This window comes from Passer montanus, unplaced genomic scaffold (genome assembly GCF_014805655.1).
Source record: "Passer montanus isolate IOZ18808 unplaced genomic scaffold, ASM1480565v1 scaffold2, whole genome shotgun sequence".
NCBI classification, from domain to species: domain Eukaryota; kingdom Metazoa; phylum Chordata; class Aves; order Passeriformes; family Passeridae; genus Passer; species Passer montanus.
Genome location: NW_024366591.1, coordinates 21859416 through 21930868, shown reverse-complemented (window position 1 = coordinate 21930868; position 71453 = coordinate 21859416). Strand labels below are relative to the sequence as shown.

Genomic DNA, 71453 nt, shown 5'->3' with positions numbered 1-71453 from the left:
GAAGAAAAGTCCTTCCCACTGTACAAGAAGCTCAGGTTCATGACCACCTAAGGAACCTGAATGCACATAAATCTATGAGATGCATCCCAGAGTCCTGAAGGAAATGGATGATGTAGTTGCCAAGCCACTCTCCATGTCTGAAAGGCTATGGCGGTCAGGGGGACTGGAGAAAGGGAAAGATGGGCACAAACCCATGGTTAAGAAGAGTAGAAAGGAAGACCCTGAGAACTACCAACCTGTCAGCCTCAGCTCTGGTCCTGGGAAAAACATGGAACAAATCCTCCTAGAAGCTATACTAAAACACATGAAGGACAAGGGCATGTAGTGACAGGACAAAGGGGAACGGCTTTAAACTGACAGTAGGTTTAGATTAGGTTATTAGGAAGAAATTCTTTACTGTCTGGGTGGTGAGGCACTGGAACAAGTTTTCCAGAGAAGTTGTGAATGCCTCATCCCTGGAAATGGTCAAGGCTAGGTTGCATGGGCCTCTGAGCAACCTGGTCAAGTGGAAAGTGCACCTAACACTTGGCAGGGGAGGCTGGGAGTAAATGAGCTTTAAGGTCTCTACTAACCCAAACCATTCTATGATTCAATGAAGTAGCAAGTATGTGATTGTTTTTTACCACAGTTACAACAACTTATTTTTACAGTAATCAGAAACTTCTCTAAAATGCCACCTTCTTCTCCCCCCTCCATTTCAGATACTTACTTTCTGCTTCATGAGCATTTAACAGGGACACTGGCATAGTACCCTGCCTGATGTCCCATATACTCAGCATTCCATCCTGGCCCCCTGTAGCCACAATATGCTGCTGATTGGGATGCCTATCCACACAGTGCAGTGGAACTCTGTCACCTGCCCTGCAAAGAGGAAAAAACAAAACAACCAAATAACCCAAACACTATTTTTTTATTTAGCTTCTATTTTCCCCTTCTTAATTCCTAATTTGGCATCAGGAGCATTGACAAGTGAGGTACCACTATTGACAGGACCTTCAGTTCCTGTAACATCTGACCACCCCAGGCTGAAGGCACATGACATCTACTGGAAACCAGAGGTATGGCAATAATATGAAGCTACAATCGGGTTCTGTGCCCTATGGAACATCTACACAGCATCTGACAGCTTTATAGGAGTGAGAAGCCATGCAGGCAAATAATACTCTACATATGCCTATAATAATGATAATAGTAGTACTATTCTGATGCATGATATAATTATAGTTTCAGTATATACTAAGAGTTAAAAAGGGAAACCAGGTGCTAACAAAATCAGGTAACTAAACCACAGTCTAGGAACAGCAATGGGAATTATTATACAGATAACAACAGGACTGAAATTTAGCCCATTTTCTTTTCTCACAGTACCTTGTAAAGCACAAAGTTACCATTCAAATACATTCCAAATGCCAGAAACCTTACATTAGGCCTGTGGAAAAAAGCAAATACAAACAGGGAAAGAGTTTGGGGTTGAGGAGTGAAAGTTTTTTTCTCAAAAAAGAGAAGTGTAGAGGTATAATAGTCCTTCAGAAGTTAAATCATAAAACGGACCTGCTAAGCACAATGCTGAGTCATAACAGTGGTTCAGCCATTAAGCAGTCTGCCTTCTGCTTATTTAGGTACCAAAGAAGTTAAAATCCTTAAAAAAATCAGTAATTTACTATCCTGTTGTTAGGAAGCTATTAGGAAAGATTTGAATCAGATTATTATATAAAGCAGCACATGCTTTTCAGTAAATAAGTAAAAAAGTGGAGGACTTACAAAGAAAATATTTGAGATGGCTCATTTCTTTGCTGTCTGAGGTCCCATATTTTTAACTGTCCGATTGAGTTTACTGTCAAGATCTCAGTTGTGCGAAGGAAAGTCACTGCATGGAGCGTACTGCTGTCTGCGTTGTCTGCAAGAGATGAGGAAAGCATTCAGGTAAACCTATGGATTGCTGTCTCCATTTCAATGTAACAAAGTAACTCTTAATAGAGAACAGAACACAGCTGCTTAAACGTGTGCATAACTTCTGCAGTTTCAGGGTCAGAGACTCTCTAATATCTGCAAATACCCTGTGAAAAAGGAGCCCTTCCTTGCTTACTATATGAAACACTACTGAGACCATCTGTAAGGAAATCTATTAAATTAGCTCTGGTGATTACAAAACTACTTGTTGATTGGTAAATATTTTGAAAATATTTCTTTGGTAGTTCCAAGACAAGGAATTAATTCAGCCAGGTTTATGGTTCTCAGATCTTTATATGGCCAGCACCTACCGACAGGAGGCAGCTATGGAGCTTTTCATAATGGAGTTCTAAACACAAGGAACAGTAACTCTGGCTGACAGCATTAAGCAGTTTTACACAGAAACACTTAATTCACCAACTTTTAGACCTTTTCTGAACTACCAGTGTGGTATCAAGTTAAACCCAAATTATGTTGCCCTTGTCAATAACTAAATAGCAAGGCCCTTTTTTTTCAGGTCCTTTTCTCCACTGTGACTCTTTTTGTCACAGTAATTTACAATGTCAAACATTTCACAGCTTTGAGGTGAAGCTTCTAAGGCCTTCTGAAAAAGCAGATACTATTTTCTTGTATTTTATTTCTGCTAGTATATATAAACTTTTTATCTTGATTATGATGGGGTAACTTTGTTAAGTCTACTTTCACCTCAAGTATTTTAAAACTCTTGGTGTAAGCCCATATTGAAAATATAGGCAAATTATTACCTTTCTGCATAAGATGGAAATATTTCTGATATCAAGACAAAAAGTTACACTGATGCTTAGTTACTGATATTTGAATTACTTTTCTGCCTACTGTTTAAATGAAAGCAGAGGGAATGAAAAAACTCACTAAAACATCAATAAAATGAAATGTTGGATTTTTGAATGCTGAAGTTCTAGAAGATTTAAAGTTTCATGACAGACTAACACTAAGTGGTTTAGCAATGATACACCTTTATGGCTCCAAAAGATTTTTACATAATTTCTTAACTTTAGAGATTTTTCTTCCTACCTTAACTGACTACAAACCTATGCACTTCATACTGTACTGTTAAATCCACTAAACAATTACAAAAATACCAAGACATTCCTTTGCAACTATTGAATGAGCTACAAGAGTTCTATCTTCATGTTAAGGATTCAGCTTAGTGCTGAAAATGGGAAATATCAAGGTGTCATTGAACTGGGAACCAGTAAAACAGATTGCATACACCATGGAACTCCGTTCTGAAGAACCTGAGAGCATCTTCTAATATGTTCTCTCTCCTCCCTCTCCAACTTTTACTGTAAAACCATGAACTTAGAAAAATACCTAGATGAATATATAGAAATATATTTGAAATATACTTCAAGTATTTGAATTCTGGAGGGATATAGGAATAATCTGGAACAAACATGTTCAACCTGGAATACTAAAATCAATACTCAACTAGCTTCTTTATTTTGTTATAGTAAGCTGAAAACCAAACAACCTCCTTCAATCTAGACTAATTTAAAAAAACCAGGTGTTTCACATACCTATAGTTCTTACTGCATCTTTTTGGTCAGCTCTGAAGAGATTTATTCTGCCGTCTTCTCCAACAGTGACAATTTCTGGGTTGTTGCAGACGACTCCTGTACAGGCTGCTCCACCACAAGACGTGTCTTGATCCACGTGATAATGAGCCTTCTCCCACCGGTGGTCAGCAGACAATGTCTAAGTAGTAACCAGACATGAAATTATGGTTCAAATAATGAACATGATAGAACAAAGCTTCCAGAATACTCATGAAACCAGAAACAAGCTCCAGGAAAGCCACACTATTTCATGGGAATGAGAGCCTCCTAAACAAATACGAATCAAGAGATCCAACTTTTCATTAACCCTTAAGCACACAACCCCTCTACAAAACAATTATTTCTTCCCTGAACCATTGTGTTCACATGACCTAGCAATTAGAAATAACACTACAGACTGTAAAATGTCTTTCATTAGGCTGATGTCTCCAATAGTTCCCCAGGACAGAGGAAAGGAACTGATGCCCTTAGAAGATAAAAGGTCAGATTCAGATCTTGATGGCAAGGAACTTAGTTTATTTTAGGTACCACACCAACTTATTAACTGATATTCACCTTCATTGTGTCATTGTAAACACATAGAAAAATATAATTATGCATTTATTTCCAGTGATTTATAAGCAAAGCAAAAGGCTACAGAGTTTACATATCTTCCTTCACATGACACTCATGAGAATTCATTCATAATTAGTCAGAATTGAAAAAAAAGCCATTTAGCTCAAGAATGTGCTGCCCGCCCGCGGGCACCGGGACGGCGCTGCGCCCCGCCTGCCCACTGCGAGCCGCTGCAGCGGCGCGAATCGGCCCGGCGTCGGTTGCAGGTCGGGTCCGGAGTGGAGGTAGCAGAGGAAGAAGCGATGGTGCCGCTGTGTTCCGTCTGCTCGGCCGGGCCGCGCCTGCCGGAACGTTCTGTCCGTGTGTCACCTTTGCCTGACATGCACCGACTCCTGTTTTCTCAAAATGAGTGACTCGCACAACGACTGAGCATTTGTGGTCTAAGACCGGCTTTTAAGTATGCCCTGCTTTCAGCTGGGGCAGGGTTAGTTTGTCCCGAGCGGCAGCCGCAGCGCTGTGGTTCGGATTTGTGTGACAATAATGGTGACAGCACACTGATGCGTTACTGGTGAGCCATTTAGCTCAAGAATGCAAAAACTCTGATAAGACAGGTAGAAGTCCATTAATATCTACTACCCCAAAACACTCTAATGTCTTAAAGTATGTTTTCAATGAATGGGCTGTTTGGTTACAGATACAGAGGAGGAGAGACCCCAGACTGTCTCGCTCTGGAATCCAGTTTATGTAGCTTGCGTGTAAAACGCTATTTTCTTTCCTCATACGTGTCAAGTCAAAGTTTTTTTTAACAGACTTTAGAAAGAAATTCATTTTGGTAGCCAGATGTTTTTTATACTAAGATCAAAGCAACCTGTGTTACAGAGAATAGCATCTTAAAGCCAGTGCACGACACATACCTGGTTATTTTGATGATGACGGAATATAGTTACAGTTCCTGTTGATGAGGCAACCACAATTCTCTCCTGATCCAAAAACTAGAGAAAGACAACATGAATGCTCTTAGCTAGTGTTAGTACCAAGGTGGTAATTTTGATTTTAGAGTAACCTAAATTATTGGTAGGTGGAGGGGAAAAAACCAAACCCACAAAAAACACAGCAATATTGATTGGTTTTGTCCTTTTTGTTCATAAGAATTTTCTGGCTAACCTCAGCATTTTTACAGTTCACTCTCACTCAACTTCTCCTAAGTGACAAGCCCTTGAAAAATACGGATCTATTTAACACAGCTGTTTTACCTGCATATCCATAACATCACCGTTGTGCTGGATGTCACACAGCAAATGAGGTTCTCCATGATATTCACCATTGAGGCCCGCATTTCCAAGGTCGCCAGCAGACCAAATGGAGATCCTGTTATCCTGAACGGAAACGATACCACATTTACTCGAAAACGCTTTTGAAAGTACCTAGCAGTAAGGTTCAGTCGGTGAAAGCAGAAGGCTGCGGGCTGCGCACCGCTCCTGGGGAAGCCGCCGCCGGCCGGAGGGAAGCGCTTGCCCAGGGGGATAACAGCGGGGGCGGCCCCACGGCTGCCCTGGGGACGCGAGCACGGCACGGTCAAGCGGAGGGCGGCACTGCCGAGGCAGGCAGCGCTCACGGCCGGCTCCGGCCCCGCTCTGCCGCACCAAGCGGCGGAGCCGCAGGGCACCGAGGGGGCGTGGGGCGCCGCCGCCACCCGCCCGCGCTCGGGCGGGAAGGTCGCGCCGCGCCTCCGGGCCCGCCCGGCCGGTACCTCGTTGTCCCAGGAGCCGGTGGCGAAGAGGTCGGGCGGCTGGAGCGCGGCGGCGGGCAGGGGCCGCCAGCGCGTCCGGCTGATCTTCTGCGACACGAACTTGGCGCTCACGTCCTCCATGGCCGCGCCCGCCTCGCGCCCGCTCCCGCCCGCCCCGCGCCGCGCGCGCTGATTGGCTGCGGCGCGGCTCTATGGCGCCCCGAAGAGGAGCTGGACGGCTGCGAGCCCGAGCCCGAGCGCGGCCCCGCCGCGGATTCGCTGCCCGGGACCCCTCCCGGGCCTCCGGACGGGCTGCGGCAGGACTCGCTGGAGCTCATCAGCCGCTACCTGCGGGAGGTGGCGGGGGAGGCGCAGCCCAGCGCTAAGAAGCTTTTTCCGGGGCTCCTGGGCGGGCCCGGCCGGCCCGGCGCGGCGGGGGACGCGGTGATGGAGAAGGCGCTGGAGACGCTGCGGAGGGTCGGGGACGGCGTCATGAGGAAACACGAGCTCGCCTTTCAAGGTGTGTGGGGGTCGGACACTCCGGGAGGAGGGGGAGGCCCCCCGGGCCCCCCCGTGGGCCTGTCGCGGTGGCCGGAGGGGCTCTGGGCCGGGGGTGATGCCCTCGTGGCCGGGGTCTCGGCCGGGTCGTGGGTGGGGCGCGGCTTTGGTTCGAACGGGTTAAACAGAAGCGGTTGGGAAGCGCTGAGAAACGAAAGTGAACTTTGCTCGGTGCGGACGAGGAAAAGGCGCTGCTGGTGTGTGCGGAGCAGATAATGTGGTTACAGATTAGCCCGGATCCTCCCGGGCTGGCCGCGGGCGATCCCGGGCGGCTCCGCGGGGCCGGCTCCGCGCCCCTGCTGAGTGGCGCTCACCCCAAATCGGGATCTCTTCCTTCTTCACTCTGCCGGTGAGCAGGCGGACGAGAAGCCAGGAGGGAGCATGGCCGGGACAGCTGACCCAAACTGGCCAGAGGGATGGATATTCCGTACCACGGAATATACACGCACTGTGTAAACTGGGGGACATTGGCCAGGAGGGACCAATACTGCCTAGGGACAGGCTATTTATCTTCTTTAATTTCAGTTATTAAATTTCTTAAGAGATAAGTTATTATTTTCTCATCCCATGTTTTTTATATTGGTTTTATTCCAGTTGTCCTCCCCATTCCCCCTGGGGTGGGCTGGAGTGGGTTTGTGGGGCATATATGACCAAATATTTGCCTGGTACTTGCTGACTGGTGTTAAACCATGATAATGTACTTCTGAGTGATACTCTCATTGCTCTGACAGATTCCTACCTGTACAGAAATAAACTTTTTTTTTGTCCTAAATGGTATGTTAAAGAAGAGCACACATGTACTTCCTTTCTAGTATTTCACTTGAGACCTAAACAACTATGCAATAAAAGACGTTAGTTGTAAAACTAAAGGCTGACACAGTTGTGTTGTCAGTTGTCATTTCAGAGGATGAGACTATTGGTCCAGTCACTGCAGTCCAGTAAGGGACTTTCTCACAAAGATTTTTACACCTTCATTTTCTGTTGCATTTTTTTCCAAAGCTGATGCAGCCAGGTCTCAGAGGTTCTGTCAGATGGACTTAACAGTGGCTTGGACAAATTTTCCACTGTATTATTGCAGTTTTCCTGCTAAAGGCATCTGTCATATTTCCTCTCTAAAGCATTTTTGAGTTCTTCACTAAATCTGCTATACTATTTTGTAATCCCTCAGGTGTGATACCAAACCAGTGATATTTTATGTGCTTCATAAAATCATCTTCATAAAAGCATCTTTTGAACTTTATTTAACTTTTTCTTCCATAATTGTTTAACTTTTTCTTCCATAATTCAGCAGAATCCAACACTGAACATATTCCAAAAGCTGGATGCTACAGTAGCCTACCATACTGCAAACATACCTTAAAAAAAATCTTTCTTGTATGTGGCAGTAACATTGTTATTCTACAGTAGCAAATGCTTCTGTCACCCTTTATTAAGCTGCTCACAGCAGTTCTGCAAGTCACTCTTGACTCCAAGGGCATTTTCAGCTAATTCCTATAACACTTATGAGAAATATCAATAGGCAGCCTCAGAATACAGCTACAGCTAAAAGCAGAATAGAAAACACTTTGCGATTATTGAAAAGTTTTATTAGGCAAATATTTTTGTTGGTTAGTTTGTGATTTCTGTGTGTATTATTCTACGTGGTGCTTTTGGATGATTTCTTTCTTTGCTCAAGATTGCTTGTTCAAAAGCATTTGGGAAGTATTAAGGGAAGTAAGTTGGACATACAGGCTTATTTTCACTTAGAGGAAAAGAAGAGTCACAGTTTTTCTTCCCTGTCCTACATTTTTTAAAGAAAATGTTGGCAGCATGTTATATGACGGAAGTGAGAGCTGTGACAGATTTAGGGCTGCTTTGTAAACCTTTAAATATATTCTCTGTGCTTGATCTCTATGAAAGATGTGTACTGTGTTAGTATATAATTTCAGTGTAATGGCAGATTTAAATAAACATATAAAAGGGGGAAATAAGCACCAGGAGAAAATACACCTAATCTAGTATTTCTGTCGTTTTCAAGAAGGATGTTAAGTCTACATGAAGATGACTCTAAGCCTTGGATCCAAACATACCAGCAAAGACAACAATGAGCATCTATGGATTACCCTTAAATGTGGCTAAAGCTGGGAGTATGAGTGAAAGGGAAGAAAACTGAAAGCATGCCTGTGTCTGAGAGAAAGTAGGGGGCCTGAGAACAAAGGCACTTACTAGATCAGTGATTGTACTAGGGCATGATAAAGCTAATTCTGAACTGGATTTACTTATAATCTGCTTTTCTCCAATCATCATTGAACAATATTTAAAGAAAGTTATTTGGAGATGCCAAAACAATGTCAACAGCTGGTAAGAGTTCCTGGAGCTGTGCCCAGTGCATTCTCTTGAACGAGTACATTTACAGTGCAGTGTACTGCAGAGCAGATACAACAGCAGAGGGCCCAGCCCTGAGTGCAGTCATCAGCCTTGCCCTTGGCAGGGGCTCCCCTCTGGGCTGGGACACCCTGCTCTTGGCCTGAGCTGTGTTGTAGGAGGGCCTGTGCTCAGCCATGTTGTCCAAACTTGGTGGCTGGCTTGACTTGGGTCCTGACTTCACTTGGCAAAATCATTTCTGCCCCCAGCCCTGCTCAGCTTGCTTTGCTTAGATGCTGTGGGATGGTGTGTCATCTGGAAGGCTGACCTTCCTTCATGAAGAGGTCCCAGTTCTGGTGCTGCCTAATGGGGAAAGTCACTGATGTCCTTGTCACCTCATCTTGGAGTGCACAGCTGGTAAAACATGGATGTGGAGTTCAAAATAATGTAACCTTCTGAAATGGTAATACAAAAGGAAGGTAAACATCAAACTGGCTTGAGCTTGTAGGAAAAAAAAATGAGATGAAAGAGAGTGATTAAGTTAAAAAACAGAATGGAGTCAAGAAGAGGAGGGAGTGTAGGTGTAAAAGCCAATTAGCGTAGGGTTTGGGACATAACTGCGGAAATGTACAGCAGGAACATTTCACAAGGAAATTTCTGCTTGTGGTATGCAGAAGCAGATGGGAGCAGACAGTGATGAGCAATTTTTCAAATTCTTTCTAAATTCAAAGAATTTTAAAAAAATCTAATGGGCTTATGTGGTGGGAGGGAAGGAGTGAAACAGAAATAGTAGCTTGGAGAGGTTTCTATCTAAATGTATGTAAGTACAGCTAGAGGATTGGGATGTGGGTGAATGTGCAGCAAAGGAAGAAGAGATTATGTGCTTACAGTCAGTGGGATCTTCGTGTCAGAACAGTCATATGGTGGCCCACTCTGGCTGCTGGCATTCCTGTGCCTTTTCTCTAAGAGGACCATCCATGCCACAGCTCCCTGGAGAGTCTAGGGAAATGGCTCTACATGTGGAAAATGGAGGTGCAATTGAGAGTGGACATCCAGGGACCAAGGTGCTCACACTGATTTGGATAAGTGAGGGGGCATGGGATACAGAAATCCTGAGTATCAGCGCAAATTGAGAGGTTCCACGTGAATAATGATGTCCAGAAAACAATTTTTTAAAAATTAATTCTGTTCATATTTTTCACTAGTACAGAATGCCTATGTTGCTTTTAGTTTAGTCTCAATGGATGTGCTCCCAGTAGGTTTTTAAAGTGTACTCATGGCCTGGGATTGTGGAACTGAAAGAGTTAGGGACTCCTACATTTGTTTGCTGCATAAATGAGTGCATCCTGCCACTATTGGTGCATGTTAGTTTCCCAGGGCCCTTCGAGGCAACTTGGCTTGTCTTAGAGCTCCTGGAAGGCTGCCAAGCATGTGCTGTTTCCTTCACACATGCCTGCTATCCATCCAAGACACCCCAGATATTGTTAAGGAAGGCCCACACTTGTTTCATTCTCTGAATACTCATCTCAAGAACATGGTAATAGGTACGCTCAGTCAGAAAGCGACTGGGCAAGACTGCAAACTCCTGAGAGAGAAATGCAGGCTTGCTCTCGGCGCTCCGTGACGAGCCTAGGCCTAATTCAAGCTGGTCCTGGTAAGCAGCATCAGCTTGTATGTCAATGGTTTCTCTTGTGGTTTTGGTCTCCCAAGGGGGTAAGTATCCCAGGAATGCTTTTAAACATGGGCCAGCTATTTTCTTGGCAGCAACCTCTCAATATGAGAGCAATGCAGTTTGCTTGCATCTGACAACAGAAAATATCTTTTGCATTTAAAACAATTAAGTATTTCTGTGCTGTACTCTTACAATGTCTGCTTGTTCTCTGTACTTGCTGCCCTTTGGGAATTCCTCTAACTCCATGGCTTCTTTCCTTCTCTCTCAGCCCACTGGGTGTATCAGGGAGACCTTTTATATTCTGGGACAGGCTGTGAGCCTCACACAGACGGCAGTTGCCGGATGCTTAGGAGAAGTTAGATGGAGAGCACAGCATGAAGCAGTAGATCTGTCTTCAGGATTAAAAGAACCAGATGGGAAAGCTATGGATGGGATCTGGTATATGCATTGAGCAACTGTCAGATTTTTCCTGGACTGACTGCCAAGTAGAGAAGCAGATTCCCACCTTCACCTCTTCACCTGAACCAGCAATGACTGCATGGAACAGATGTGTTGTGTGGAGCTGGAACAGGTTCAACACTCCCAGCCAAGATGGGCTCTCTCACAGAAGATATAATCTGTGTAATCTCCCATGGCGGTATCTTAGGTTGTGTCCTTGTTTCAGAAATGCTTTTAAGAAGCAATGTAATATTTGAAATTATATCTGCTAGATGACACCTTATTTCCCCCAATGTTTATACAATATACTAGTGGTGGTGCCAACCTATCCATAGTTAAGTATCATTGTTCTCACGTTTTGAAAGCCAAGAACTGAGAATCCTGCAAAACTATTCCCAGGAGTGTGAAGCCATTTGCAGGGACCCTATTTTCCCCAACGTTTATACAATATACTATTGGTAGTGCCAACCTATCCATAGCTAAGTATAATTGTTCCCATGTTTTAAAAGCCAAGAACTGAGAACCCTGCTGTCTGGTACCATGTAGATTAAATACCTGTGCCAGTGTGCCTGGATAGGAAAGGAAGTGCTGCAAAACTATTCCCAGGAGTGTGAAGCCATTTGCAGGGACCAGAAGGCAGCACAAATGCAGAAGTCACAGCACTGACAGTGGGTTCCCAAAACTGAGAAGATGGTATATGCTTTCCCTTTAAACAATAGAAACGTGTATAAATAACAGGTGGCAAACGAATATTGGTAGAAAAATTAATCATAGAGGAGTTTCAGAGCAGAGAGAAATACTACATGACTCTAGGAAGTGAATTATCGGGTTTTCCTCATTGTTACAGCTGCGGGAGGCTCCAAAGGTGCTACCTTTCCCTTAAGATTGCTACTTCATCAAGGGCCGAATGCTGGGACAGCATAGAAGCCCATCGGCATTTACTAAATTCTGAGCTATTGTCCTGGACACCTCTTAAAAGGAATTTCATCCTGTAACTTTGCATTGCACCGGTGGATGCTGCCGTGAAACACGGGTGCCTTGGCGGCCTTTAGCCAGCTCCCCACACGCTTCCACCCGCTCCCGCTCTCGCGTTGTTTCCCGGGCGCGGGGCGCACCCGTCCCGTCCCGTCCCGTCCGCGCCGAGCCCCGCCGGGGACACGCACGGCACACGCCGCTCCCGCGCCGCCTGACCAATGGCAGCCCCCAACACGTAGGCCTGGCCCGCGCGCGCTGGCCGCGGCCAATAGGCGCGCCCCATGCAAAACACCGCGCCGGGAGACGCCGCTAATTGGCTCCGTCGCAAGGGCGGCGGGTCGCGCGCTGGGCCGGGGCGCGGAGCTGGCGGCGCCGCCACAGTGATGGGGCTCGCCCGCCCCGACAGCGCCTTCTCCGGTACCCGGCATGTACCGACCTGTGTCACGGGAGTGGCTAAGGCCGGGACGGGGGGGGAGTGCGTGCGCACCCAGGTGCCGTTTCGCTATCTCATTCATTAACAGAGCTCCTAAGTTCACATACCCGCGCCCCCAGACCCGCCGCCCTTTCTGAGGGGAGGGCCGGACTGGGGTCTCGCCGCCAGCGCGGGATCCAGGGTCCCGGCAGCGAAACGCGCGGGCCGCGAGCAGCCGCCGTGCATCCCCGCCCCGGCGCGCGAGGATCTCCCCACGCGCGCCCCTGGGCGCAGTGGGCGCGCATGCGCGGGGGAGCGCGCGGCAGCGGCTGCGGCGGCGGCCGCGGGAGGAGGCGGCGAGGAGGCGGCGCCTGTGTCGGCGCTGGAGGTTGTGTCCTTCCTGGGGAAGCTGCTGTGCGCAGTCGCGGCGCTGAAGGCGGCTCTGTACCTGCTCCGCAGAGTGTGCCTAGCGATGGCCTGGAAGTCGGGCGGCGCCAGCCACTCCGAGCTCATCCACAACCTCCGCAGTGAGTCGCGGGGCGGGGGCGCGGGCGGGCGGGGCCCCCGGGCTGCGGGGCGGCTGTGGCCGGCCGCCGGTGACCGTTAGCGACCGCGCGCTCCCGCGGCGCCCGCCCGACCCGCCGCCAACTGTCACGGGGAGCGGCACCGGCGCCCGGCCGCGCGTGTCCGTGTTGTCCGTCTGTCTGTATGCGTGTCTCTGTGTCCGAGCGGGGGTGTGTCCGTGCGTGCCCGGGTGCTCGGGCCGGGGGGCGTGTGTCCGGGCGGCGGCCGCTGTCGCAGGGCGGGCCGGGCCGGGCTGTTGTTGCGGGAGGCAGTGCGGCGGGCGGGGTGGCGCCGATGGCGGTCCCGGAGGGGAAGCGCCGTGCGGCGGCCGTGGCTGTTCCCTGCTCGCCGCGTGCCCCCCTCGCCGGCCCCGTTCCCGCCGCCGCGTTCCCGTCTGCCGTGTGCGAGCTGAGGCGGGGCCGCGGCGGCAGCGCCGGAGGGCCCGTGATCCCCCGCACGCACCGGGATCGGCGTCCGTCTGGTGCGCTGCGGCCGGCGGGACTGGGGGTGTCGGCGGGCGCCCTCCGCTCTTTCAGGCCCGGGCTGAACAACGCAGCGGGAGCCGCCCGGGTTTGGGAATCGCGCCGAAGAGGCCGCGGCTGTTTGTGTTGGGCGAAAGGGGCGTGCGGCAGCAGTCCCTCCTCCCCGCTCCCGGCGGGGTCCCGAGCGGCTCCGCTCGAAGGGCTGGGCTGGGACCGCGGGGACAGGAGAGGAACGGAGCTGTCAGGGCTGCGGGCTCGCGCTGTGACAGCCGAGCTTTGCGCTGCCTTGTGCTCGCCCAGGGTTTGTGCTGTCCCCGTGCTGAACGTGGAAGGTGTCGGGCGGGCGCTCCTTCGCCGATGTACTTCAGTACATCCTGAAGTCTGCAGGTCAGTCCGCAGGTCCTGAGAGGACGGAGAGACAACACCTTCTGTATTCAAAGCTTCCATTTTTTCACATTAGAATAGAATTAACTTCTCTTATATATACTTACAGTGTCTCTCGTCTCTGCTCTGCTCTGCTCCTGGCCTTTTCCCTTCCTCTTCTCAAGTTCGTGTCCTAGATGTAAAAGGATGTAGATCTGGAGCCTGTATTATGACAGTTGTCTCCTATTTTAGTGACACTACAGCACCACAGACAAGTTCAGCTGTGTGGTCTCCTCGTCATTCTGGTGTCATAGGAGAATTGTTGTTTTCTCCTTTTCTCTGCTTATGTTAGATCATCTGATTCTGTGGTCTTTCTCAGTATTTTCTTTTGAAAACTATCACATCCAACAGAATAATACATGCTGAAGTGACTTTCAGCTTCCCTGTAAAAACTACTAATTATGGTAGAGTTTCTGTTTAATAAATTGATAATAACTTCTCTAGTTACAAGTGTTGCAATACATTTGTTTTGTTTTGTTCTGCAACTGAAAGGGCTAGAAATACTGTTTTAGTGAAATACTGTTCTCTTACACAGCAGGAAAAAACTTTCTGTTGTAAAACTCAACATTAAACTCCAAAATACATCCAAAAAGCAATTATTGCCAGAATAGTCTATGGCGCTCAGAACCTGAAGGCAAAACCAGTTTCTTTGTTGCAGAAGACAATGACAGTTTTTCAACACATGGAAACTGTTTAGGGCGTAGCAAATGATGATGACAAAGCTAAAAACCATTGTAGTTAGTATACAGCAATAATTGTATAGGAGGAGGAAAGTAAAACAGAAGTGCTCAATATTGTAATCTCAAAGCATGCACTGATGGTAGTTTCCCCCTCTCTGTTTTGCATAGGCATGACAAAATGTTTTGAGGGGTGTTAAACAGGGAAATAGTGGATTGGCAGTAAAATATTGTGGAAGCAAAAAGGCCTTTGATCTTGCAGGAAGATTGTGTTGTCAACTTCAGTGGGACTCTGTTCCTGGCGTAAGGCTTTATCAGGGCAGAGCAGCTGCTGAATTAAGATCGTAGCTTTCAAGTTAGAGTTCCTCAGGTAAGAGGATACCTTGTTGCTAAAGTTGGGAACAGATTTAGAAGAAAGTACTGTTTAATGTGATACAATTCTCCCATATATGTTTCAACAAACTTAAAAATTAGGGGTTACAGAAAGACTAAAATGTTCCATAGAATTCTTTTGGAGTAGTAGATCCATCAATGTATTGTCCCCTCTCTAAAAACAGCTACATAGCATCTACAGCTTTTAATGCTAAAAGTGAGAATGCAAATTGGATGAGGTTAATTTAATGTTGTCCAGTGTTTGTCTTGTGTGTAACTTAGTAAATGTGTGTGTAATGTAGTGTATATTTTGCATAACTTAAAGAAAATAATGCAGGTTATAGTGATACAGTATGTTTTCTTCTGCAACTAGTCCTGGTAGAGAGTTTAAGCCACAATTCTTCTCTTGGCTGTTCTTGTAGAATTGCTTGTGAGGGAGGCAGTGCTCTAAGGCTGGGTCTCTTTCTCATGACTTGTGAAACATCAAGATTTAAGCTCCTCAATGTCTGTCAGCTGTTGTACTGTTATGGTTAGAGAAGCAGTAAACTTGGTTGTGCATAAATGAGGGCTGGGAAGAATGGGAACTTATTAACGTGGTTTTGCTTCCAAATGAAAACATCATTGGAAGATTCCTGTATGCTGCATGTTCTTTTCCCTTAAAAGAGCTGTAAAGATTATTCTTAATTATAGGCTGTTATTGACAGTTACTAGTGCTTCTGTTTTGTGGCTATAAAATTCTCCATTTCGTGACATTTGTTTTACTGCTCGTTTCACTGTTGCCTTAACTATAGAACTAACTTCTCTATAATGTAGCAGTCATTGTGTTAGGGCAGTGACAAGTGATTTTGGGTATTTACAATGCAGATTTGGGCAATTATTTTCTATAGGCTTTATCTTTGCTGTCTTGTCTTAAAAGAGACAAAGTAATAAGGAGGGTCCCGGAACTTTGCATGTTTTTCAGCACATGCTTAGGGACAAGTGACTGGAGAATGTTGCAGTACATTGTTTTGTTGTTTTGATTTTTAACTTCTTGTTGCATGGTAAACATGTTTTTGCACTGTTAATTTGAGGCATCTTAGATGCACAAATTGACATATGCAAAATAAACTTATTTAAAACATACTCTTCACAACAAAAAATGCTCTCCTTGAATGTGCTGTTGCTATGAGGTGTTCAGCTGCTTTGTTTCAGTGATTCTTGAAAGTACTTCTCATTTTTTAAAAAAGCCTTTTAAAAATTGGAATGATTCTTCATTAAAGCCTTAAAACAAATATTTTTCACCTTCACAGAGTAATTATTTAAATCTTTGCTTCTTCCTAACTGAAAATAGTTGAACATGTGCCTTCAAACTTGAGTAAACTTCTCCCTAAAATATATTTAAAGTAAGATCTTTTAGCAGACAACATTTCTAGGGAGCTCTCTAAATTCAGGTTACAGTAGAGTTAGAAATCATGCTAAGCATAGAAATAATTACCTGACAGGAGATCTTTTTAAAATTATGAATCTGTCCTATAGAGGTGCTGAGGAAGGAGGAAAAAAATGGGTGAGTTATTTACTGTTGTCTTGCTTGGTTGAAAGTCTTATGATTCTAAATCTGTAACTTTTTTCCTCTCTCTGTATGTTCAGCTATCCGCTGATAGGTTACTACTAGATCATTTCATCTTCTGTCTTTCATACTTGGGCTTTTGCCAAGTCCTGCTACTTTACATGCCAACATCTTAGAAATCAGCTTTTCTTTCCTACCTGAAGGACACAAAAATTGGTTCCCTGTCCAATTCACGAGCAATCAAAGTTCATTAAGTTTCCTTTTTGCGCCTTTTCCCTCCAGTCAATGTCATGCTGCCCTAGGACAAGCTGGCTTTGCTTATTTCTCTGATCATGTTGTGTCAGTGGTGTTTTCATCCCATATACCTGCTCTTGAATCCACATTTCTCAGTGAAAGTGAAGGTGAGTTGACTTGGCTGTGGCAGATGTTGTTAACCATCTGTGGATTTGTTTCTTACTACATTTTTTTACCTTCCTCACCTAATAAACTTGTGTTGCAAAAGTTAGCAACTCTAATTTACAAGATTCCATAGAATTTTGCACCTCACATAAGATCAGAGTCTTAATTTTTCAGTGTGAATGATGCTTCAAATCAGTATACGTTCAAATATTATCAGGGTCTGAGAATTCTATTTCTAAATATGCTAAAGGTATTTCTCTAAGTATTTTAATTATTTAGATGTTAAATAATTAAAAATGGCATCTTAGAATGCTTTGTCATGATGAAGGCTTATCTGCAATGAATCTGCACCTTTGGTGCAAGTTTCTGGTTGCTGAGGAAAAATCTTTTTGGGAACTAACATGAATGGGAAAGCATTGCATATAGTAAGCCTAAGCTAGGTTCAGCAAGTAGTAAACATTGGTTTTGTTTTGTTTATTTTCCTCTGTCATGTCTTTTCCCTTGGTTTATCCAAATATCTTCTACATCAGTCTCATTTTGCTTAAGGAAGAGTAATGTAGCTTGGATGAACATGAAGAAGGGAAATAATAATGGAAAATTAGGCCAAATTTAATGACTCCCCTGTACAAGCACTTTTGCTGCCTGTTGTATGTATTCAGTGACCACTCTTTCCTTCATCACGAATGTATTGAGGCTTCAGTGACTAAGCATTGTAACTTATGACCAGGTAGTGAAGTGGTTAGAAAGTGAACTATTTTTTCAATTAAAAATTAACACATCCACTGATAAGTTAATTTAAGAATATCTAAAATTTCTTAAATTTGGTTCGTGTCTCAGGTGGCAGGCTTAAAATCTGTGATGCTATTTTTTGGGGCATTGAGATTTTTAAAAAATTTTGTTAGCAAGTAATTTGAATAATCGCCTAAAGGAGTTGCTGCGAAACTTTATTTTTAAGTACTATTTAAGTATTTGCTAATGATTTGCCCATATCAGTGAAATGTTTTGAAGGAATTTCTGTACCCTTGATCTTTTAAGAGGCAGGCCTTCAAGTAAATCAAGACAACTAGATAGCCCAAATAATAGGAAATGATAACAGAAAGAAAAAACCCAACCTAAATTTAATAACATTTATAATGTTTTATTGGTGTGTAAATTAAGATTGTGTTCTTAACTGGTTCTTTGTTGTTGGCATGTTTTTTGCAGTTAATGTTAGACAGGGTGTCAATGTAATGTTAAAAACATACCTATACTTTCCCAGAAACTTCCAAAATTCAGTGCATCAAAATCCAAGTCCTCGATCATTCAAGAAAAAAAAGAGGGCATTTTTTGCTGATTTATTACATCACAAATCTTTATAACTTCTAATAAATAATTTTAATTGAAAATATTTTGTTATTTTTCTTGATTAAATATATTTTTTTATTTTTGTGTGTGCATATAATGTCATTATATGATTTTTCCTGGTGGTGTGAAGCTGTCTAGTAATCCATAGCAAAATGGAAATGATACTGCAAATGTGTCCAAAACAGGTCATTATTGCTGCATGTGGGCATCTAAAAAGAGGGAATCTTCTACTATGGTTTAGCTTCAGTACAGCTCTAAGCTTTTCTTTTAATGCTACTGTTTCTTTCATCCTGATGTAGTATCAGGAGATCACTAAGAGCCACTGGAAAGCCTAGAAAAAAATGTATAATGTTCATGTTCTTTTGAGTGAGTGTTTATGTGAATGTTATCCCTTAATGCCTCAAAGTCGTGTTCTTTAGTGCTACATAATACTTTAAGTAAATAATTTTATTGATTATGATTTTATTTTTAATATAATTATGTTTTATTTTTTAATTTAAATTACCAACATTTGGGAGAAACTGAGTGAACTCTTTTAAAGCTTGAGATCAGTAAACTGTGGACACATCTTGGACTGGCTGACTTGTGAGTTACATTTTAAGACTTCAGAACTGGAATACTTCAATAGTGGATTTGAGGACAAAATAGTTTTAAATGCTTGCACTATTGAAATACAGCTTCAGAAATTCTTCTTAATTTCTGCTAGTAGGACATTTCTTTGTCATTTTGTCCCAAGAGTCAGAGTTATATTTTGCTGATCTTCTGATCTTCCTCAACTGTCGTGTAGTACTAGTGCCTGTCTTAATGAAACCACCTTCATAATGACAAACTCTTCATGTGGTCCAGCTGCTGGTCTTAACAGCATTGGCTTTTCTGAAAACTGCAGAGCGGTTGACATGGAATCTGCTCAGTAAGTGTGGGATGTGCACCATGTGCCTTCTCTACAGATCTACTAAAGCTGTAAGTAGTTTTGCCACAAGCCTTTCTGCAAAGAGAGTTCCCTGTCTTTCTGTCTGATCCAGCTGACTTTATCTTAACCTTTGCAACACTTTTTCGTTATTGATGGTTGTTGTCAGTTTGTATTGAACTCTTTAGTTTTGACTTCCCATGTGATGCCTTTTTATCTTAACCTTTGCAACACTTTTTCATTATTACTGATGGTTGTTGTCAGTTTGTATTGAACTCTTTAGTTTTGACTTCCCATGTGATGCCTAAGTGAAGTTCAGCCTTCTGAAATGTTGAGGGATTGAGGAGTGCTCAGTGGTTAAAGTCTCCCTCATCCACTCATGGGTGTTAAAGTTCATTGGAAAATGAGGTTCTATGTTTCTGCATGCTGAAACCAACCCTAAAACTACCTTTTTCTTTCATGTACTCCTCAAGGTTTCTTGATTCAGATGTTGATAAAGATTTAGATGAAATCAACATAATCATTATGATAAATGTGAGTACATTACGGAGAACTTCTGTATAAATCTGTGTACTAGAAGGCTGTGTTTAGCAGGCCTTTTTCCTACCCCAGAGAAGAAAATGGTTAATACCAACTTTGCAACACTGCCCTATTGTAGGAGGGGGCAATACAGATGTGGTTAAAATACCTAAATTACTTAACTGCAGACTTTCAGATCCATGAAAATGAATAGAAAACTGTTACCTGTTACGCCAAAGTGTTGTTTTTGAAGGTGATCCTTATTAAATAGGGAAGGAACAATACCTTAAAATAAAAGTGAAATGTTCACAAGTAAGTTTGTATTTAATTGAAGCTTGAGGCTTCAGTTGTATTGAGCCTAGCATATGATTCCCATGTTTTACCTCTGCAGGTTTTGGGTAGCATTTGAATGGTAGTTGAATATTTATTATTTTTAATTTTATTAATAATTATTATTACTCCCATTTTTAAAAAAATTCTGTCACTTTGGAATTTTCATGGGACTTGATATTTGTGTTTCATTTCTGGGCTGTAAGATTAACTCTGATGGACTTGTGCTTTCCTCAGTCTTTCTGTTGTGTCTCTGAACAATAGATTCTCGAGTGATTCCTTCCAGTGAGCTGTATGCAACCTCCTGTTTGGATAATGTTTGGATATTGTGAATCCAAATCACAGTAAAAATAGATGGACAGCTGAATGTTTGAAGCAGATAGCTCTTAAATTATCAGCAAAGCACAAGAAATGTGCAGGTATGAGTGGTATAAGAAACACTTGTTTACAAACACCTACTTTCAATTTATTTAGCACAAAGAGCTTTGTATGGTTCAGGTCAGTGTCTGTTACTGGATTTTAGGGTGCTGATGCATCACTTCTTGTTCTAAGTGCTTTCTTTGTGTTCATGCTTTACAGTGAAATCTTCCTATGCTCATTAATAAATAAAATTCTATTAACTGAACCACATTCTTTCCCATCTTTTTTCTTCCTCTGCTCAAACAAAAAGACCTTGACTTTAAAAATGTCGGTTGCTCAGGTGCTTAAAACCAACAATCTTCACATTGCTTGCAAATCAGGCTGTGGTTCTCTTCCAGCCCATTCTCCTCTGGAAAGCTGCTAGCTGGTTTTTATGGGTCAGGTGGAGGCTGTCATTTGACACTGTCCTGCACTGTATCCATCTCTTTAAAAGTGAGAGGCACGGATTAGACAGATGGACCACTTGATAGATAAAGGCTGGGTGGTAGCACTCAAAGTAGTTGTGGTCAAAAGCTCTATGTTCAGGTGTAGTGAGGCACAGATTTGACGGATGGACCACTTGATAGATAAGGCTGGGTGGTAGCACTCAAAATAGTTGTGGTCAAAAGCTCTATGTTCAGGTGTAGACCGTGATGAGTGGTGTTCCTCAGGGGTTGGCACTTGGACTGGTGGTGTTTAACATCTTTGTCGTTGACATTGACAGTGGGATCAAGTGCACTCTCTGCAAGTTTGTGTAGAGCAAACTGTCCTGCATCAAAAGAGTCATGGCCAGCAGGCCAAGGAAGGCAATTGTACCCCTCTGCTCTGCACTGGTGAGACTCCACCTGGAGTGCTGCATCTAGCTCTGGGGCCCCCAACATAAGAAGGAACTATTGACCTTGAAGGATTCTTCTAACCCAAACCATTCTATTTGTCACATCAGTCATTTCCATCTACATAAATGAATCTTTTGTAACATAAAGCTGTATGTACTTTGCATCATGCCTTAAGATCTCTGTATGATTTCAAAATATCACTGTTTCACTGAAAATTCATCTTCCTAAGTGAAGTATTCTGCAGTGGTTATGGAGAAAGTAATCTAAGAAGCTGAACTATGTGGATGCTGAAGTAGTGGCACTACTTGTGGTTGTTGAAGTAGTAAATGGTTTTGGGATCTGCAGGAGGATTTTTTTAATACATAAAGTCAGCTGCAGGAGGAGTTTGAGTAGGTGTCATGGTTTGTATAGTAAGCTTGTGTGCTGGATCATGTGGCAGTGACACATCCTCTTTTCTGATCTGGAAGCCAGTGTTGGGTTAAATGTTGACTGCTAGTATTTTGTGGTTTGGTTAGAAACGTGTTTGGTCAACAGTCAGGGTACCATCAGTGAGGTAGGCAATTCTTTGAAACATAAGCACTTCAGTCATGCATTTGTTGCTAAATAAAAGACAAAATAAAAAGATAGGTTGTTTATTTGTTGCAAGTCCATGGTGCCTTTTCAGACTCTTCTTTCCTTGCTCTCTGACAGCCAGCTGCCCAGTTTCCCAGGTTACATTCAACAGTGGTATATTCCCACCTTCAAGTCCAAGGACTGCTCTGAGCTCTTTTCCTGTTTTCATGGTGTTATTTGTGGAAAAGAGGCAGACCAGAGAGAGTTTTCAAAACATGCTCCAATTATGTCAAGTTGTCATTGCCACAGCCTCTGCACAGAGTAACTCTTGAACTTGGCAGGCAGTGCTCCACTGTTAAGTACTTACTTTTCAGCTTCAGCCCTTTGAAGCTTGGAAGTTGTGCTGATATAATTCTGTTTTATTTGAGTTTACTTTTTATTTCAAGCTGTCATTGTGTTTGTGTGTTATCCTTTGCTTGTAAACACTTTAATATCTGATTATAGTGTTTACAAGCAAAGGATAATACACAAACTGATTATCATTCTTGAAACCCAACAGTCTCCTCAAGGAGAGATTTCTTTGCACATTATAACTGGAAAGGATATTGACTATGCATTTAACTGTGAATTATTTTCTTGCAGTATACAGCTTCATTTTATGATTTAGAAAATTGTTTTAGTTAGCATTTCATTAATAGTTAATTTTTTTATAGTTTTGGTTTTTTGGTAGAGATGGCATGCAATTAGAATGCTTTCTTTGCAAATAAGCTTCTTGTATTGGCTTCTTTAGGGGATATACTTGTTTTCTGGACTTAATTGAGAATTTGATAGAGACATGTTTCAGACAGAATTAAGATCCTGGCAGCTGGTCATCTTGGGACTGACTGTTGCAGGAAATAAAGGACATTTTTGGAGTTCGGTACCTTACAGTTACTATGTTTCTCTATATTCAGCTGTGAGACTAAGAAAAAAAATCTTATTGTTATCAACACAATAAAAATGTCAACCAAGACAATATTGACTTTACTGTTTAGGGCTTGATTTTTTTCCTTAATTCCCACCTAAAATTTGATGTTGTTTCCATTGTGTAATAAGCAAATTTGAAAAGCAGACTTAATCTATGGGGGGTAGCTGAGAGGGTGTTGTTTTTTTGAGGACGGAGCATTATTCAATAATTGAAATAAACATCTGACAGCAGATTCAGCTTCTCCCACAGGTTCTGAGTATAGGTAATTTTCTTCAATTCTTATTTACTGATGAAAAAGATTACAATAATTAAAGACAATACAGCAGTCAGCAAATCTCATTATTGTTTGCTGAATGAGAGCATCCTGAATGCCCAAAATCTGTAGAATATTAGTACTTTCTGTTTTCAAGGTTTTTTTTGTAATTTGCCTGTCAGTGTAAGCATCTTATTTGATAGTTGTATGTACTTTGACTGGAGCTAAGTTTTGTGAAATTAGAGAAGGTTCTTGGCCTTACCATAGGGCCCTGCAGTTGCACTTCCAAGCTGGAAGCTTGTTCTTTTTGTTCTTTGCATGTTTATTCCACAAGGCATAAAAGGAAAGAGCAGATGGCTGCCTGTAGTTCTAGAATATATGCACCAATCTGCATGTAAAGAAATAAATTTTAGACCTTTTGTGAGTACTTCTCGGCTACTGCTTTTTGACATCCCTTCAGCCTCCTAGAGCCTTTATCTCCTCACTTCTATTATACTTAAAGTATTTTTCATTTGGAGATACTAACTTCTTAGTGATTCCTAATGAGACTCTAAAAGTTTGATTTCTTTTGTTTCTGTGCTTTGTTCACAGAACTGCTATACAACTAATCCAACTGATTTCTAGTGGTCAGGGAGAACTTTTTTTTCCTTACTATCCTCTGTTGTTAGTGCCAATGTATTAATGGATTGATTTGTTTGTTTTCTTTTGGGTACAGTTTTGCTCAGTAAGTAAACTTATGAACTGCTGCAAATGCCTGCTGGCTCAGATTTAAAACCTTAGGTTGAAATTAATGTCTTCTAACTAGAACTGCTGTAGTATTCAGTTCAAAAAGAAGTCAAAGAACAGGATATATCTAAGGTGTGGCGACTGTGAGTGGAGTGTATGCTTTTTCTGGCACTTACCAGATAATAGAAATATTTCTACAAAAATAATATATTTTTAAATGGTATTGTTTTGCTTAAAATTTTCCATAGTAATAGTACATTTGTTTTGCAGTTCTATGTGATACTTTGTCTTCAGACCAAAAAGGAATATGATCTGAGGAGTTATATTCCTTTCTGAATTCAAGTCTATGTTATATAGGATAATTAATTCTGGACACAGATAGTAGATAAGAAAAAAAGACAGGAAAGTCCCATCATTAATAGGTGTAGTTTGGAGCATCCAGTAAACAGTCAGTAAAGTCTCTGCAGATGCTGGCCCATTTCTGGGGGGTGTTTTTAAAAAAAAAAACACTGGTGCAACTTCAGGACAATTTTACACAAGTTCCATAATCTGATTTTCATGTTTTGGGTTAGACATTAATGGTGCCTAAATGATCAGGTTTTTTTTTCCTTTTAAAGCATAATTTTGCAAATAAATCCTTATTTAAAGAAAGTAGTTAATGAAGCAATCCATCATTGAAATGTCAGTTATTTATAATTTATATAATCTTTTAGTACAAGTAATTAGTTAATTTCTTCCATTTGTTTTCCAAAGTTTTCTGTTATTCATTAATGGGCTCTTGAGAACTTAAAAAAATTAGAATTAACAATGTTTAAAAAAACTTCAATAAAACAGCAAGAAAAAATGGCTGCTTCTGATATTTTATATGCATGTGCATTTATATTTTACTTTGAAAAATGAACAAAAGATTCAGAGTGTTTTGATATAAACACTTTTTGGCCTCAGTCTGCCCCAGCATAAGAATTCAGATTCAGTGGGAGTTTCTTAACAAAAGGATGTTTTTTCTTTGCTAACACAGGACAAACAGATCTGGAAACTAAAGTACTGAGCAATGATGCTTCAACTTAACATTTCTAACTTGCTTTTGTGTATTTTTCAATAATTACTTGTATAGCTTCTTAGAAATATGAAGTCTATCTTGTTTGGTGTGTATAGTAACACTAATTTCTTACTGACTTTATTTTCAGGATTTATCAAAGATGTGCGTGAAGCTGAGTTTTCCTAGGGGGTAGATCTTTGTGAGTGGTTCCTGGAAAGCATTTGTAACTGCTGGGAAAGTCTTGTTCAGCCATCCCTGTCTTAAGCACCATTTGCTCTCTGGACTGCAGATTTAATTTTAGTGTCACAGAAGGGTTTGGGCTGGAAGGGACCTTTAAGGATGATGTAGTCCAACCCCTGCCATGGCCAGTATGATGAGGTTGAGAGTGTAAGATCTGTGTAAGGCACATGATTTCTCACAATGCTGTGAATATGTTAACAAATTTTGCAGATTTCTGCACTGCAGAGGAGAAACAATGCCTTCATTTTTATATATTTGTTTGTTTATAGAAAATGGAATAATCAAAACAGACAAGGTATTTGAAGTAATGCTGGCTACAGACCGTTGCCACTATGCAAAATACAACCCCTACATGGACTCTCCGCAGTCTATAGGTAAGAGCATCTTGTAGAAGTGATTGAGATTGTTTTCATTTGTGTAACTGTGCCTGCTTTTGTCATTTATATGTTAAGAATGTGAAAATATTTTTTTTTTTAATTTGGAAGGTTGTTTAGTTCTTCATCAATTAATGGCATATCTTTTAGCTAAGCTTCAATTTCTTGTGGAATGCAGTTGGCATATTTGGATACATCAGGTAGAGGTGTTTTTCAGCCAATATTAGTATGTGTAAATATGTGTTTATTTTTCAAACCACAGCAACTTGTGGTGGTGCAACTGATGTAAATACCTAAAAATAATTCACATCCAGTTTATGGTAGAAACATTCCCTATCTGAGGAGTCTTTACAGAAAGACTTTACAGAATTATCTTTACAGAAATTATTCAGTTGGCACCAATGCAAAATTTCTTGAACCATTATGTGAAATCTTTCAAAATAGGCTTTCAATGGGCAGGTCTACTGATAGGACAGAAATTTCCCATCCAGGTCCCAGTTTTATCTTTCCAAAAAAAGAGAATGAGCTATGTAAATGTGCTAATTTCTTTTTTCTTGATCTTCTCCCTGCCTTTAATTGTACATGGTGAGTGAATTTTATTAGGATTTTGTTAGTTATATAGGTAAATGAGAAAGTATTTTAAGATACATACTCAAAGGTTTATGTATCTTTACAAACACAAATATAGGTGAGTGTTCCTCCCATTCTTATAGGTGTTCTCATTTGTTGTTTGCAAAACACATGAGGCTGTTCACCAGATGTTCTATGGTCTCTACTACATGAAACTCAAACTAACAAATTCAGGTTTTTACACAGGGGCTGACTAAAAAGGAATGACGTTATTTTGGGAGACACTGCTCTTCTGAATTAAGCCTACTTGCTCAGTATGTGATATTCATTCAATGTATAGTGACAAAATGGAGATTGTAATGGAGATCAAGGATAAAACCCTTTTTTTTTTACCTGTCCAGAGTGGACACAGCATAGCTTTCAGCTGAGGTACCATAACTCACTTCTGATGTAGAGTACCTGTGTAACTGCTGGGGTGTGGATGTTGTACCCTGAATGAGGGTGACAATGAAGGTGTTGCACTTTACAGTCAAGGTAATAAAGATTGTAAGGTTGCTGTCTGAACAACAATGAACATCTTCCATTCTCTTGTTTTACAGGTTTCCAAGCAACAATCAGTGCTCCACACATGGTAAGTTTTAAACTAGGCGATTAGTATAGTGATTTTATAAATATCCAGGTGCTTTTGAAATAAAATATTTACTTAGTAAATATTTACCTAATAAATTACCCTAGTAAATGAGCAGTTGATTACAGTGACACTTTTGTGAACTGCTTACTGTGAGGAAGTAAAAAATATTGATCAAGATTTTTCTTGCACATGTACAGTAATAGGATGAGGGGTAGTGGGCAAAAAAAATGCAACATAGGAAATTCTGATCAGTTTCTAGAGTTAAAAAAACCTATGAGGGTAGGTAAACACTGAAGCAGGCTTTGCATCTTGTGGAAATTCTGTTCTTTGATATGCAAAGAAGCTGACTGAACAGGGTTCTAAGCAGCCTAATTTAAAGTGCCCAGTATTGAAATAGGACTGAACCAGAAGATTTCCGGAGATATTTCTACTGTAAATTACTTTGTAATATATAAAATCACAAGAATTCAGGAGTGAATGACAGTGATTCCTATAGTACAGTATTATGGTAATGCCTTTAAATCCTTGGACAGGAAAAAAGATACATTGTACTGAGTTGCAAGTTTTTTTGCCAAGTGGTTTGAGACCAGGTTGAGTGTTCCACTTGGGATTTCAGTGCATACATCTAACCCAGATATAATTTTTCTATGTTTCTTTATTTGAGATAAAAGGTGCATAGAAGCAAGTATTTTGTCTTTGCAATGTTTGGACGGTGTCAAAACACAGTAAAAGTCTGATTCTCTTGACTAAAAACCTTGTAGTTAGCTTAGAATTTACCTGGTTATCAACATAAAAAAACCAGGAATTTCTTATAGAGATGTTAACAATATTATTCAAGAAAATAATGAAAAAAGTACTGTTGCTAAGGGGAAAAATAAGTATTAATTATGTTTCAAAATTTTAAGTCCCTTAAGTCATTATTTTTCCAATGCTTAGCACTAGTAGTATTTGAAGTGTTAGAGCAAAAAGGTAATATATCCTCTAAGCAATATTAACAAAGAATGTTCTAACAGAGAATATTCTAATTATTTATATTTTCTGGGTGGGATGGATTAAGCTGAAAAGTGTAGTAGTGGCAATCTCTGAAACATGAAAGAACAAGGCTTTTTAGTGTGCAGCCTATGCATAGTTTGTATACTGGTCCACCACATAGCAAAGCAAAAGTTATCAACTGTGTCTGTAGACTACTGCATTTCATCCGTGAGCCTGGCTATCTGCCTTTGTAAGAGACAACTTCTTTTTCCTATTCTTTGATTCAGCAAGTGTGCAAGTAATACAGGAGGTCATCTTAATAGCCGTTTTCCTTGATGCTCTGGAGCTGCCTTCTTCCTAGCTAGCTTTTGTACCAGGTTATTCCAATGCATATAGCATAATGATAAATTAAATTCTTTATTGGCTGTATACTGCCAGAATATTAAGAGTCACCAGACCTGAGGAGAAATAAACTGATTTATAGTGTTTTCCTTGATATATAAATAGAGTTTGTGCTAGAAGATGAGGCTTTGTATATAAATATTAATAAAAATACACTCATGAAATTTGTTGAAGCCAATGAAATAACAATTATTATGTAATGCAGTTAACTCCTTCCCCCCCATTTTTTGCAATAGAAATGATTCTGAAATTTCTTACAGAAATGCTTAGGGCATTCCCAAAATCTCTGAAGAAATTAACATATATTGAGTAAAACAGACACTTAAAATAATTTGAAATTTTCTCTGTGTTCTCTTAGCATGCATATGCACTTGAACTTCTATCTGATCAGCTACATGAAGGAGCCAAAGCACTTGACGTAGGATCTGGAAGTGGAATTCTTACGGCATGCTTTTCGCGAATGGTGAGTTGTTTAGTTTAATCACTTGATCATCAAAACTGCTTGGACTAGAGTGTATCTCTGAATTACAGGACAAAAAAAACCCATCCTTCATAGTGGACTGAAGTATATTATACAGAAAATAATTTACTCTCCTGGGTATGACTGTTCCTATTTCTTATGGTAGCTATAGTAGATGTTAGTTAAAGTTAAATAGCCCAATAAATTGTGTAATGGTGATAGAAACCACCTAGTGAGGAAGTTTAAGGTTTTTGAATTGTTTGGGGGTTTTTCTAATGATTGAATTTTAGTTGCTGCTTTATATCTTGAAGGAAGACATTTGTCTTGAACAGTTCAAATTTTATTATCTTGTGTGGCTGTGAATGTTCTCATTGTGATAAATTGTCGTGCATTCCTGTTACAATGAGAGCTTAGTGAGGCGTAAAAGAATCTTATTTCCACAGGAAAATATCTTGTGTATATAATAAACTGTCTTTCAATTGAATTGCTTTCTTGTTATATTGCACAAACATAACTATAAGTATCCATTTAACCTTTTTAAAGTTAGATATTAATTTGAATTTTACGTCTTTGCCAAGTAACTTAATCTCAGTTGTGTTATTCAACCTGTACCTAAGAAATTTTCTGTGTTCTTCCCTATCTTACATGGGGAAAAAAAGATTAAAAAAATTGGGTTTTAGTGGCTGTAGCTATTGTTTTCTTAGACTGATTAATTAAGAGTAATATAATAAGTTTTTCTTTCTCTGTTCCAGGGCTTTATAATTGCTTTATGATTAGCAGAGACCTTCATTAAATTGCCAACTAGATTTTTTGTTTTGTCTTTCTGCAAGGTTAATTTGAAATGTATTGATATATATGATAATTTCTCATTTAGGTTTCTTTGCTACTTAGTTTTCTGTTTTCAAGCACCAGTCTGAGTCTGCAATCACTTCTGTTGCCAGTGTTAAGAGTTAGCTGAGAGTGTTTAGGACTGGGCAATGCACTTGCAAAAGTATTTAGGTTTCTAAGTGTTAGCTGCAAAATCTGAAAAAAAAAAAATAGTAGTTGAAATAAGTTAACCAAACTGCAGCTTAGAAGAAGACTTAAATGGCACTTAATTCAACTGGATGCCTGTTATTTTTGGTCTGTGAAGTCAGTAATCAAATGCTAGCATAGGAATGCCAATCCTACAAGCATTAAAACTTTTGTCCAGGCTATATGTATTTCTCTCTGAAGTTATGAATGCATAAAGGAATAGCCATTTTCCATAGGATGTGCTAAATTGTAGTTGTGCACTTTTTTCTACTAAAACAAGCTCTGGAGAAGTCAGAATCAGCACAAAAAGGAAATATTTTTCCAAATTTCCTGAAGTTAATCCCTCTATTTTATTTTTGCCATAAGAATGTCATGTGCCTCTTACGAATCCTCCTTGGTTGTTTGCATTGGAATGGCTTACAGACATGTGTCATGAAAAATTGAGTAAATGCTTTCATTCTGCTTGATAGCACTACTAACAGTAACAAAAACTTGAAAGAAGTTTTCAAGTTTTTTTCAAGAAAGATGCTTACATCCTGATGACTGGGGATGCAAGCATCATAAAATCACCCCAGGACAAAGTATATTATGGGAATTAATGGTAGAGCATTTTGCCACAAAAATTCAGTTGGAGATGTGCTTTTTGTGCTTATGCTGATGTTGCTTCTCAGTCTAATTGAGATCTAGAATTAGTAGCTCACATTTGTGGCACAAGTGCCTCAGTGCTCATGGATGACAGCTTTACTCTTATGATGATAATCTCATTTGTGGTACCTCTGGGAAAGCTTTATGTTTACTTAGTCTAGTAAAGTTTCTTGAAGATTGTTGTTTAGATTTTCATGTTAAACTTCTGGGATAATTTTGTAAGCTATGTAGATAAGTTTAAGTTTATTTACTTTTGAAGGTTGCTGGCAAATTAAATTAATTAGAGTTTTCTTCCTATCAGTACTGGATTTATGAAAAAAGTGGGGTATATTTTTATTCTTAACATGGAGATCCAAAAATTGTGCCTTTTTGTGTTGTCTCAATTGCATGTGCTTCACAGTTCCAGGGTAATAGGGCAACTGATGAGGATCAGAAATAGCATAATGGGCTGTCACATGCAGCAGGAGGTTCTCTTACTGTATCAGGCTATTTCATGTTCTGACCATTTTGCTAAATTTTCGTTTCAGTGATGTTACTGTTTGGAATATACTGGATCTTTTGCCAGCTTATGGTACAGCTGGCTGCCAGGCATTCCTCCAAACAGCAGCCCATGGCTGTCATTGTGAAAACTTGCTCTGTGTCTTGCTCCATTTCAAAGGCTGGGGTGATGGTCTTCCACTCAAACAAGAAAAACTAACACTGCTTTTTTAGTGTTTTTAACATAGGACTTGTTCATAATAAAACAAAAAAAATCCCCAGGATAACCAGTTACTAATTTTTCATGTCTTAACAATATTAAAATGTAAGATACAGAAACATAAACAATGCATTTAGATGTGTCCAAAGACAGTTGTTAGGCAACATGGGCTCTGCTAGGACATACTGTGCTATTGTGGTCTTTGAGCTGGATCCTGTTAAAAGTGGTCAGATTTTTTAAGATTTGGATTGGTTTTGAATTTTTTTTCTGGACTAAAGACAAAATTCTGGAAGAAATACCTGTAATGGAGAAATTTTTGTTAGTAGATATTTTTTCCCCTCTCAGAATACAGAAATTTTGTGACCTTTTTTGAGTTAAGAGCTCTCAGAAGTTCCAGTCTTCCTGTGGAGGAGAGCTGTAAATCTGAAAGCAGATTCATGAATGCAAGCATGAGTGGAAGGTAGTTTGTCCATGACTGGTAATTGCAGCATTTGCTTCTGAAAGAATAGGAATCTTAAGATGATTTTGAATAAAAATCATGAAGAACCCTAATCCTTAGTAAGTTTTATTCAGTGTGAAAAGAGATCAGTTCTAGTCTTTGTCCTTGACGTTTTTACTTTTTATTGCAGGTAATGAAAACAAACATGATCAAATTTAACTTCTAAAAATTCCAAGAAAAAATCTCCACTAACAATATAACATAACTGAATCACATCTCAAAAACATCACTCTAACAAGTATTTATAAAACTGTGCAGACACACTTTAATTATCAGATGCTTCTAGCAGTCAGAATTTGTAATTTCTAACAGTAGTTTTAATAACATTGGGAAAATATACCTCCACTTTCCTGTTTTTGTTTTTATTTTAGAGAAATGAGGTCAGGAAGTATATATTCTGTAAATAAAGCTAGCAGAAATTGTTCAACTGTATATTTTTGTTCCAGGTTGGTCCCAAAGGACAAGTTGTAGGAATTGATCATATCAAAGAACTAGTAGATGACTCAATAAATAATGTCAAAAAAGACGATCCCACATTGCTGTCTTCAGGAAGAGTGAAACTGATTGGTGAGCATCAGACTGATATACTTACTAATTAAACTGATATTCTTTCTAGCAGTTGGTTGAAAATGACTGAATTGGATGTTATTAAAAGTTTGAATTTAATAAGCCGAACCCAAGAAAGAGAAGCCAAATGAAAACTTTAAAATTTGTCTTTAGGCCTTTGAAAATCAGTATCTTCCCCCAGTTTTCAGACTATGACTTCTGGTGATCTCAAAGACTATATAATCATTCTACTAGAAAAGGTTAACTGGGGAGTGGTTTTTTTGTGAAAATACATGCTGAAAGTCTGTCATGTTCTGTTTGATATTTAAAATTGGGGTTGAATTCACATCTGTTCTTGAATAAATACCCTGTCATCTGAATTTGAGTGTTTTAACAAAGCCTTCACACTTCTGATAGGGTGGTTGAGAAAGCTGCATGTGAAGATTCAAGTGGAAAAAGAAGTAGATTGGCAGTATGCACCACAGATGTTTATTTAACTTGTTTTTAAAATTGACAGTTAGATGTTAGAGAAGTGATTGACACCAAAGTACATTAATTCAGTTAGAGTAACTGAGAGGAAATAATGTCCAAATGATAGCAGGATGGTGAATTATTTTAAATAAAGGGTTTTTTACTTAAAAAAAAAGATTTTTTTTTTTCCCTTTGTTTGTTTGGGATTTTTTGTTTAGTTATTGTTTGTTTTTCTTAGAATATGCAAGGCTGGCAAGAGGAAAGTGTCATTCTATTCACTAAGTTAAAAAAAGAGGTTGAAGGGCTGGATGTTTTTTGAGGCTTCTTACAAGAACACTTGGAAAAATGATTATTATGTGATGTTTGGCTCTTAGCTTAACTACCATTTTGATTCTTGGTCTTTTCTTGTAAATGAGGGACTTTTCTAAATGTTTTTTAAATGAGTTTATCAACATGTACACATGTATAAAATGCAATGTATCTCACTGAGAACACTTATGTCTCAGAACTTCTTGGAAAAGAAGTTAGACTGCTGGGGCTGTAGAGGGGGAATGAAGAAATAAATTCCATTGATGTTGTACAAAAGCAATTTTGACTTATGCTTCTGGTTGTTCTTGAAACAAACTCTGGAGGTCTTGCAAGTCTGGAATTCTAAGTAAGCATCATTGTATTATTTTTGACTATGTAGCAGGGTGACTAAGAGACTTCTGGATAGTTTTGTTGTGAGGTACATTTTAAAAAAGTACTGATGGGCAAGTAACACTTCTGTGAATTAGGTTGAGAACAATGTTTCAACTGTGTTGGATTCCTGAGAGCTCTTTGATGTGGAGCAAGAATCCAGACAGCTGTTAATTTAAAACAAAAACACAGCAACAGAAAACTCTACCCAAAACCCCCCATCCCAAACACACAAACAAAAAAGTTACGAAAAACAGTTGATTGATGATGGGAGCTGTATGAAATAAGACCAGGTGTGTCAATTGCTGGCTTTCCACAGTGTGCTTCAGACATTGTACTCTGCTTTGACATATCTCACATATACCATAACTGCATTTCAGGAACACCAAAATTATTTTGGGGTGTCTCAGTAGAACTGCACTGAGAAATTTGGAATAAGTATACTTGGATTAACATGTCTTTTTGTTAGTTTGCAGGTCTTTTGGCTTTTTTTTTAATAACTTGATTTTTATTTTGTTTCCTCTTAATATCAGGAGGAAGCCTTTGAGGTGAATCTCTCAAGTGCTTCTACTTTCCACTCTTTGGCTCACATGAGAGTACTCCTGGAAAGCACAACATTTTATTCCTTTTGAATGAAACTAGACAAGATTATGTGTTCCAAGAAGCAGCTAAATATGTTTGATATGTGCATATTAAGACAATAAGACTTAGATCTAGGCTGCAGTGATTATCCTGAAATGCATATGTTGCATGGATGCCAGGTTCTCAGCAAAAACTTTTGCTGTACAGATCTGCTTCTGTTGTACTGCACTATTTGCTGATGCAGCCATAGTCAGTGGGGATGAGGGATTCTAAATGACTAAGGGAAGTAATTTTCTTCTATTTCTGTGCTCATGCTACAGCTCTGTGTGAAACAGGTCTCCATAGAGGCACTGAAGGCTTGGGTACTGTGATTGGCAGATCAGGTCTAGATTTATAATCAAGCTGCAGAACCCTTTATATCAAAATGTCCTGACATTTTTTCCTCATCACCACCTGCCACCCTCCACCACAATTACTTTACTAACAGGCTGCATGTAACTGGAGATGTGAGTAGGATAGAGGACATTCAGGATGTACACATAGGCTGAAAATTTGGGCTGCTCTTTCCCCTTGAACATTGAATAATATAATAATTTGAATGACATTGAATATATGAATGCCAACTTAACTAATTTTTAAATGTTCTGGGTATGTAAATCTGTGTTGCCATTGTGGGCGGATATATTTCTTCTGTAACTATAAGAATTTTTGTGAATTTTAGAAGGGAAGAGCCATGCTGTGTGTGATGCATATGAAGGAGCATGATTTTTTTTTTCCCTTTGGATGTGTGCTGTTTTTGAAGATGTTAGCTATTAATTCTGAGAGCAAAGGAATTAGTTGGTTTTGGGTCTGTTTTACTGCTGTCAGTGAAGTGGTAAGATGTGCAGAAGTCACATTCCAACTTCTCTGGAGAGTGCACTAGGGACATTTATGTCTCAGAATACATGTGTTCTTCAGAAGTGACAGCAATTTCTTTCACAGCTGCTTCTTCCTCTTGGCAATCACTTCTTTTGCCAGCAATACTGGAGACCACTGCTTCTAATGCCTGCTGTGCACCCTGGGGAATGAGGATCTGCCTCCTTGTGTTACTAACATATTTTTTAGCAATATCTGTATGAATAAGCTAAAGAAACCTTTCTCTGGTGCTATCTCTGATGGAACAGCAGCTTGATTTTGTAACACATCATTGCTGCTTATTTAGAAGGGTTGTACAGTGCTATTAAGATATAAGTATAAATTACATATTTGGTGGCATTGAGGTGATTGTTCCACTAGGATCCACTTTGGCAGTCAGAAGGATTACACCCTGGAAATACTGGAACTTTCATTACTGGTGATCTCTTGCCATCTGACTTAGTGGAAATTCTGATCAATAGGGAGGAAGTCTCTTGAAACACTGGTACTTCTTGCTTGGCAGCTTTTGCTTGTGGTCCTTGGTTAGAGCTTGTGCTGGTCAGAATTGATTGTATTTATGTCATTATTTATGATTGTATTTAACCACTATTTATGTCACTGACCTCTAAGAGGCTTCTCAGATTTGAGGAAATGTGCTTTTTTAAAGAGCGTGGATGCAAAGGTCCTAGCCAGGGTCATCTTTCAGGACCTCAAGACTTCAGTTTTAATTGTTTTGAGGAGCTGTCCAGGTCTTCCTGTACTGTCTTGGATACCAAAGGGTGCTCTTACTGTCCAGATGGCCTTCCTTATCATGGAGGTCAAAGTGAAACCTGCTGTGGTGACCATGCTTTTTTCCTGCCTTGTGAGTTTTTGGAAGGCAAAAAGTTAACAGATTTTCAGCCTCTGACTAGGGTGTAGCACTTCCTTTGACTTTCAGTTTCAATTAACCTGTGATACTGGTGTTTGCACAGAAGTCAAAGCTCAGCCCAAAGATGGGAAGCCCCAAATTACTTGTGCTGATCAGAGCACTAACGTCTATGTTTTTTCTTCTTGACTGATTATTGGAACTTCTGTAATCACAGAGTATGAATTTATGGATGCTTCAGCCTCATTTACTACATTTGTTCTAAATAACTCCAGAGAGAGCCTGCCTAACTTGCTCTGATTTCCTGTTGCTTTCCTGTAAATACTGTGGATGCCATATTCACATAGGCTTCTTTCAAAACTTAACTCAAGGTCCATTTTAGTTTGTCACATTTCATTGGCTTTAAAACCCCAAACTGTTACTCTTTCCTTCTGCATAACTGGGATTGTATGAGACATTTGTTACAGAGTGCTTCTCCATGAGTTCTCCACCAAAGCTCAAGCAGCACTGGTAACCTCTGAAAACCTTAATTGCTCCTAGCATTTTCCAAGCAGCCACCTGGAGCTTTAGCCATAAATCTGACCTGGCTCTCTGTGCTAGCAGTGATTGTCTGCAGGGAGAATAGTGAGGCCCATCTGCTGGAACGTGGGGTGTGCAGAGGTTACTGCAGTACTGCATTCATGTATGCATACAGCTGTGGGCTTTTGTTCCAACTGGTAGTGCAGTTGGAGGCATATAGTCCATGGGAACACTGCCTTTGTGTTTTCCTCACCTTTGGAGTCTTCTAATATGTGCTTCTGACATTTAATGCTTTGGACTTATGATTTGCATTATATTTAGGAATGGTGTGCAGGAAGACAAGGCAAAACAAAGTGTATGTTCTAAGAGGGTAAATGAGGGGGAAAACTTACCGGCACTGGAATTGGTAGGGAGCATCAATACTTTAGTCTCTTTTCTAGGTGGACCATGTGTTTGCCAGAATTTTCATTATAAATCCATGCTTTCTAATTTCAGATGCTTCAATAGTATTTAGTATGTTTTATAAGCATGTGTATGCACATATAAGGGCGTTTTGTTGCATTTATTTTCCAAATGTGTTCATTTTTTTACATGTAGATATGGGAAACCAGCTGTTTTGTCAGTCCTTTTGAAAATGTTTTAAAAAATAGTGTTTTCTTGCAGTGGGAGATGGACGAATGGGATATGCAGAAGAAGCTCCCTATGATGCAATTCATGTTGGAGCTGCAGCCCCAGTTGTGCCCCAAGCAGTAAGCCTTTATGTTCTGTGTGTGTGTTTCTGTAATATCTTAGCTGTAGAGAGTGCTTTGCATACATCTATATGTAAAATACTTGGTAGCTTGCACTGCTGGGAGTATCAGTGGGCAGTGTGGTATTACTGTATGGTGTGGGGTTTTTGTCTCTGTTACAATTGGGCTTCCTGTTGGTTTGATAAAGCTGTATGTTCTAATAACTCTGCTCTAAATAAACATATTTTAAAATGACATGTGTGCAACCATCTCTTACAACAATGAACTGGAACATTTTATTTAACAAGATAATTCAATTTTATCAAACAATGAGTTACAAAATTTAAGTGTGTTTCCCAAGTTCCAAAGCACTGAGTCTGTTGAAAATAAAATGCTCAACTGGAAGTATAAACAGTGCTATTTGTTCGTAGGTTTCAGAATGGATACAGGGCAGTTCTTACTAGAGAAGCTGAAGAGTAACTAGGAGCTTTAGAGTGTGCATACATATAGTCCATTTTTACAGATAAGTTTTTTTTTCTCTTCCTTTCAACAGGCACATGGTAATACATAGCATGATTTCTATATGCTAGATGCCACTTAAGGTTTTTAAGTCATAGTGAGGGATAGTGAAAGACTGGGCTTTAATGTGCTAGAGATAGATGGGACATTTCCAAACAATGACCAGTGGTGGTGGGGTTTTTTTTTTACTTAATGTTTTTAAAGTAGGTTATATTTTTAGTTTGTTTTTTTGAGGGGGATTTATTTGTTAGGGTTTTGTTGTTTGAGGTTTTTTGTTGTTTTTGGTTTTTTTGGTGGAGGTGTGTGGGAGGATGTTCCCAGCAAAACTGACAAAGTTGACAATTAAAAAAGTAATGGAAAAGTTATTTGTAATGAAACAGTTCTTAATTCTTAATTATAACTTTCGTTAGCAATGGGGATTAAATGTGTGTTTTTTTCATGACGTCTGGGAAGTATGAAATTTTCCTTGAGACTACTGTGATTAGCCTTCTTTAACTATAGAAAAAAAATGCAAGCATTTCTCACATACTATGTTTACGTGTCACTTATCGTAGTCATATTCATATATTTTAGACTAGTTTCACAAAAGGCTGTTCCATTCACAGAATGAAAGAGGAGCTGTTGGGTAGTGAGTGTGTTGTAGACAAAATTTTTCCAGGAAGAGAAATAATGAAAAGTCACCAATCTCAAATCTTATTCTGAGGGCTTAAGGGGAGATCAGTTACCCCCAGAATTTTTGGCAATGGGCCTGTACTGATGCACAATAACTATTGAACAGTTAAACAATTTCAAAAGATTGAATCTGTTGTAAAAATAATTTGTGATTTACATGTTTCCCCCACATATATAGAAAATAAAACTGCAACCTACCCAGTTAATTAAATTATTTTACTGTAATACCAGTTGTTGTACCATGTTGCTGTGATACTCTCATTTTCAGTGCATTTTTTATTTTTCTCATGGAAGTAGTTATCTACTGCATAAAAGTAGATAAATACATAATGGCAAAGCTATTAATCTACTGTAACAAACTTTGGATCCAGCTTCTCTGAAATGGCTGGTTACATTCTAATTTCTGTGTTGTGTTCTAGCTTATAGACCAGTTAAAACCTGGCGGAAGATTGATATTACCAGTTGGCCCTGCTGGGGGAAACCAGATGCTCGAACAGTATGACAAACTAGAAGATGGCAGTGTCAAAATGAAGCCTCTGATGGGAGTGATATATGTGCCTTTAACAGATAAAGAGAAGCAGTGGTCCAGGTGGAAGTGATTTTCTGTTCCACTTACTTCTTCCACACACATGCAAGGTGAAAGGGTGTGAATTTTAAGCAGATAGACTGCAAGGCCTGCCTTTGCTGCTGTCATTGCTTTCTGCTCCTCCATACCATGAAAAGTGACTCAGTCTGCATTACTACATCACCCAAAGGAGGTTATGCTAAGTTTGAGTTAAATTAAAAGCAGAAGAAAAATATTGCATGGGTTGCACTTTGTCTTTTTTGGACATGTTTTCTTTAGTCTTTGGTGTTTTGAAGATTCTTATTTGTTGTTTTAAACACAGTATTTTCTAAGGTTAAACTTCACTTTTAATGATTTTTTTATAACTATTTTGCCCAATAATTAGGGTGAAGTGTAAAATTTTACTTAATAAATACTGTTTTGTCCTTTAAGTTAGTGGTAATTGGGTGTTCATTTTTTATTTTTCTGAAACACTACAAATGAAGAAAAATCTTTATAAAATCCTTTGTGGAAAATGTAGATGATCTTGCAAGCTTTTCCTTTAGCTTCCAAGTTGCAAAAAGTAGAAAAGATAATTCCTTCTTCCCTCAAGTATAAATGTAGTTGAGTAGTGTTTAGAAAATTTTCCCAGACATGTTATTAGAAGTCTGTCATCTGTCTCTGATGGGGCAGTATTTGTATTTGCCAATACAGCAAACTAAATGCCTTTCTAGAAGTAGGAAACCTTCCAGTTTGCTGAATTGAAAAGCCAGTAATAAATGAATAAATAAATAGACTCAATGCAGCTGTCAGCTTAAGCCATGCTAGGCATTAGTATGTGAATGAACAAAGCAGCAGTGCTGTTTTGCTTCCTGGCAGAAAGTGCTTGTGAATGTATTATTGGCATTAGTGAAGTGCAGAGATGTGCATTGAGCTCTGAAAACAACTCTTGAGCTTCATAGTCTAAATTTAGATTTTTGCTTTTTTCCCCTTGATATTTTGGAGTATGGCTTGTGATTTGAATACATGAATATTCACTCTAACCTATCACAATATTCATACAAAGTGCAAAATAAAGCAGTTTGCATACCGTTGCTTAGTGAAACCTCATTTCAGTGTTTAGACTTGACTTGGGGATATTAATTGAAATTATTGCCAAGCAAAATCAAAACAGGATAATGAGAGGTAAAACAAACCTTCAAAACACCTTTCCTGCACCCCTTCTGCCTCCTTCCTAGCCCCACATCCTGCCCCCTAGCAGTGCAAGGGGGCAAGGAATGGGGTTTACAGCCAGTTAGTCACACATTCTTCCTGCTGCTGCTCCGGGAGAGGGGTCCTTCCTCTGCTCCCGTGTGGGGTCCCTCCCACAGGACACAGTTCTCCCTGAACTTGTCCAGCGTGAGTCCTTCCTGTGGGCTGCAGTTCTTCATGAGCTGCTCCAAGGTGGGTCACTGTTCTTGGGATGCAGTCCTGCAGGCACAGCCTGCTCCAGTGTAGGTTCTGCACAGGGTGACGAGTCCTACCAGGAAACCTGTTCCAGTGTGGGCTCCTCTCTCCATGGGCCTGCAGGTCCCTGCCTGGAGGCTGCTCCAGCACATTTCCCACAGGGTCACAGCCTCCTCTCAGGCATCCACCTGCTGCAGCGTGGGCTCCTCCAGGGGCTGCAGGTGGATCTCCTCATCCCTGTGATCCTCCATGGGCTGCAGGGGCCCAGCCTCACCATGGTCTGCACCAGGGGCTCCAGTGGAATCTCAGCTCCAGCACTTGGAGCAGCTCCTGCCCCTCCTCCCCTGATCTGGGTGTCTGCAGTTCCTCTCACATGTTCTCACCCTGCTCTTCTCTGCACAATAACTTTTTTCTTTCTTGAATGTGTTACCACAGAGGTGTTGCTTCCATTCCTGACTGGCTCAGTGTTGGCCAGTGGAGGGTCTGTCTGGGAGCCAGCTGGTGTTGGCTCTGTAGAACCTGGAGGAAGCTTGTGGCAGCTTCTCACAGAAGCCCCCCCTGCAGCACCCCCCCACCACTACCAAAACCTTGCCAGGAAAACCCAATACAATTATGTAAAAGTGTATGTGATATACCTCATACAGTAAATTAAAATCCTTTATCACTTCAATTTATTCTCAATTTTATGATTGATCATAGCAAATAATAAATATTTTATAATAGCACCTTTCTAGATTAAAATGCTGTAAGTCTAAATATTGCATCTTTAAAGTTATAAAGTGAGAAATAATGGGCTGCTGAAACTGAGTTGATGCTGTATTTCTAATTCATAAAAGGCTACACTCTGAATTTCACTTTCAGTAATGACAACATGTTTTTCGTAGATAAATTATGTATTGAGAAGGGAAAGTCAAATGCTGCCTAATGACAAGAAAATTGAAGTGGATCTAAAAGAGTGAGACACAGATTTCTGATAGATTTATAAATGTTTGTTCAAATATTTAATTTGAATGCCTTTCACTAAAGTGGCAGTGAGGGATCACAAAGCTGCATGACTTACTTGTATCCCAAACGTATTGTTGATAAGATCATTGATTCTTTATAGTTTGTAATTTACCTGAAAAGCTGCACATTAGAATTTTTCTTGTTTTTTTTGTTGGATATTCATAATGGGAAGTGTAGAGTATTCATGTATATGTTTTCCCTAGTAGCAAGCAAAAATTTTTCAAACTTTCTTACATTTTTTTTCAAGAATAGTAACCTTAAGCTAATGACTTCTGAAATTTGCTTTAACTTGAGCTTACAAAGTTGCTTTGATATCTCAGCTGATAGATGAGTGGTTCTCCTGCTGTAATTCCAAAAGCCTGAGAAGGACTACAGTGGTGACTTAAACCCTAAATATATATATTGCTTGCTAAGCAGGAGCTGGTAAGCAGATTGGAAGGAGTGCATATATGAAGGTGGAGAGAAATTACGTGAGTTGTGTAAGAGTCACAGTAAATAGCTGTGGCCAGAAAGAATACAAATCAGTAGATCTTTTCTGTGGCTCTAGAGGACAACAGGATAGCTTTAACAAGGAAAGAGCAATCTTTTGAGTCTCCTTTTAAGCTTTGCAGCAGGACAGATTTTGTTGTACCACTGAGAGGATAGGATAATTATCCTGATTCTTACCAGTCGCTGAAACATGGTGGATTTCATAGCTTGGCAGTTTCTGATCCATACAGGATCAGCTCAGGTGAGCTGATGCTAGTTTGTAATATGTATTTATGTCTGCAAGCTGTGCTACCTTAGGAAGAAAGCTGACAACTGTTACCTATCAGGCCATCTGAGACTTTTCTGCCACTTTCTAATATATACATTCCAATAATGAACATATAAATTCAACTTCTATCTGTAGAAAATAAATGCTGTATAATTTTAACACTTATATCAGGGATTGGTTTGGGCTGGCATGTGTTGTTAGATTAATGACTAGTGAAGAGCAAGTGAAAAACCTCTTGAGGAAAGCTGATCCCCTTAATACAGTAAATGTTCTAAAAATAAAATATGAAAATCCTTATTTTGAATGTCATACAGGATGTAGTGGTCAAGAATATGTTAAAGGAATGAAAAATAGCAACAATTAAAACATTGCCATGCTAATACAATTTATTTTAAATTATATAGTTATATAATACTTACATGTTTTAAGTAAAAATATCATTTTGGAAAAGAAAAAACAACCCCACACTTTAAACACCTTAAATGCATTAGCAACATTTTGCAAAAGCCCTGCTAACATCTGTGGCTAGGTGGAATCATTGTGTTTAATAGTTTCAAGGTAAATACAGAATGTTTCTTAGGCTTACAGTTTCTTGAGGATCTGCCTTGTATTTGAAGGATTATGAATTGCTTGTCACAGTAGAAGAGCAGGGTTTTATAAAGCTGTGAGTGTGTGGTAGGAATCAGGATAAAAATCACACCCACAATTAGGCGTATGAGACTCAGCCAGCAACAGCAGTAGTCATTACTTACACACACTTCTTGAAGTTGTAAAAATTAACTGATGATGCAGCTCCTGGAAGTGTTAGGGATGAATGAAGCACTTGTCCTGAATTCACTGGCACTGCATTTTAAACTGGGTATCAGATGTTCATTTCTTTTTCTCTGTTTAAAGTAAGCAATACCCATTCTGTGAGACAGGCAAATACGGGGAGCTTCCAAACCTTTAGCTATAAACAGATTTTTCTTTATCCCTGCCAAGATGTGTTCTTCCACCTCCTGCTTTTTTCTGCTGTGTGTAATTACTGCAGTGCTCTAAAGCTGTATGATTAGTACTTTACTATTAGGAGGCAGTGCAAAGTGCAAAGAATGCAAATATTTATCACTTACAAATCACAATGTTTGCATCCCAGCTGCATTAGATAGAAAACTAGTCGTTTAAGCACTAGTTTCTACAGCCTTTTCAGTTGCTTTTAAAATGTTTTGCATGCTGTCATTCCATGCTGTATGATTCCTGGAGCATAATGTCTTTGAAACGTAAAGGTTTTGTATGTGTGCATGTAGAACTATATTTTTGTGGGTTAATTTGCATGATAGCTGGAAACACTATTGTGTATTGAGCCAGCAATCACATTACTGAGTTTTTCTTCTAATTCAGACACTGTATGCTTCAGCTGATGAGGCTGATGCACCTACTAAAAGAAAAATTGCAGCAAATTCATTCTGAATTTATAGATTGCTTCTGCCTTGTCAAAAAAAAGAGGCAAAACACTTCTCTTTGAGTTTTCCAGTGCTCAGAGTGGCACAGAGTGCACAGCTTTCAGATTTGATGGGTGTTTTGCATTAAAATTAATGCTTTAGAAATACTTAAACAAATCACTACTATATGATCACTTTGTGGTTGGAATATAGGTTCTATGGGTTTCTTGTTTCAATGTGTTTTAAATGTCCTACAGGAACAAACCTCTGCATTTTCTAGATTGCTTTCAGTGGTTTAGAGAGACTTATTGATTCATCCTTTCTCCTAACTAATCTCCTTTTAGCTCACACACACTGCCCTGCCCCCAGCCTTTCCACAACCCACTCCTGATTTCTTGTAGCTCCTTCAGGAGCTAATCGAGTTCCTCTGAGAAATAAAGAAACTAACTGGTACAGTCTGCATAACAGGGATGCAAGACTGTATTTCCACTTTCTTGAGAGACTGCAGCAGAAGCTACACTTGCCTTTTTGGCAGCTACAGAGGATGGGTTTTGCCAATACTCTGTCTAGTAAGTTGGCTCAGTTGCTTGCCAGTGTATAGCCAGCAGAATACAGATGGCAGGTAGCTGTGTTAGTAGCTGTGCAATATGGGGGGGTTTCCTTAAACCAAGTGATCCATTAAATGTAGAAGGACCCATATTTCACAATAAGTCACAAAGTAGTATGAGATGATATGGGATTGCTGTTGCCTTTCCTTTGGTGTTTGTTTTTTTTTTCTCAAATGCTTGAAGAGATTTCTAAAGTTTTGCTGATGTGCGTGAGCACTTAAATGTAACCTGATTCAATATCAAAACTTTTCAAATACCATTTCCAAGGGGAGAAGAAACATAACTGCATGTGTTTTCTTTCTACAGGGATGAATTGTAAAAGCTACATCATCTTGACCCAAACATAGTGTTACAGTGGACTGCTCATCTCCCGTTCTAAAAGCTTTTTGAAAACCAACAGCATTGCAGCTTGTTTTGGACTTCGTTATACTGTTGTTATCAGCATGGAAAAGCGTGGTGTTTGTTTTATTTTTTTAGATGCTCAAGGCAAATCTGAAAAAGAAATGGTGGAAAGTTTTATGTGGGCACTGTTTTATTTAACATGCCTTTATTTCACTTTTATCTGTTCAAAGTGAATTTCTGCAAAACTGCAGAGAAAGACCTGTAGCTTGTGAACTCTGATTTTGATGGGGGAACTTGAACACTCACTTCTCTCGGCTCCTGTGTCCCTTGGTAAAACGCTTCTGTGCACCTTACGACACTACGTAGGTAATACCAGGTTTTCTGTGTTCCAACGTCTGCTAGATGCTACTAAAAGGAGATGAACTTCCTTTCTAAGCTTTTGACATGGTGTCATAGACTAGCATGTAGTAGATACAATCAGCTGCTTTTTTACCTTTAAACCAGGCATTTGTATATATTAAATTTCAAGACATCAGAGGTAGGTGGCCGCTCCTATCAAACATTTCTGTTCAAGCTGGACATAACAGACATGGTTTTCCCTTTCCTTCTAAAACTGATTAATGTAAGCTTTAAATTCTGTTGTGGTTTATAGCTCAGTGCTGATGTGATACACATGGAGCTAACTCCATAAATGTGAGTTGAGCTGTGTTCCAATCACTGAACAATTTACACAATGCAGCTTTGCCAAGCAAATTTAAAAGCAAAAGGGGGTTTTGTGCTTGTGTGGAAGATTAGGATGGGTAGGTAGTCTGATATACGGATTGCTAGGTTCTTTATTAAAAGCCAAAACCCCCTTTGGTCCTAAAAGCAAAGTTGCTTCTGGTAAAGCCATTTGATGAATGAAGAATAGTTGGAAGGCTCTAAACCTTTTTTTCTGATGTAAGTTTTGTCTTCTGGTACTATAAAATGTTGACAAATTAGGAAGCAGTACACTAAGGTGGGCTGCTTTGGGAAAGGGGGGAAGTGTGTCTTCAGTGATCTTGCTCATATTTGAGCGACCCAGAATTAAAGTAAACAGCATATTATCCTTTTTTTTTATGATAGGAAGGATTATAGAATAAAACAACCCATAGTGATCACTGGAAAAAAACCCAAAACAACTTCCTATGGTGGAAGAGCAATAATTTTGTGATAGGATTAATCCCTGAAAGCATAAAGTTATAATTCAAAGGCCTCTGAATATGGAAAAGGAACATTTTAAATAACCTGCCTTTGGAAGGCCCAGCCCCATTTTGTTCCTCTGTGGAAGATACTATAGGACTTAATTTACTTAGATGTTTGGAAGTTAATGTACCACCTCCTGATCTGACTGCAGCCTGGGAGCACATGCACAAGATTAATCTTATAAAGAAATTAATATAGTGCATATTCTAGAAAATACAATCCAGAAAAATCCACTTGCGTCTGACAAATTTGTACTAACCCACAATCAACTGTGACTCTAGTTCTTGGTGTTGAAGTGAAATAACTGATGCATGCTAACGTTCAACCTTTTGGTCGCTGTATCTTTCAGTTTGAGTTCAGCTTTATTTACATCTTCTCACTAATTTAATCAGTTAAATGAAAGATATGAGCTCAACTGTATCCAAATTCCTGTCTCTGGACACAGTCTAATAAGCTAGCCTGACTTGGAAGTGGTGTTAAGCTGAGACCCAATGACAGCTTCCTGGGGGAGAACCACTTCAGGAGGTGTAAGACTTCAGGGACCAAGGCTGGTGGGATTAGTGCACCCATTCCACTGAAGGGGCTGATGACAGTCAAGGTACTCGGACAGAAAGGAGGATCCAGGAGTAGCATTTAGGAGTTGAAAATGGAAACTCCTCCATGATGGAGCAATGGTTCTGAAGTAAAAAACTTGGAGACAAGGACAAGTTGAAATGCAGAAGACTTGAAGAGCTTGAATAAATGCTGTGTGAACTGTCTGAATTGCTACTTTGCCAAATAAAACAAATTGAGAGGAAGCTGTATCTAGGTGTCTGCCTGATTTTGTGGTTGGTTTTATTGTTTTTAACCTTCAACAGGATTTCATATATCCAAAAGAAAACACGTATAAAAATACTGGTTTGCTAACTGACCAGAAGTATGTGTCCATTTTCAGTCAATTAATGTATTGCATCCGTTACAAAGCCTCTTAATACTACCTGGAATGTAAGTGGGCTTTTTGGTGTCTGTTTGGAATTTCTGAAGCACACATCTGTGTGTTTTGGTGAACCGGCTCTGTGCACAGTTCTGTCTGCTGTCCATAGTTGAATCCAGCCACCTCAGAGAGTGTGATTTGCCACTTGGAAGGATTACAGCTTTAGCTCTTTATAAGAGGTGCAGTCATGTTGCACTGGGTTGTTACTGTCACCTCTAAGTCAGATCAGCTTGGGAGAACAGATTGGCTGAACTCTTGAGTTGCTTTTCCAGTTGTTTCTGGGATCCAGACAGTAGAAGCCTTGGAAAGCCACTACCTGTATCTTGAAAACCCACCAAGAATTGTGGGCTCTCCGCAGAGGAGTTTGATGTGCTGTAGGGATGCTTTCTGTTTATGTAGCAGGAATGACCTGTGTACTTTTTCTGTTCAGACTGGTCAGCTGGTTGAGGCCACAGAACCCGTAACATGACATTTTCTGGAGGGAAACCAGCACACAGCACGTGTGCACCAGCACTGCTGATGAAGCCACCTGGATGATTCCTGAAATGTTTTGTAGTCATCGAGTTTGAAACGGACAATAATGCCTGGAGCCAGAGGGGTCTGTGTGATAGGCTCTGGAGCTTGCAGCTGGCAGCAGTTCTCTCCACATGTGCAGTGTTTTTGTGACAGGGTGAAAAGCTCCAGGATTTTTGAGTGTGGAGGGACTGTGTAATTAACCCATCAGCACAAAGAAGTAAAGTGAAATACTCAGAGGAGAATTCTGAATTAGTACTCTCCTTCCTGCCAGGAAGAAGGGTGTTAACCCATTCTTACAGTAGCAGTGCTTTCTTCCTTCTACTCATTAATGTGCCCTAGGTTGTGCTGCTTTTGATTTAAATGCAGTTCACAGAAGGAAGACATGAGACAATTCCTTCTGAACTTTGACATGATACAAAGGATGAGTAGCACAAGCCATGCTCATGATTTGTAACTTTGGTTCTATTTAGCTGATTTTAAACATATTAGGATGCAGTTCAAAAGATGGAACCTTGGTCCCTGTCCCAAGCAATGTGGAAGAGGTATTCTGCTGAAGTGAATGAGGGGTGGTCCTGGTTCAGAAAAAAGGCAAATGGTGAGGTCACACATGCACATTGCAGAACCAAAAGAAAAATTCAGAGGGGAAGTGTTGCCTCAAAAATGGCACAGGGGGATGCAGGAGATGATGTCTGAATTTGGTCTTTTGCATTCCAGACTTCATAGATCAGGAAGGGTAAATTAGAGTTTAAGTACTGCGATATTAAATAGATTGCTTCAAGCATGGGGTCTAAGTTGGTTTTGTGGGTTCACACCTTTTGCCTTTGTTGAGTCTATTTGAGTTTTGTCCATCTGCTTTAAACTGTGAAAGGTTGTGAACTGCAGACCAGTTGTGGTAAGTCACGGACACTCTGGAGGTATCATAACCCCACTTTGCCTTTACTGTAAATAACACACACCTGTGTGCTCAGACCCCCCAGCTGGCAAGGTTTGGGGTTCCATGCCTCAGCCAGGTCTGAGGAAATAAGCATGGACTAAAACTTGGCCTTATGCTGGCAGAGGTGATGTAAACTTCCCTCTACCTGGCCTATTTACCTCCCATATGTCATCCTTGACAAACAGGGCTGCTTTCTGTTCCAGGTAGTAGCTTTTCAACAGCCCAAGTTCATGCTGCAGCTGATGCACTCTGAATTTTCCTGTGAAAGGCTGTTACTGTTCTCTCATGCTCTTGGCAGGGTGTTAATGAGATGCTCAGCAGGATGTGCTCAGGAACTAAAACTGTATTTCTTTAAATTATGAATTGAGTGGACATAGCTATTGCTGAAATATCCATGGAGATCCAGCTGCCCATTGAAAATTGCCTGAAAGCTTCAGAAGAAGAAATGAAAATAACTCACTTTGTGTCTTATCATACCAAACTTAGAACTTGAAACAATTCTGTGCTTTTTAGCAAACTTTTTTAGCAACAACAGACTATCTTCATAAAGACTGTTGTTGGAGTTACTCTGATATCTCACTTTGATTCTCTAAGGTTTCTTTGTAGTCCAGCCATTTTCATCATATGCTTCTGAGCAACTGACCTGGTAGATACTCTTGAGAACATTCCCTAATGCTTCTGAGAAGCTGAAGCCCTTTTTCCAGCCATGTTTGTACAGGCCATGTGTCTTGTTTATTATGTTCTGCCAAATCCTTTTTCAGCTATAATGGAGAAGTGGCATCAGATAAGTCAGTAACTTTTATTGCAGGTGTCTTATGGACTAGGAGGACACTCTCGAAGGCCTGTGGTTAGGAAAATGGGTGATTCAGAGCCCCTGCCAAGGCTACTGCCCTGATCAGTGCTCTAGACAAGCTGCTTTCCTCTGGATATAGAGGCAGCCTCAGGACAGTCATCTCTTGGGCATGGAATTATCCTTCAGGGATGCTTTCCCTATAGGCCCAATCTTCCACTGGGCTGCTTGCTTTCAAGTCCTTTACAGTCCTGCACTCATTCAAGTTCCCTGCTCCCCCTGTATCTGTTTTGTCCAGTAATTTGGTTTGAGTGTAGAAATCTTAAATGCATCTCTTTAATGAAATAGGATCTGGTAGCTTTGAGAACTATGTTAAAATGTCTTGCTCTGCCCTCTTTAGAAGAGGATTATACATTTCTGTTGGCCAAGGAAGTGGCAACTCTAAGTTGTTCACTGAACCTTTCTGCAGTGTCTGGTTTCTGCCAGCTTGCTCAAAATATACTTTTCATTGATTTATGAGTGGCTTATAACTGTCAGCCAGGAGCCTTATAACTGCAAAAATTAAATTTTAGCAGGTGTATTTAAAAACTTGTTTCTGAAGTGTGCTGATCCAGTCATTCTAGATTTCTCTTTGTTTGTGTTTCAGGGCTCCAGCGCAGAGTGCAGCTCACTTTTTCAGTTGTTTTAAGTAACTATTACTTGAAAAATGTAGAGCAGTTACATTTACACAATTTTTTCTCCCTTTAAATATTCCTTGTTTACAGCATGTTTCCCTGTCACTCAGCTCAGACCAACTGTGTCACGGGCTCTTTTTCATATTAATTACTGTGTGTTTATTGCTTCTTTCTGGTCTTTATGCTTGTCAGCACTCTCTGAATCTTCTCTAGTTTTTCCCTTTGCTCTTACTCTTTTAGCTTTTGCCATTAGAAACTGAAAATCCCAATTCCTGATGCATATGAAAACAGCCAGCACAGACCTCAGTGATGCATGACTGGATTCTAGGGCTTACTAGAAAGGCTCTCCCTTTGTTTTGGGGTGGCGTGTTTGTGTTGCTATTGGTTTGTGCCTCTGGCTGGCTCTGTGCAGTTTGGGATTGAAACTCTTACACTTTATCTAGGATTGAAAAGCAAATGGAGCATCACACTGACCTATTTCAGCCTTTTTGTTTTGCAAATGTGCTCTTGGAACTGCCCCTGCTATTATCTTATAGTGCTATGGAATGTTTACAGTGAGATGTTCAGGCTAGCATCCCCTGCAAAAGTGGGCAGCAAGCAGCCTATATTATGGAAAAAATCCTCCTTACTTCTAAATATGGATCAAACTTAGGTAAGTATTGTATTGTTTGCTACTCTGAAGTAATCTGTATCCTTAAGCTGTCTGAAGGGCAAAACAGTTTTAAAAAACCAGTCTAAGTGAAATAAGAATCTTGATCAACATTAAAACACAGTGACAAAATAAATTTTAATGACCTCTCCTAATACACAGAGGAGCAACATCTACAGGGGCTATGCAGTCAGGGTAGTCAATATTCCCTGCTTACCTAAGATGCTGGTAAGAATAGGTGGAATAAGCATATTCACAGATATGTGGAGAGACAAACATCAGTGTTTAGGACAGGAAAAACAGATCTGACAGACTTGAAATAGTGATGACTTTCACACAGTGTGTCTCACTTCTGCTACAGGATAAACACTCATAGGTCCCTTTCTACTCAGAATATTCTGTGATCTGTGACTGTGTAAAACTCCCCAGCTCTGGGTTCTGCATGAGAGGCCGTGAATGCAGTTTTAGTAAAGCAGCCACGAAGATGGGCTGGAAGCACTGCGTGCTCTGAGCACTCCTTTGACACCAGAGGGGAGCCCCAGCCTTGGGAGCGGCTGGGGAGGGGCTGCCGAAGTGGTGTCAGCAGGAGGCAGTGGCTGCGAGCTGCCTGGGCAGAAGGGGAAACGCACCCTGAGCATGTTGACAGTGTTTTCTGCTATTCCCAGGTTTGCTCTAGCTCAGTAGTTCAGTATGACTTTTTAAAAATCAAATAGCATGAAAGCCATTAAATGCAAACACACGGTATTGGGACCAGTGTGTGTGTTAACTGCAGGAGCTGCCAAACCAATCTGTTACTTTGCCCACTTTGTCTTGCTCTCCATCCAGCTGACAATGCCCCCAGGCTCTCTGGTAAGGTGACTCCTGTACCTTGCTTGCTGTCTGCTGCTCTGTTTGCAGGCGTTCATTCTAGCTGTCATATGCAAAATCCCTGAAGGTTTATTCCCCTACAGCAGCACAGAAACAAAGGCTGCTGTTGGGCAGAGTGACTGGAAAGCTGAGCAGCCTCTTGCACCATGGCTGCACTGGCTGGCTTGTGCTTTGTGCCAGATCCTGCTGTTGTCCTGCCTGGCAGAACAAAACCAAACCTTTTGTTCTGCTGCTGGCTGTGTGCCAGGGTAATGTGTTTTGGTAATAGGAGCACGGTGGGCACAGAGAGAAAAGACCACTTTTCTTACTGCTTTGATAAAGTGGTGAAGGACATTTAGGTATTTCATTAAAACCCAATGCAAATTTCAATGATGGAAAATAAGACCCCAACTAAATGGGCAGTGAGTCTTCCCTAGAAGGCTGTATTTAAAATGTGGCCTTTTGGATCTTGTGCTATTTGCCATGTCTTCTAGGGGCTGGGATGGAAGAGAAGCCATACTCCCAAACTGGAAATGGGCAGCATCAGCAGATGGTCTCCTGGACCCACTGTAGCACTGAAGTACAAACAACCAGACTTTGTCTCATGTGGCACAAGCAAGGAGCACTGGCACCCAGATTCCCTGAATGGCTGACACAGCCAGCTCTACAACTGCTGTCCTGCTCAGCTCAAGCACTGCTCGAGAGACAGGTCACACAGGCAGATGTCCTGTCTTCTCTGTCTCCCTGGAACAAGTATCTCAACAACTTCCCCCACCATTCACATTCCAGCTTCTTGTAAGGCTGTTTCACAGAAAGGAGAAATTCTGTCTGCTCTCATGACGCAGTCTTGTAGCACAGAATTTAGCTGGCAATGGAAACGAAAGACAATGCAATAAATATAAGAATAGAATTGGTTTATTAGAGCTATTTTACATAAAGTAATCAAGAACAAATTACTTGAAGAACTATTTGTATACCATGGCAATATTCTTGCTGACTCAAAGTTACTGAAGTACAAAAGACGACATACAAACAATGCATGCCTCATTTGACTCTGGTTTTATTGAGACCCATGAGGAATGTGACATCCTTGGGACAGCCAAACAAGACAGACAGCACAGTGTGTGTGTATATATAAGTATATATAACATGTACTGTACACATTTTACTGGTAACACATCTGCAGTTCACTCACACATATCAATTACTTGCTCTAATTCTATGAGAATTTTTCTGGGGTGAGGGCAGATCACCGAAGCTTTCAAGCTTTGCAGGGAGCTATGGGATAACCAGCAGGAATCCTACACTCTGTCATCTTGGGTAGAAACTGCTGTGTGCTGTTCTCACACTGTGTGAGGGTGGTGGGCTGGATGTGGACAAGGCTGAACAAGCCCTGAGCTCCAGGGACAGACACAGTCTGGGATTGCACACGGAATCATAGAGGGGTTTGGGTTGGAAAGGACCTTAAAGATCATTTAGCTCCAGCCCCCCTGCCATGGACAGGGACACCTTCCACTAGACCAGGTTGCTCAGGGCTCCATCCAGCCTGGCCTTGAACACTGGCAGTGATGGGGCATCCACAGCTTCTTTAGGCAGCAGTACATGACTGCTTTTGAGCACTGGGAAGTCCAAGCTCATCCGCTGAGGAGCTGCATTTTTTCATTTCAGCATTTAGCAAGAATGGCTGTCTGCTAGCAGTGCAGAGGTTTAAACTGAGTGAAAATAACATGCTTTCTTCCTTAAATCCCAATTTTCTTTGCAAAAGCTGGTGCCTGGATTGCAACTGCTTTTCATTAACAAAGCAAGACACATTCTTTAATGAAAATAAAGAATCCCAGGGCATCCCAGTGCATCAGGCGGAAAGAACACAACTGGTCTCTGCTGGATGGTGAAGGAACGTGTTGGCTGGAGCATCCCGGTCCTCACAGTGGTGGCAGCACTGAGAAGAGCAAGATGGCACAGGCTTCCCCCCAACTTTGGCCAACACAGCCAGGCTGTGGAGCCTTGTCTGCTCCAGTGCACAATCCCTGGGGTGCACTCAGCCCTGGCTGAAACCCCAACTGCTGTGGGGAGGGCAAGGGCACCCCACATCCAGTTTGGGGTCTCCCCACCTTGCAGTGTCTTCTGCACAACAATCAACTAGAGCTACTCTCCAGAGCCTGAGCGTTTCTTATTTTCTGACCAAGGTCATCTACCCACTTTTTATATCATCACCAAAGGGGAAGAGTATGTTCTTCATCTCATAAGCCGCTTCTACACTTGAAAATAAACTAAGGATTTTGGTCCTTTTATAGAGGCAGAGATTCATGGACACAGGAGAAAGGGGAGAAGACAACTGACCCAAATCCAGGTTTTAGAGATACATCCCATTGATGAGGTAATCAGACTCTTCAGATGTAATGGGTCGAGCTTTTTTGAGCTTCTGTTTCACTAAGCGCAGTCTGCAAGCAACCATAAGCAGCAGCAAAGCAGTGATTGCCAGGCCTAAGGCTAAGGGTAACACAGCACCTACAATGAGGTTAAGAGAAATTACATTTTATTTAACACAGTGAGACGCTGGGAGAGAAAAGCTGAAATTCATCCTTAAAAATACAGCTAGTCTACCACTTGGATGTCAGTAATTGGAACAATTCATACCATGAAACCAAACTGCAAGATCATGTTAGGGACAGTTCAGAATATGTAAGTACATTATTCAATTCTTGACCACTTTAATGGTATCTATAGCACCTGACTGAAAAACTGACATAATTCAAACTTAATTCACATGGTTGGTCTTACCTGTTTCTGGGACTGGGCGACCACCTCCAAGCTGATCTCTCTTTGGCATCATTATGCCATCCCCATTTTTATCATCTGTTCTTTTCCCTGAGGAACTGTTATCTGCACAAAATCAAGCCAGATAAATAAATACTGCAGTTCAGTGACTCAGGAAATCTTATCCACAGGACACTAATATTAAATAACGTGAAGCACTTAAACTTATGGGGAAAAAACAAACAAAAGAACAGTTCAAGAACTTCTGACTTCAACTGTATAATTTGAATTTTTGAAATAATGTGAAATTAAAGCTAAAATTTCAATTCAATTTTACATCCCAAACCACAATGCATCTCAACCAAAAGCAAGGGCACTTTGACTAAGCTGTGATACATTTGCTGGCAGCCTTCAGAACTGTTACAGAGCTAGCAGAAACACACTATGCTACAAGATCTGTAGAATATGGATGTGAAATGTTGTAATTGGAATTACATGTAGTGGTGGGTGCTAAGGAAGTGTTTAAGTCAATTAGTCTGGAACATGCACTGTGTGTAAGTCCCACCCACCTCCAGCAGCTCTGAAGAGCAGCAGAAGGTGTCCCTGGCAGTGGCAGCAGCAAATGCACAATGGCAGCAGTTAAAGCTTAAATTGTTTCACTGGCACTGTCATGAAAGTCCACGCTAATGTTCCCACTCCAAGGCAGAAGGCAGCCTCTCAGGCTGTGGCACTATTGCCCTGCCTTTTTGGCTGGGGTGCATAAACACTGACTTCAGCCACAGGGAATGCTGTAGAAACCAGCCATGGCCCTGTCCTCATTGGGCTCCTGATCCTGGCATGTAAAGTGGGCTTGAAAAAGTCTGAACAGTGAATGTACTGGCCTTAAAATATCCAAATGGTATCAGAGATGTGCAGGACCACCTGAATGTAACTGACACCAAAACCAGCAGGTGTTTTTCCTGAATTAAACTAAATGAATATTTGTCTTTATTTTGGAAATACCCAAAAGACATCAGCTCTTTTTAAGAGCTGCTCCAGCCTGCATCTAAATGCCTGTTTTAGAAACTTGTTTCCCTGCCGTGTAAGTAAAGGCAATATTTAAGTCAACTGCTTGTAAAGAAATTTGGCCAATATGGAGAAAAGTTTAGTGGGAAGTTTTTGGAAGGGTAGAAGAATAGAATCCTTTCAATAAAGCTTGTAGGATTTTGCTAGGACTTGTGGCTGTTCTTACATGACTGGAGAGACTATCAGAGTCAATGCTGCTCAATATCTTATCTGTTATCTCTAGAACACAAAGAGCAATTTCCCCAAAGAAGTTTAGGAGCCTGGCATAAAGCATTTTACAGGCCTTTAATTTGGTTTGCACTTTCTCTTGATTTTCTAGTCTACTCCAAGGAAATTGCCATTTACAGCCCTTTCCAATTACCCTAAATTACAGATCTAGGTTACGGCTACTGCTGTGGGTGCCTCTGCAGTAAAAACATGACTAAGGCTCGGGCACTCAGTCAAATGCTGTAATGCCAGCCCTGAACAGCACTGCACGGGCAGCCTGGGAGAGGCAGAGGCTCTGTGCCAGGGGAATGCAAAGCTGTTGTGGTGATTTATACACTTGGGATGGCTGTGCTGGTGAGTGCAAATCTTCAGGCTGCTCGTGAATTCAACCTGTCTGCGTGACCCTCTTTGCTACTGGCCAGTGCTGCTTAGAAACCAGTTTGAAACTGGCCCCTGCTCACTCCAGAGTACTGTGCTGCTACTGAGTGTTTTCTACATTCATCTGCAAGTTCAGGAGTGCCAGAATATGCAGTGAGGCTTAAGAACTTCCCTGGAGAAGGACACTGGGGCTATTTGGAGGCAGCCATGCAGAAATGCTGCGCTGGCCTTTGCAGGAGATGCAGTCTGGGTAACTTTACTACCATGGAAACATGGCTGCAGAGAGAGAAAGGACTCTTTATTGACATCAAATGCCTCTTCCTCCATCCACTCTCAACTTTGAAAGAAATGTTTGGCCTTTCAGCTTGGGCAAAAGTAGACCATGAGTCTGTTTCAGAAGACTCGGTGCCCTGAGTGCCTGAGGGGGTTATCTCAAAGTCAGACTTGGTGTTCCCCTGGACTTGCCCTGCTGTAGAGGAATCCCATTGAAAAGGCAGAAATGCAGAACAAGATTTACCCACTGTAAACAATCAATGATTTTTGGGTTTTGTATTGGTTGGTTGTGGTCTTTCACTTCACTTTGAATAGATCCCAGTAGGTCAGGCAGAAGTTTTAAACAGTCCTTAACTTGGACTTGCATATTTTCATACTTCAGTGTAAATCCTTAAAAAGCTTGTATCAAGTCAGAGCTAAGCATGAAGGGCCACTGTAAGGAAGGTTAAAGGAAATTTGGAACAGAGAATCTATTAAGAGAAAATGGATTCTAGAAATAAGTTCCCTTAAGTGTCACCCTCATAGGTAGAAAGCTCATATATCTGCTACCAGGAACTATCTCACAGTCCAAAACATTACAACTTAGCCCAGCTCCTTTGGAGAAAAGGAAAAAAGATTAATTTGGTCGTACTTGACAAGGAAGTCCCTTTATTAGACATCTTTATTGAATTCTCAGAGATGAAAGTTGTTTATGGAGAGGTAAGTAGCAGAAGGGACAGGCCTTTATTGGTACTTTAGCCACTACTAATAAAAAAAAAAGTAAAAAACAAAACAAAGGAATTCCCAAGTCCTACAGTGCCTCGGGAAAAACTTCTCTTGTTTAAAAATCAACAAAACTTCTCTTGTTTAAAAATCAACAGATAGCTCCTGTATCTGCATAGAGTCTAGCAGCAAACTGGAATGTGCTAAATGCTGTCTCCAATAGGTAAAACCTTCACTTACTCTGCCTGCAGTCACCTGATTTAAGAGCATCACATTTGTCTTCCTGGATTGTTATTTCCATGATGATCTGAAACTGTCAGCTGAGAATTAAGAAAAATGTGGCCTGAATGCAGCACTTTCAAGTGAAAAGCCGGAACCTGTGCTGCCTCTGTAAAGCCATATCCCCTAATATGTATCTTAAGTAGACAGCTTTTCACCATAGTGACATTAAAATCACTGAAGCTATTTTCAAAACTTATGTAAAATAGTATATAAGAAGCCGGGATGTTTGCAATGTCAGCTCCAGGCCAACAAGAACATGATTGCCTTGGTCCAACAAAGACCTTTACAGTGATTCAGAGGCAGAGGTTCTACCTTGGCATCAGCAGCAGGAGACAATCCCTCCCAGAACAGGATTTCTGCCAGTGGAATTGCTGACCTTTGAGGTTGCTGGTATGATTTCTGCTCAGCACTGCTCATCTTTTCTCAAAAATGCATATAACATTATTTCCCTCCTGGACACATTTCCAGATGAGCTTCACGGAGCTGCTCCAGCATTTCTGTGTCTCTCATTTTTGTATCACATAATTATTAGATTTGGTCTGTAACCTCCCTGAGATGGCAGTGGTGGAGGGAAGTCTAATTAATGGATCTGGGTGGATTTTAATGAATAAATTAGATGTCTGTCTCTCCAGCTCCATAAAGACTGTGGTGTTTCCCAGTGGGGCAGGACTTGGGCCTCTCTGGACTTCTGTGAATCATTAATACGCAGCATGGGACTCTATGAATTTTCAGTGTCTGCAGGAGAAGACAGCAGCTCAGAGCAGGTTTTGGCAGAGCAGTTTTTGGCAGTTTCTGCCCTTCAGACCCATGTACCTAGCACGTACTTAGCACCTCTTCAGGCCCCAGCCCATGCACCCTAACTGGAATCAATCCGTAGGCAATTTTAAACCTCGCTGAGCTGTTTGCTGCTTTTTTTGGTTAGAAGTATTGTGTTCTTGGGTCAGTAAATACTGGATCCTTTTATTCCACGGGGAAATAATTAAGCATCTAAAATTAAATTTTGACCGAGCCCTGTCATAAGAAAAATATTAAACCCACAAGAATTAAAACAGCTTGAAATCTTGCCTGGTGAAAATCAGAAGATTACAAGAGGTACTGGTAGTATACTAATCACTGAAGCCCCATCACACTTTAGTTTTCTAAGCATCTTTTTCTTTGCTTGTCTACTGCTGTGCAAAAAGCTACCTTTAGAGCAAAACTGGTGCAAGTAAGTTGCTGTGCAACGGGTAAACACAGAAAATGATTATGCAAAAATGCTTCCGCATTGTACTTCCAGTTATAACCCTTGATTATCAATTGCTGAAGGTAGTGGCCTCAGTTCTGGTTTTATGCCTGGATTCATAAGCCAAATGATTTTTGAGACCTACTTAGCAGCTTAGACTTCCCACTGGAGCCTGCAAAGTCCTTTGGAAGTTTGATGTTCAGTTTGGGTGGCCCCACATCAGGTGTCACTCAAGACTATATGAGTGAGAAGGGTTTGAAGCAGACTTCAGAATTTTAGACAGCAGTGAGAAGTTCATTTAGAGGTCATCTATACTGCCAGAAAAGGGGAAAACATTTGGGACAGGATTTTGCTGTCAGTCCCGACAAATTCACTTAGGCCATCAAATTCTTGACAACATTGTTTTCACTCCCTTTGCACAGTGTTCACAGAGTGTTCCCTTTGCAGAGTTTTCACTCCTGCACTCCACAGATGAAGTACAAGCACCTTGAAGGGAACGTCCAGGTGCCAACCAGGGCAGTGCCCTTTTCCAGAGTCAACAGCAGAGGGCACTGAGCACTGCTCTGTTGTAACTGGATAATAAAGCTATGTCTTGGGGCACATGAATCAGTCGAAACCATGAAGAAATAAAAGTGGGGGGTTTGTACTGATTCTAGGCTCTGTGCACACAGTTTTGCTTTCATGTAATTGCCATTTCAGATCATTCTAATTCATTAGCATGGACCTTAAAAGACACATCAATTTCATTGCAGCTTCTGGAGCTTTACCAAGGCCAGCGCTGGGGCTCTGCCTGTAACATCACACAATGACTCACTACAGGCTTGCAGCCACTGTGCAGAACAATACTGGGGACCTGTACACGGGCACCTGAGGTAGCTTGTTACCAAAGCCTGAGACTTTTCTACTATGAGCAAAGACTGCTCCTGCCCTGGAGACGGAGTTCAGGAAAAGAAAAAAAAAAAGAAGCGAGAAGTAATACTTAGCACCAGGAGAAAAGCAATTACTCTCACCCAAGTTGAACAGCACTTTATTATGTGCTCCTGAAGTACTCCCCTACAGATTTAAAGAGCCTTAATACATCAGCCTACACAGCTGAACCTGTGGCAGAATATTTATTTAGTTCACTGCACATTTTGTTCCTTAGACTGTATTATTTCCCTAGCATTCCTACATTTCAACTTTCTTTTTGCACCTACTATAAAATAGATTTAACAGTAATAAATCAAAACCTTGATTTATTAGAACTTCATTATTACAGGTTTCTTTTGTATTTATTTACATTTGAAATTTTTTCTCTTAGCCAGGCACCAAAAGACAAATTAAATTTAAGGTGCAAGACACTTCCTTTCTTTAAGGAGAAGGATTTATTGAAAATGATGAAATTCTTACCTGGCACAAATCCACTGATTTGTTTCTTTGGTCCCTGAGAAAGCGATTGATTAGACATGTCTGGATCCACTGAGAGAAGTTGTTGATTTCTGGCAGTGGCTTTCAGGGTGTTCACTGCAGAGTTTTCCTCTGTGTTTTCAGTCAGTCCTGCAGTCCTTTGCTGGGTAGTGCCAAGAGCTGCATGTGTCACCGTCTTCCGACCCGAGCTGACTGTTAACAGAAACAAAAATTTTTGTACAATGTTTCTGTTGTACAAAAAAAATGTTTGTACAACAAGGGAATGGAAGTGTTCTTAAGGAAGATTGTCCAAGATGGGCCTTGAGGTAAAGAACTTCCTCAGGTTCAGACATATGATGAAATACCTAACACTTGCTCTCAAGAGTACACTCATGACTCCTACAGTGAAATCCAGCAACTAAACTATAATGAAAGAGTGGTTAGCCACTGTGCCCATTCACCCTCTGGTGGTTTTTGCTCACTTAGCTGAGCATTGGCACATGCTGAGGGATGACTAACGAAAGCAAATACGATGGTGAATCAACTGGTTCCCACAGTGTTTCAGATTCTTGCAAGGTGTCTAACAGCACCTAACAGTGAAGGGTACCTCTGAGACACCCTTTCACACAGAGACCACAATGCTTGTTTCCAGAATCATCATGCAAGTGCAAAACTGATCTTTTAACTGGTGAACACAAAATCTGTCACTTAGGTGTCAAAACCTTGACAGTTTTAATATGCTTTGAAGAAAATTTATGAGCACCTGAGTATGCAAGTATTAAACCTTCCCATGTGCTAATTCCAGTGAAAGGCTGGGAGCAAACTGCTTGCTCACAGGGAGAGAGGCCACAGAAGTGGCATTGTCCCCCTTTGGTCATTGAGGCTGTGATTACTTTCACAGTCTCCTGTGCCACTGTGGCCTGGCACTGCTGTAGTGTACTTTTATATTTTGTAATAGTTTGTATTAGTTTTGTTTTTGTATCCCCTTATTTTTCCCAAATGATTTACCCCTGATTGTACCTCCTCCCTCTATCTGTGTAATCATTCTCCTGTGTTGAGATCATCCCCAAATCCCCGCCCTGGCTCTCTGTCAGTCACTCAGCATCCCATCCCCTCTATCTAGAACTTTCAGTCTAAGTCATCAGTGATTAGTCCGAGCCCAGGGCTCAGCCCCCCAAGTATTATTTTAGACACTATCCCAAATGCATCCTCTCCATCTAGAAATTTCAGTCTAAGTCATAGAGTGATTAGTCCAAACCCAGGGCTCAGCCCCCCAAGTATTATTTTAGACACTATCCCAAATGTCCATCCCTAAGATTTCATCCCTGGAGGGCCTTTATTGTCAGCAAATGTATCTACGCAGTGCTCCTGGGCACTCTGAGCAAGGCACATCAGTGAGGTGTGGGGCTCCCCTGGGGAGTTCCAAATAAACCTTGGACTGACCACCTGCTGAGAGTCGGCTTTTTATCCTGTCCCGATGTCTCCAGTGTCTCTTCTGATGCAAAGGCAACTAGCCCAGCTGCTCGCCCTGCTGAGAGTCGGCTTTTTATCCTTTCCCGATGTCTCCAGTGTCTCTTCTGATGCAAAGGCAACTAGCCCAGCTGCCCTCAGTACCCTCGGGGCACCAGAGAGTGTCCCCCCCACCCCCTGCCCCCGCCGTCAGGCGCTTCGGGGCTGCCCCCCATTGTCTGCCGACCCGGGGCTGGCCGGGGTTCCTGAGAGGCTCCCAGAGTGATAGAGACATGGCACACTTACGATTCTGGCAGAAAGTCTCGTCTGATCCATCAGGACACTGTCTCACACCATCACACGCAAACGTGATGTCAATGCAGCAGCCATCGTCACAGATAAACTGGTAGCGAGAGCAAACCCCAACACAGGCTGTTGAGAAACAATTCCCAAATTACCAAAAGAGAAATCCAAGTAGTAAATACTGAGTCAGTGACTGAGTCAATGACTAAAATCTGCAGCACGGAGGAAAAAGCAAAATCACGCTACGTCAAGAAGCACCATGAACAAGGCACAAAGTCCAGACTCAGCTGTGTGACATCGTATTGACTCAGAAGCAAATATAGGCAAGAGCTGTTCCTGGCACCTTCATCACTAACCTGGTAATCTCTTTATTACAGGAATACTCAACCTGGAGGCTGTTGCACCGTACACCTTGTGCAGCACCCTTACAATGCTTTGAATTCTGCTGGCCTAAGGTGAAAGGAGATCTTCCTAAGCTTAAAAGATGCAGAACAGTCCTGAAAATAAAGAAATGAAATCTCTGTGGCTGTAACTGCATCCCTCCTCTCTTTAGTAGTAATTCCTACTAAACATCTATTTAACACCAATATGTTGCTTTACATGCACACATTTGGACCATATGGGATCTTTTATGGCATATTTTCTGCAACATAATTAAAATACTCAAAGAATGCTCATCATTTATTGACATCAGCAATCCAGTGACTTCAATACAGCACAGACCAAAATATGACTAGGTCACGCTCTCACTAATTACTTTCACCAGAAAGAACTGACTGCTGCCTGCTTTAAAATTTAGATTCCCCTGGAAATGGAGAGTATCCCTGGACATCCCATTTTGCATACTCAAAGCTTTCCTGAAACCCATTCAGATTCTGTAATTGTCAAGTGTTTACATCTGTGCTTTTGTCTTTCCAACAGCAGTGCAGTTCATCACTTTGTAAAGCACTATCAAGTTCAGTGCTTGATTAGTGTTGTAAGAGCAAATCAATTTGCATAAGGGAGCACAGCCTTTGGTTGTTATCCTGCTGTGTACCAAACGATGCACCATGCTAAGGGAAGGATGCCAGGAAAGCAGACAACTGTTTAAAACCCCTAAAATCTGAAAATGCATCTCCCAAACTTCAGCACTAGTAATAGCACTGATCTTGCATGTATTAAGGCATCAAGAACTGGTTTAGCTACAGCAGTAGAACTAGAATTGCTAATGAAGCTGGAGAATTACAAAAATAAAAAAGAGCAAATCCCCTATGTGGTCCATACAAAAGATACCCAAGATACCCACACCAGCAAATAAACAAAGCAGCAAACCTCTCTGGCTGCTTTAGCTGAATTAAATATTAATGAACACAACTCTATCATCCATTACTGGAACACTGGCATTATTAAGCAGATTTTTTCTTAATAACAGCTTATTGCCATGGGACTACCCTCTCACACAGAGATATTGTGCTGAGGCAGAGCAAGATTTTCACTGGTTCTGCTAAACATGGTGATAATGCTATTTAACTTTGTGCCAGAGCAGCAGATCTGCACTAGCAACTTGTTAATTACAATGTAATTAGAAGTTATAACATTGAAGAGCAGGACTGACAGCCACCGAAATCTAACCTACTTTCTACCTTTTATGCTTTTCACATGTTTCTGAAGCTCAGAGTTTAAAAATGATGGGTCAGTTCCAGTTTCAGCTTCCCCAGTCGCATAAGGCTTCAATAACAACCATCAGAAAGAAAAACTTAAATGCATTAAAACAAAAAACCATGTCAACTTTCAGACTGCAAATGCAGGTCAGTATTATTCTTAGTCTGCCTCAAACATAGTATTAAGTAATTTAAACTGGATCTTCCCTATAGCACAAGCCCTGTCATGATGCCCACACCATCTGACTGTTACAATGCACCTGACACCTGTGCCAATATTTCACTCTTCCAATCCAATTAAGTCTTCTTATTAGCAATAGAAGGACAAATACTCAGTGCCTAAAAGTATTACTGCTCTAACAGACAAGTGATGCTTGCTTGTTTCCTCACTTTAAAAGAGCAATTCAAAGCTGAAAGAGATGTCATTATGTAATGAGCAAGGGCAAAATAAAACACTGAAAATGGAGAATAACATTTTTATCTTTATCAAGACCCTTGCTCGGCTCTGAGTGTCATACCCTGGGTGTCACAGAGGCAACAGCTCCAGCCATTTTCTCACCTGCTGCAGAATGAACCATGGGCAGAATGGTCACAGAGACGTTGTCAGAGCTCCGCTGACCTGCAGTGTCTGTCACGGTGAGCTGGAAAATATACCCGCCCTCCTGAATGTGGGACAGCTTCAGTGTTCCTGGCTGCGGTACCTGAGTGAAGGCACACAGCAAAAAAACATTGGCACAATGGATCCATCCATGACCTTCCAGGAATAAGGAGCTCATCATGCAGATGAGCAGATTAAATACCTCCTGCAGTCTAGTCAGCCTATTCAAACACATATTTCAGCATGTAACATTTGATCTCTTTTTTATTTTTGCATCCATTTGTAAAAAACCCACAATGTTCAGGTAGTGTTTTCATGATCTGCTCAGTTACCTGGAGCTGTGGATCTCAGCACACAAATGGAGAACAAATGATCACATACATTTAAATCAATTTGTGAGTAATTAGAAATGTAATTTGGAGGATAGACAGTAAAATATTGGCCTTTTGCCCTTTATCAAGTTAGTCTGTAGACAATATAACATGGATCCACAGAAATAAATTTTCATGCCTGAAAGAGAACAAGAATTTTTGATTAATATGGCCAGATTATAGAAGAGTGTATTCACAAACCATTTTTTCTCTCAGTGAAAAAATTTCCTACCTGAATTTTTTTTCCTTTTCTATTTACATGAATGCACTCAGTTATCTGATAAGACTGTTGAGTACCTCCTGATGGAGTATATGACCCCTTACAATTTCATTCTTTAATGCATTAAAGAAATTATTATGCTCTAAAAACACCTGCTGTTCTTCACTGTGACTGTTGGGAGAGCAAATGTGTTATTTAAAACTCATGAGCCATGGAGCCCAAGTCTCTTCCCAGTGCAGAGACAGAGAAATGCCACTGACTCTCGATACACCACCACTCCTCCTGGTGACCTCTGTGCTTTCCTTTTTATTTTCATGCTGCCCTGAAGAATGCTGGCCTGTATCTGCTTACACAGAAACTTTGGCTCAAAATAGATAATCAGCATTAAAAAAAACCCCAACCCATTACTGTCCCCAAGTGTCCAGGAGCTATGCAGCTACAGAGTGGGCATTAGCAATCAGAGAAGCAAATTACCTAAAAAAGCAATAATCAGTCACAACACAAAAGAAAGGAAAAAAAAAGGTTTCCTTCTACAATATCTAAGATCTCTTTATAGCAGTCCTTCCCCCTCCTCTGCCTTCTGTTTATTCTTTGCTACATAAAAGCAATGGAACAGCTGTCTTTTATCTTATTTAAACACACTCCCATTCTCCCTTGTAGCTATGGATTCATACATTATTCTCAAAGAATAAATTACACAAAATCCAGTAACTTCAGGGCAGTAACCAAAGCACTAAAGACATCAACTGAAGAATGCATTAGAAAAATCACAGCTATTAATTAAACTCTAAAATTTAAATTATCATGGTTAATCACCAGGGTACATATCTGTAGGAGAAATCCTTCTCATTTGAACACGATGAAAAAGTATTTATTTAAGCATAAATGTGTGTCAAATTCATTTTCTGTTAACAAATACAAAAAAGCCACCAAGGTTAATGTGAATTTTACAATTCTGAATGGATATAAGACTTGTCTCTATTTTATAAAGTGACTTTGACTAATATTAACAATATAAACTTTAAATGTTTTCATTAATTTCTGATTTTTGTTTTACTCTATGTTACTAAATCTCAGATTAATTTTAAAAGTATTTAATTGCTCTTTTAAGAAAATAATGCTGCAATGGGTCCAGTTAACAAGTCTTTGATTAAAAAGTGTTCTTTTATCTAGATGATATATAGGAATTATTCTTAAAACTCCATTTTGCTTTGCACTCTCCCACCTCTACATATCCTTTCTGCTCTAGGTGGAGTTCCCAGTGTGCCCTGGATGTTGTAGGCTGTGAGCAGACTATGAGTAGAGTCAGTGGACTTGAGATATTTTTTGTTTTTCTGCTGATCCTACAGCATTCACAAAAAAGACTAAAATGAAGAATTGCTCTGTTCATGGGTAATTTTGATTTGAAATCAAAGTGCAGCAGAAAATGTACAGATAAAATATTGCATAAGGTTTTCATCATGTTTCTTTGTAGCTTCTCCATAAGCACTGACAGGAGACTGTTGGTGAAAACCTGTTGTTATCTTTAGTAACTGAATTACTGAGAGGTCTCTAACTGGGGTGACAGAAGCTGAAAACCAAGAGCAGTGAGTACAAATAAAGCAGAGCTCAAATCCAGTGGAGTATTATTATCTGCTTGTTTGCTGCTGGCTGTCCCATGCCATCCAGCAAAGGGATTAACTGTGTAAGCCACTAGAAATAATCACTGGAATAACCCAGGGACACAGTGCAGTCTCTTTGACTGGAGGTCTTCAGCATGGGATTGGACAGATAAAATAATCTCATTGAGGCTCCTTGTCCCACAAACAGTTGGACCAGATGATCTTTTGAGGTCCTTTCCAACCTGGGCTGCTCTACTTTTCTGTGAGATAAATGTTCAGGTTGTAAAGACATCCTAATTTTGGTGCCTGGCAGACAGATTTGTATATATGTCATATTTTTAGCTGTACATTTAGAACTTGAACACAACTGTGCTATTCACATTCTTTGAACAGAGAGAGACATAATTCTCTCTCCCAGGATTTTTCCTGGGGAAGGCAATGAGAAAGCTCAGAGAAAGAAGAAAAAACAATTCTTGTCTCTACCTGTTGCGCCTGTTGTGTGGCACATGTGGAACGTGTTATGGAGATTGTTTACTGAAGAGTGACTTCTTAATTGGACTCCAGTGATCCTTGTTTGGATTGATTGACCAATTAGGTTAAAGCTGTGTTGTGACTGTCTGGTAAGGGGTCATGGGTTTGTCTGTAGTAGTAGTATAGTATAGTTTTAGGATAGTATAGTATAATATACCATAGCTTAATAAGGCAATTGTCCAGCCTTGTAAATCATGGAGTCATTGCACATTATTCCCTGGCTGGGGGTTGTCCTGCATCGATACACAACAATCTGGAAGTAACTGGCCCAAGGGGGGCTGCACGTGTACCTGCATGTCAACCGATGAGTCGCCCTGCAGCAGCGCCCACTCGTAGTGCACAATTCCATGGTCATCGGAGCTCTCCCGGCCATCCAAAAGCACCCAGTCCACAGGAGACTGCAGCACAATGTCTTGGCCTGCCCTACACTGTGGAGGCTCATCGTATTCTTCTTCTTCAACAAAAAAAGAGAAGATCAGTTATTTATCAGGGGAGGCCGAGTGATTATTTATATAAAACACTTTTCTTTCTTGGTTAAGGTATCGTTTCACCTCTGTGCAACTTCCTGAAAGAGTAACATGTTCATTAGTGCACATTTTGTTAAGCAAAGTAGTATCTGCTTCTATTTTCATTAATTGTCCTATGATATCTTCAGGAATTAACATTAGAAGCACATGGCATAGAAAACCTCTCTAGGTACCTGGATGTTTCGGCAATACAACAAACAGGATTATTAGCATCAGTGTATTTTTTAAATCTGAACTAAGGAAAATAGGTTTAAATATGACTTACATACAGATGGCAGTCACAGCACCTTTTTTAAACCTTTTATAGTACTCTGCTTAATTCAATAGGCTTCTAGTCCCTATTTATAATATTTCATTATAGGAATGGCAGACTTAGCATAAGGGGGCACCCTGATGCAGCAGTGCACATGATTAAAATTCATCAGACACCACCAATTTTAAGTGCCTCATTTAAGATATGGAAAGCTCAATTTTCAGAATATTTATTTATGGCATTTTGCTATATTCAAAGTACAATCTTTACTGATTAAAACTGTGTGTAGTAAGTACTTTTGCCAATCAGACCACAAGCTTTTGGGTTAGACTAACAAAAGTCTAACCCAAAGATTTTATCTTTCTACAGTTCCCCACTCAAGTGTCATTCCTTCTCTGGGCACCATGAAGTGCCAGGGTGCTCTCTGCTTTTCAGCCTCTGCAAAGGATACCCTGTAAATGATATTGATGTTATGCTCAGAAGAGCAAGTATTGAAATCAAGGTTGTAACTGCACTTGGTGTGAGCAGAGCTGCACAAGGAAAGGTCCCCATCAGCATGGGGAATCTTCCTTGCACATGCTGTTCAACAGTATCGTGAACATGCTTGAAGCCTTGGAGCCCATGGGAGCAGTGGGACAACTGTTTATCTCTTATTAAACAGCAAAATTATTATTTCTTGGTTTTTTCAGTAGTAGGTCAGACATAGAAAATGTCAAGGTAAATGTCTAAAGTTAGGAAAACATAAAATAACTACTTTCTATAATAACAGGAAGCATGAAGTGTTTCTTACTCATCCAATGACAAAGGCAGCTTTGCCTAATTTGTATACACTCACTTTTCAAAACCAACTTTCTTTTAAAAAAACCATCCAAGTGCAAAAAAACCCCCAAAACTCATTGTTAATAAAACCTCAAAATTAATTGTTAATAAACACCATCATTATGGTGCCAGGCCAATTTTTATTTTATAAAAATGAGTTACGTACAGACTTCACACAGTTACTTACTTTACAAATAACTGTTGAAAAGAAACTGACCTGGGTCTCAAACAGCACAGCTCAGTCTTTGGCTTCTACCTTGGAGAGGGGTTTTATGTCACCTGTCTGGTTTAAATGACTTGATCAATGCCCTGCAGGGGCAGAAACAAGCCCTAATTCCCCTAAGCAATGAGGATACTTTCTTCCTGGACTAACTTTATACTCCAGCAGCATGAGTTGCAAAGGAAGGACCACATTGAGAGAGTCACAGAAATTCATGCCCTTCATTAAAGATGAGTGAGGGTCCACACAGACCTCTAGTCCCAAAGGATGGAGGCACCACCCTTTGCTTGTAAGCCACCAGATCATCTTCAGAAAAGTAAATCAATGGCAAAAAGGACAATTTTACCTAACAGAGATATATGGCATGGGAGGAGACAGCCTATTGAGCTGAAGATTCTTTTTCCACAGCAAAGTTTTCTTCACATGATTTTTCTTCACATGATTCTTAGAGAGCTAAACACTTCCAAATCTTAGGAATAAAAAGTCTGCATAAAAAACTAAGGAGGCAAACTCATTTGAGCTACTTGCAGCCACCACTTGTGGGAATAAAGCACTATAAGCCACAGGTCAGCAAAAAATCATCTCAACTTCTGCTTTCAACTTGCATTTCAGTTGAATGCAAATAAGCAGTATGGAACTGAAATACCAGGTCAACACTCTGGGATGCTGGAGCTGGCTGCTTTCTAGAAAAAGGGGTGAAACTTTGAGAGCCAACAAAATAGGCTTTTTTCTCATCCTGCTTTTTATTTATTCTACTCCCTCCATCCTTTACACAGACTAGTTCTGCCAGTAATGAAGCTTCCAACTAATTTTCTGAATGAAGTTTTTGTTATGAAAGGTTATTTCACTGCCAACTCCTGAATGTGTTTGGTATTAGTCTACCTTGATGCTGAATCCTCCCATTGCTCACCACTAGTGATCTTAGAGATCACTGTATCCCAATGCACAGAAATATTTTCGAATTATGAGGGCACCACTTCTGTGGGTGAATGTTGGTTTGGTGTATCAGAAAGAAAATGGCAGAAGACTCAAGAAAAAAGGAGTCTGAAAGAAAAAAAAAAAAGAAGCATCTAAAATGATGGAAAAAAAATCTTGACATGAAAAGTTCTTTCCTAAATTTCTTAAACTCATTCATGGGGTGACAGAAGGGAAAAACAATGTGCCTTCATCATCCTGTTGCCCAGACTGTTTTTCAATATAATTGAAAAATGCACTGGTAACAAAACATCAGAGCAAAATAATTCAATCTTAATTTTATCTCTCCTGGTCTATGTCACATCTGACAGATGTTTAAATAAAAGTTCATTCTCCTTTGTGGCTTTGTTTCAGCTCCAGTGTAATTGCATTAAGAAATCATAATCCCCTGTTTCCTATACCACCATCACCCACAAGGCAGACTTTTAAATAAAACCAACAGGACACAGAGCAATTTTCAGACTAGGAACTGAAATTGCCTTGCAAGTCCAGTGCTGATAGTCAAAAAAGCTGCTAAAAAGACAAAGCATTTAAGAACTCCAGAATTCAAGAACTCAAGGAATTCAAGATTTCTAATAGAGCATAATTTGTACAATATATTATTTATATTGTGCTATAACTGCACCCTGAATTAGTTCCTAATAGTATTTAATAGAATTAAGGCAGTTCAAAATGAAGCCTAATTCTGTGTGACTTTGATGCAAAATCTCATCTTAAGCCTTATATCATGCAACTGCATACAGGCTTATGAAATACAACTACCATGAAGCTGCTACATAAATAACGCTGTGGAACTAATACTCCTCCTGCTGAAAATGTCAAAATCACACCTTGGGTTTTTCTGGTACCTTAAGCTTGCCTCATCTCCACTGCCATAAGATCCTTCCTTACAGCTCTCTAATCTACCTGCCCATGCACTTTGCAAAAAATATTTAGGAATCATAATGCCTCTCCAACTCGAGCCCCTGCACTCTCATGTTCCAGGGGATTCCCACTGATATTCTCATGAAACGTGCAGGACTGAATGGACCTCAAGCCTGACGTCTCCCCTCCCAAGAGCGCAGTAACAGCAGGCACATCTGGACACTGTTTTCACCCACACCAACACCAGGTCTTCTTCCTGTTGCATGCAGTGACTAATTTACTTCAGATGAGATCTATTGCTGAGTAAGATGCAGATGACATTTGGGAAAGTATTGTCCACAGAGATAATGAAATTACGTCAAAATTAGTTAACAGGAGAGTGTTTAACAACAGGAGGTGGGGGAAGGCAAACAAATTCTTTGAATCAGGTGCTAGGAAACAGACTCTAAATTTAGAAATCCAGATTTGTTTTCATCTACAGCTGCTTGCTCTGGATAATATTGCTCTTAAATATGCTTCAGAGTTGAACAAACTGCTGCTTTTGATGTGGCCTTGTTTCCAGAGGTGCCTCTTGAGAATGTCCATGCTGTGTCTGGAGAGGTATCCTTGTCTTCTTCAGTACAGCTCTTGAGTTCTTAAGCACAAAAAATCTTGATTTAAGTGAGTAAGAAGCTGTCTTAGGCAATGACATTTGGACAGCACCCCCAAGAACAGCATGTGCTTGCTCTCAGGCTATGCGCCAGGTTATGGCATAGCTGGGGAAAAAAGCACTTCATGCTTTTGAAGGTGACAAATATGCACAGTTCCTGGGGAGCTGGGACTTCTCTGGTTCCCCAGGGAGTGTGGGGCCAGTTATCATGCATATCCCACCGGCTGGCTCCCAGCCACCGGCTGGCTGGCACAGTGCCCACCGAGGGCTCTGCAGAGGCAGAGATGTTGAGACATGGGTTTCCCCAAGTCCAAACACCCCCAAAGCCCTCACAGAAGCGGTCAGGTCGGAAGGGACCACAGTGGGTCATCTGGTCCAACCTCCCTGCTCAAGCAGGGTCGTCCCACAGCACATGGCACAGGATTGTGTCCAGACGGTTTCTGAGTATCTCAGGTGAGGGAGACTCCACAGCCTCTCTGGGCAACTTGCTGCAGTGCGTGGTTACCCGCACAGTAAAGAAGTTCTTCCTCACGTTCAGCAGGATCTTCCTCTGCATCAGTTTCTTGCCTCTAGTCCTACTGCAGGGCACAACAAGGAGAGCCTGGAAGCATCCTTTGGAACCCCCTCCCCTTAAGGTATTCACACACGTTGGTTAGGGTCCCTCGGGCACGGCCGGGCCGCCCTCCCGGCCCGGGGAACCCCGCACCGGCGACGCCCCACGACCCGGGAGCGGGCTCCCGGCGCCGGGGCAGCCGCACGGACGGCGCCCTCCTGCCGCCCTTCCCGCCGCGCAAGCCGCTTACCCGTGGGCGGCGGGGCGACGCCGGCGGTCCGGCGGCTGTAGGAGCTGTAGCCGCGGTGCGGGGCGAAGCGGCAGACGGGCCGGCCGCGGTGCGTGCAGTTGAAGAGGTAGCAGCCCGGCTCGGCCGCCGTGCCCCGCGGGCGGGCGGGCCCCTGCACCACGGCCAGCGTGCAGCGCGGCTCGGCGCAGCAGGCGTCCAGGCACTGCCGCCAGCCCGACACGGCACCCGGCGCCCGCAGGAAGGTGGCGCCGGCCGCGATGGAGTCCTTGGTGCGGATGATGGAGTCGGGCCTGGCGGAGAAGCCGCCGCTTCCGCCGCACCGCTCCCCGCCGCCCCCTCCGCCGCCCGCCGTCGCCGGCGGTCCCGGCTCCTCCTGCTGCAGCTGCCGGCGGAACTCCTCCAGCAGCGTCTCCACGCCCGAGATCTGCGAGCGCAGGTCGCGGAGCGGCCGCGCTCAGCACCCGCCGCCGCGAACAGCTCCGGCCGGCCCCGCCCCGGCCCCGCCCCCAGAGCGACATTCCTGCGGGAGCCGCCGTGATAGGAGAAGGAGAGAGGGGTCAAACGGGATGAGGGTAATTTTAAGATGTATTTTAGAAAGAAATTCTTGCTGTGAGGGTGGTGAGGCACTGGAACAGGTTGCCCAGAGAAGCTGTGGATGCCCCATCCCTGGAAGTGTTCAAGGCCAGATTGGATAAGGCCTTCCAGAATCTAGTCTAGTGGAAGGTGTCCGTACCCATGGCAGGGGGTTTGGGATTAAATGACCTTTAAGGTCTGTTCCATTCTGTGGAAACCCTTAAAATTCTGTCATTCGACTGCTCTATGACTCCACATGGGGTTGGGAAGGGGTCACTGAAACTGCTGGTGGTTCTGTCAACCTGAGGAAACAAAAAAGAAATTGCAGAAGACTCCATCGCAGGCATGGCATTTCTGTTTGGAAATTACAAAAAAAAAAAGAAAGCCAGTAGTCAAAAACATAATGTGCAAAGCTGTGGCCTCCTGACCTGCAAAAAAAAATCCCACATAGGATCTTAACCACCCAAAACAATGGTGAAGATCTTCCCATGCAAGTTTTTGAAGTCTTTGCTAAAG

The 71453-nt window shown here is 41.1% G+C and overlaps 3 protein-coding genes across 7 annotated transcripts in view; 1 reads left to right on the top strand and 2 right to left on the bottom strand.

The window, feature by feature from the left end:
* Positions 1-6014, bottom strand: part of NUP43 (nucleoporin 43) — a 9603-nt gene extending 3589 nt beyond the window's left edge. Inside the window, exons 1-6 of the mRNA XM_039707687.1 lie at positions 5854-6014; positions 5357-5479; positions 5018-5095; positions 3510-3687; positions 1762-1897; positions 710-861 (exon numbers count right to left, since the gene is read on the bottom strand). Of these exons, the coding sequence (XP_039563621.1) occupies positions 710-861; positions 1762-1897; positions 3510-3687; positions 5018-5095; positions 5357-5479; positions 5854-5973 (787 nt within the window). The 5' untranslated portion in view covers positions 5974-6014. The remainder of the gene's footprint in view (positions 1-709; positions 862-1761; positions 1898-3509; positions 3688-5017; positions 5096-5356; positions 5480-5853) is intronic.
* A 6533-nt stretch (positions 6015-12547) lies between these two features.
* Positions 12548-45690, top strand: PCMT1 (protein-L-isoaspartate (D-aspartate) O-methyltransferase). 5 transcript variants are annotated; one of them, XM_039707035.1, is made up of 8 exons: positions 12548-12757; positions 25075-25179; positions 26349-26380; positions 28113-28217; positions 31516-31636; positions 36288-36373; positions 37963-38132; positions 43628-45690. In XM_039707035.1, the coding sequence occupies exons 1-8, from the start codon at positions 12703-12705 to the stop codon at positions 43638-43640; spliced, it is 687 nt and encodes a 228-aa protein (XP_039562969.1). In that variant the 5' UTR covers positions 12548-12702; the 3' UTR covers positions 43641-45690. The 5 variants fall into 5 exon arrangements, with proteins under 5 accessions (XP_039562969.1, XP_039562971.1, XP_039562968.1 ...); XM_039707037.1 differs by having other exon boundaries at positions 12550-12757; positions 37963-38179; XM_039707033.1 differs by lacking the exon at positions 12548-12757 and adding an exon at positions 12804-13663.
* A 5476-nt stretch (positions 45691-51166) lies between these two features.
* LRP11 (LDL receptor related protein 11) lies at positions 51167-70818 on the bottom strand (the record flags this gene model as incomplete). The annotated part of the gene is made up of 7 exons (XM_039706864.1): positions 51167-52777; positions 53051-53152; positions 58545-58754; positions 60297-60422; positions 62493-62634; positions 65545-65708; positions 70365-70818. Coding segments are annotated over 7 exons (1353 nt in total), but the record flags the coding sequence as incomplete, so codon positions are not given.
* Between the last annotated feature and the right edge of the window lie 635 nt (positions 70819-71453).

Bases quoted from the DNA above. Each gene is read 5' to 3' on its own strand.
- PCMT1 (XM_039707032.1), top strand. From the start codon at position 12,939: ATGCGTGTCTCTGTGTCCGAGCGGGGGTGTGTCCGTGCGTGCCCGGGT. The intron at 13,664-16,576 runs GTCAGTCCGCAG...TTTTCCCTCCAG, and splicing joins GTACATCCTGAAGTCTGCAG to TCAATGTCATGCTGCCCTAG.